Source organism: Diadema antillarum, unplaced genomic scaffold (genome assembly GCF_040938485.1).
Source record: "Diadema antillarum isolate AM-2024a unplaced genomic scaffold, OU_Dant_1.0 seq00003229_RagTag, whole genome shotgun sequence".
Taxonomy (NCBI): domain Eukaryota; kingdom Metazoa; phylum Echinodermata; class Echinoidea; order Diadematoida; family Diadematidae; genus Diadema; species Diadema antillarum.
The window spans coordinates 72,547-139,808 of record NW_027273814.1 but is presented as its reverse complement, the minus strand read 5'-3'; the positions used below and the strand labels follow the sequence as shown (position 1 = coordinate 139,808).

Genomic DNA, 67,262 nt, shown 5'->3' with positions numbered 1-67,262 from the left:
CACACACACACACACACACGCACACACACAAACTCCTTTTCTTTTTGCAGTTGACTTTAGAGATTGAGGATGCATCGACAGAAAAAAAGTCATTAATAGGAGTGAAGGATAGGCAGAGTGGATGAGAGGAAGAGACAAAAGGCAAGGTGATGAAAGATACAGCTGTAGATAGATTGGCAGATAGATGCAAAAGGAAAGGACATTCCTCTTTTAGTAGTCATTGCCCCCTCCCCCCCCCCCCCTCCCACCCCCTCCTCCTCATCCCTCCTTCCGTTCCCTGCCAATGTGTCCCAGTCCGTCCCCCTAATTCGTCAAGTTTGATGGGCAGGAGACTATTCTCGCCAAACCGAGCTTCACTCGTGACAATTTCAGCTGACAGACGCGGCGTATTTTCTCTCCTTCCTCATCCACACCGCGTGGCGGGACAACTACATCAGCTCCAAAGGTATACTCCCGTGTGTGGGTGTGCGAGCATGTTGTTACAAACCGCCATACAAAAAACCTTGGGAGTAAACAAGTGAAAGACGGATATCGCATCTTTTTCTTGTTCTCGAAAACAGGGGATTTATTATCAAGGACAAGACGAATCTTGAAGCACATAATTGTCTGATCTAGGTAAGTCAGTAAACCTATTTGTTCGAAGTGATGGCATTGTGTTTCTATCACCGCGAAAAATTACACCTGTTTACGCGAATATTCCATCGGCACTGTTTTCTGTTTACCACTAATTACAGGGAAGACGAGAAACTCGTTCAATTTGCTTGGACAAAACAACGATGGGGGTCTTCGGCGGATGTCTTTTAGTTTTATCTAACAAGATGAACACCATGGGCAGATGGGAGCGAGTTAATTGCCTTTCGGAAGGCAACGATGCTGAGTTTTGGCTCGAAAACACAACTATTATCAAGAATGTAGTACAATTTTGTTCTTCATTTTACTTCTTTTCGTCGAGGGCAAGAAAACAAACATCACTTTGTCATAGGCAGTTAAATGGCCATTGCATTCTCATTCATAATTCAAAGTTGGCTATTACATTGATTACTGTTTGTCCATGGATTCTTTGCTAGAATTATTAATCGGGAATTGTTTATAGTAATTGGAAGTTGATGCCGGTGTTGGTGTATAAGGCCCTATACTTTGTATATCTCTCTATATCACAACGCTTATGAAAGCATTATAATTATGTTTGCCTTGGAATATGATAAAATATAAGGATTTAAGCGTTTGCGGCTCAGATAACAGCTGTAATAGTTAATTGGGGGTCAAATAGTGATTAGCGCAGCTTAGTTACGAGGCGAAATGGTTACCGCAAAATTGCTTTGAAACAAGCCGCCACGAGTGTGAATGATTATAATTTATCTTGAATACCGGCCTTCAAAAATATGAAAGGGATAATATAGTATTTGTTGAGATGAGGATTCAGTTTTTAACTTTTTGCGAGATACTTAGAAACCACTTTATGAAATGTTAAAGAGTATACAATTGTAAGAAGAATTCAAAGTTTTTTGATGAAAATCTGTTTTGAAATGGCTGAGATATCCAAAAACAAAGTAAAACAAGGAGACCCTAATAAAAGGTGGGTCCCACCTTCTATTAGAGCAGCTTTGTTTTGGATATCTCAGCTATTTCAAAACGAATTTTCATCAAATAAATTTCAAATTCCTCTTAAAATTATATGCTCTTACATATTTCATGAGACGTTTCTCGTTATCTAAAAAAAAATAATGAGAAACCCCCCCCCCCTTGAAAACCCGAAGCCCCATCTCAACCGAAACTATACCATCCCTTTAACCTAAAATATGGAATCAACGGAGACGAAAGTGAAAGAGAAAAGGATGGGAGGGGGTCTTCTCGAGCAATGATTACTTGGACTGACCTTTAACCTATGATGACGTAAAGGATGTCATCAAGGATGATGTACCAATTAATGCGGCGGTGACTGCAAATTCATTATTATCATTAACTGCTTTTCCCGGATCGGGTGATTTCCTTTCACGACTTTCAATCAGAATTAAATCCCTCCGAAACTACGAGTAGGCCGACATTCTCAGTGAAGATGATCACTTTTCAGGGTGATGATGGAGTGTAAGACACTTTATCTACTATATTTACTCTATAAATGCTAAATGTTTAGATTGGATATAGCACTGTTCCGGTGTCACTATGTCTGAGTTTCAAAGTTTGGGGTCAAATGAATTGATACACATTCTTGTGTTTATCTAACTACAGAAAAAGAGGTATAAAAAGAGCCTTCTTATTTTGGTATTAAGTTCAAATAACATTATGTGTTAGGGCCCAAAATTGTGTGAAAATCTTTCCATTCGCGCTTTAAAGGCAAAATTATCTTCCACAAATGAATCACTTAAACAACAAAACGAAAAAATTATGGTTCCTCTTTGCACCCTTATGATTAGAGTATAATAATGCGCTGCTTATTACACATGGCGTAGTCACTGCAGACCGTTGACCAAATAACCGGCGTCGTCTTTCGTAATTGTAGAATAAGCCAGATAGGTTATCAGCTGCAGTAATATGCGTGTCGTTGTTTGGGAATTTACTATAAGAGGGAGGGTAACCCAGTGTTTGTGTGGAATCAGTGAATGCAGCAATATTAGTAGAATACATCAGCGCAGTTCACTGCAAAAAGTCCGGTGTTAAATATGAAACACCGAGCTGGTGTTAAATTTCCGGTGTTCATTCATGGTGTTAGATTAACACCTCCGGGTGTCATTTCAAAATTTCAAATTGTTTTTTGAATGGTTTCTTAGTTACTGCACTTCTTGTTAATTTTGAACTTCAACAAGACGATAAAGAATTTTCCGATAAAGTACTTGATTTTTGAAAAAAATCTGTAAATACATTAACACCACAGTAACACCAGTTGGTGTGGTCCCCTATTGAAGCTGGACGGGAGTTATACCATTGAAATTAACACCACCAATATCAAATCAACACCATGCGGTGTCATTATTGAATTAACTCTAGCGCAGTGTCAAAAATATCACCAGCCACAGTGTCAAATTAACACCACGAAGTGCCAGGCGAACATTTTTTAACACCGTCACAATACATTTTCTACACCTGTGGGTGTGGTCCTCTATTAAAGTTTGATCGGTGTTAGATTTGACACCCATGGTGTTAAATCTAACACCGATGTTTTTACAGCGTTTGAGGAAAATCAGACGACCAGTTCAAAGTTATGATCTTAAAAAAACATGGTCCCGCCATCGCAGGATGAGAAGACTACAAGTACAGCAGTTCGTGACGTCACTGTATAGTACAATGATATAAATAAAATATTAAAAAAAAAAGAATTGCTCAAAATAAATTTTCTTATGAAAAGTACATATTCCCTTGTTATTGACATAAAATATGCAAAGGGTAATATCGTTCCCCTGCCTTCCGAAGAGGTATAAATCCAAGCGCTCTTTCATTTTGCTAGAACTGAAGACATGTTGAATTCTCTTTACATTTTCTTTGTAAGTAGTTGTGCTGCAGTCACGTCACTTCATCTGTAGTCTTCTAACCCAGCGATCGTCGTATGGCGGCACCGAAACTTTAGAAAGTCGTAACTTTTGAAAGGATTGTCCGATTTTGCTCTTCACTAGTGTGTTCTACTGACATTGCTGTATCAACTCACACAACATGTATTTGGATAAATAGTCCCTTTAAATTGTTCAACGATGAAACACCCGCTGTGACAGATGAGTGTAGTTCTGTCAGCAGGCGTTACACCTTCATGAATGCACTATCTCTTTTCAAGATGGTCAGGCAGAAACCAACTTGATAGATGAACAAACATACTAGAATGAACAAATCTCATCGCAAACTTCGGGTGGACACACTCTCAATGCAAGTATTTTTTTTTTGGTCATTGCAGTTATCGTTTAAGAAAAGTCCAGTTAACATAAAAGAAATAACTAACTGAAACAAATTTTACAGCTAATATTATTCATCACCAACAATCCAGAACTGACTAAAGTAAAACCATAGTCTCTTTGTGTGTGGTTTTTTTTTCACTGAGTCAAGTAAAGCTAGTGTAAGGGTGTGTGTGTGTGTGTGTGTGTGTGTGTGTGTGTGTGTGTGTGTGTGTGTTTGGGTGCGTTTGTATAATACATGACGGTAATCTAGCGCGATAATAATTCTTCTACCACGTTTAAAGACCTCGTTATAGAATTCAGAAACCTTAAACTTGCAATATTATTTCTAGATATGAACTGTGATTCAAATAGCAAGGGAGAATGAAGATTCATTGACGTCTTTAGGTCTGCCTCGCATTCATGAAATTCAAATCGTCAGAGGAATTCCAACCCTGTCCCAAATTCCATGCAAATTTTCTGACCGATCACATAAACTTCGGCCATCCTTGCTGCCTTACGTGCAATAAACTTTGCATAATTGGAGAACGGCGCGGCGCCCAGCTTTTTCCCCTCGCCAAGTTTGCCAGAGTACCTCGCTCGGTATGCATTTTGGATAGTGGCGAGATTGATTGTGGATTGATTTTGAGAGTGCCGAGGTATACTCGAGGGAGACTCGTGCATCTCCCTTTTTTGTTCGAGAGTCGTGTGTTTGCTCAGTCACTTAAGCGAGGAATGCACACAATCTTCATTCGGCATCTTGTTTTACCAGCCGCGGCCAGTGAAGGAGGACGCGTGGTGTTTGTCGCGTTCCCGCACCATTTTCTTTCTAAGTAGGTAAAGCTACCCCAACCACATATGCGAAGATGACGGTGTCACGTATGGGGAGAGGAGAGGCGAAGATGGATGGAGGGAGGGAAGGAAGGAGCTTTATATTAGGAGTTAGAGAGGATAGACAGATAAGTAGATAGAGTGATATAGAGAGGGAGAGAGATGATAGTAAATTGAACGTGGAACTTCTGGTTGCACTGCCGATAGTGCATGACGTTGTCATGGATGCAAGCATACTATTATTATTGAAACAAAGTTCATGGGCCTTCTTCAGAGTGACGCTGCCGCTGCCGACGATTCGAAGCAAACACGACGTTTCTTAACTTACTCTTCTAGATCAATATTGTTTCTTGCTTGGCGCATCTCCAAAGAGTATACCCACGCGACAGCCTGACAACGTCTCCAACTATACGTTTGCCGTATCGACTGCTGTCCAGAGTTGATGGAATACCGTCTTGTTACCAACCATTTGGGCTCTTTCAAGCCTTTGATAATTCAAATGACAGTGTGAGAAAAAACAAACAAACAAAGAAAATGCTAAGTGAGGGTTTCCTCCCTGTAAAGATGGCACAATTATATCGAGGTTGACCGATACACACAATGTGAAATATAACCACGTTTACGTTAGAATTTCCGTCAATCACAATGAGTACACAAGTATGTAAATTTGCAAAGTTGAAGAAAGGCATGTTGTTTCTCTGAAGAAAGAAAAGTAAGTCTATGAGTTTGGGAAAATTCTATAAGGTTGACAATAGGCAAATATTTGACGTTAGAGACACTTTCTCTTTTGTGGGAGTGCGAGAGGGAAAGAATGAACAGATATCATAATGTGTGTGTTTGAATAATGTGTGTATATGCAACTATATCTGTTTGGCCATTGCTAAAACACTCAGCAGCACTCAATACATCCTGAAAATAACTATATGAAGATGTCAAGGTGTCTCAGTTGAGGAGAGAGCGCTATTGTTCAATGTTGTTAGGACGAAGGAAATATTGCAAAACAAGAAAGATACGCGCTGGCTCTGGTGGCAAAAGAATTGATTGTGACAGTAAAAGTTACAGGGTAGCATGTTAAAATGGGAGGGAAAAAGAGAAAAGAAAAAGGAATAGAGAAGCTTTTTAGATTCCCTCAATTTTTCCTTCCCTTCCATATTTATCTGAAGTTCCTTTAAACTCGGTCAACGACGACAGCTGCCAGCATGCTCAACGTTTTAAGTGCAGAAAAAAAAGATAGTGCCGTCATTTCATTCAGCTTTTTTTTTTCAACATATGATCTTGTCGAGAAATGAGAGAACAACGATGTACATAAGTTTGCGTTTGTGTGTGTATTGGGTGCATATGGCAGATATACCTAGTATAGTGAGAAAGAGAAGGAGTGAAACCAAAGGGGAATTGTGTATGGGTGATTGTGTGTGCGTGTATGATGTGTTTGCGTACAACCAAAAAGTAGCATGTGTATATTAAAAAAAAAATGTCTGGTGTGTTATGGTTTTACTTCGCTGTGTTTGTGGCAGGGTGGACAAAATAATATAAGCATAATTATGATGATGATGATGATAATGATGATGATGATGATGATAATTAGGTAGAATTACATGTAAATGTGTAGGAAAGGATTAGGCAAGTTAAACTGATTCTGTTTTCATGATATTTTTTAAATCTTCAGATTTAATAGATGAGGTGAATAAATCAAACACATAATGTCCCTTTAATAACCGATTCCATGCAATGACATTACCATGATTACGCCAACTCAGTAGACCGTGTTTCCCAAGGGTCGTTTCTCGTAAGCTGATCTATTGTTCATTAATCCAAAAATGAAATAGGGTTCGTCGATCAGGATGATTCTTGCATTAATCCGAGGGTTAATTTATTCCGAGAACAGGAGGAGGTTCGTTTCTCCGAAGCTGAACAAGGGTTCGTTGATCCAGAGATGATATAAGGTTCTTTAATCCGAAAATAAAATAGGGTGTTATTCTGAAAACTGAGCTGCGCGAGATTCATTGTTGCCAATACTAGATAAAATTAATCTAAAGATAGTTTTATGTAATAGTACAAACCTGTTGTTCAGTGTATTTTGATTTTATTTGTTTTGAAATATTTTTGAAAGACTACACCGTAATTAAAACTTTTGTTCATTATCATTGTAGGAAAACAGAACCCTCTTTTCGGATAAAAGACCTCTTTCACTACAATCGATTCTTCGGAATAGCGGACGTTAAAGGAATAAAAAACGTGGGGAATAACGAAATGAATAGATTTACATCTGGTGGTAAAAATTAAGTTTGAAGTCAGATCTCATCAGATCTCATTATAAAGAAGAGAGTAAAGTTTCACCCCTAAACCGCTCAGTGCCCCTTGAATAATGTATACGTGTAATAATTATATACTTCATGTTGCAGGAGATGACGTGATCGAGAACTCGACAATGAGTGGCGTTCAGGAGCTGAATCTGACCTCCTTCGACATAAACCGCCATCAGTCTCCGATCTTGACCTCCGGCCTCCCTCATCACTCCCACGAGTTCGACAGCGCGTTCTACTTCGACATCTGGACCCTCCTCGCCAGCGTCGGCCTACTTGTGGTTGTCGTTCTCATCAACGGGGTCGTGTTTCTCACATGGCGACGTCAATATATCCGCGGCGGCTACGCTGCCGCCGCGGCCGCTGACATTCACGACAATCATTTCTACTTCCCGAACTCGTCGGGTAACATCAGCTTCATCGACGTGGGAATGGTAGAAGAAACAGCGGATACGAAGGGCTTGCTGACCACGCTGCCTCTGGTAGTCGAAGATGTGCTTCCAGAAATCGTCAAAGCTGGAGACTCGTCGCGAAAGAACCAAAGCAGACCTGCCAGACAGGTAAAGAAGTGGTCGTCACTGGGCTCGACACGCAACCACCAACTCGACAATGATCCCGACAACGGAGATGACGGAAAAGTGTTAATAGAATGAAGTGATGACATCATGACGTCATGTATACTATCTATATCTATATCGCTTCTCGGCCTTTTGGCTAAGATCATGTGTATATGTATATATTCCGATGTTGGTGCATAACGCATCTTTTTTGTTTTTGTTTTCACTATAAAGAGCATCATTTTGTTAATCTTGAAAAGTGATGACTTCTTCCAGCGAATCTCAATATGTTTTCTTTAATCTGCATTATATTGTACCATAACTACAGTAATTGTTGGATAAGTGTGGAGATATAACATTTAGAATTATATCAATCTTCAGCAAAATGTGCATTGTGTATCGATATACAGAGACCAAGTCCAAATCCCTACATTCACATTATGTCATTTGCTGAAACTTTTTAATGAATTTTTAAAATAAATCGAAATTGAAGAAAAAAAAATCTTTTGCTTAATAGGGTTTCTATGATTTACAATGTGACGAAATTTTGTCAGTGCATACCTCTATATACCACACCATGTTATTATCTGTAATAAAAATGATGGGGAAGTGTTAGGTCAGCGTTAAATAGAGCTGAAAACCATTGTAAAACGAAGAAAAACGGAGGTAACGTTTCTTGATACAGTTTTCGATTTGGGTGTGGGGAAATGCTGAAGTTCGGAAAAACGTGCAAAGTTCGGTGAGTTAATTGGTACTCCTAGACTTAAGAACATGTCTTGTTCAAACTTTTAAGCAGTTGGAATGATGCTGCTTAAACTGGAGCTCCGGCCTCCTCCGAGGCCCAAATCCCATATTCAGTGTTTGTATAAGTCAGGCTTATATAAAAAGAAAATGACGAGAGAAAACTGTTAGAGACATGCAACATCTTCCCACGGTCGTGAGAAGTGTTCCTCTTTCGGAAAACTTCTTCCAATACGCCAAAGGGGGAACTTTCCTTCTTTGATGGCGAGAGTTTTATCATGACTGTAGACAAAAATATGAGTAGTGCAATCCTTTTTAGTAAAAAGTCGAGTCTCTTTGCCAAGAAAAGGAATGAGAAAGGAAGACGGGGTCAATTGTTTGAGAAAGTTTCAAGTAGCTTGGTTAGGAAGAAATAAGAGCGTGGTGAAGTGAAGAACTATGAAGTCGATGTCAGAGTCCTGGACCAAAAAAAAAAACACCCTGACTAATGTCTGTGGGGTGTAAATGTGTTAATATCGATGTGAAAACTTTAAAAACACTTGTGGTGCATTAACTGGAGAGACATCAACACTCCTATCTGATGAAGTTGAATTGGATGAAATTGAATGATCTTTGTATACTTACTACACCACAACGATTAGGAGGCATGGAAAAAATAACATTCTACACGGCTATCGATTAAAACATGCCTCTAGGTCTTTACTGTTATAAAATGCTTTGCTGAAACATCCTCATCGTCTGCTTAGTATATATCAGGCGTTGAGTTAGGGTATTCCCGCATACTGCCGCCACTTGGATTCCTGCACTCCATGCTGTATCAACATGGACATTTCCCGCCAATTGGGTCAAGGGTATTTGCCCCGAAATATTCGGCTGAGCTTTGGCTGGAGTGTCTGATGGACAGGAAACGCAAATACTTGCTCGCGGGACATGATGACCCTTCACGATCGCAAGTCATCTGCGCGCAACGCGGAGCTCTCGTCTTACGTGTCTCCTTGGTATAAGTACCGGACCCTTCTTGCGACACCTCCCACATCCTCCATCTCCCCCCCCCCCGTCCCTGTGCCTCTTTTTCTCTGTTTCCAGTCATCTACATGCATTTCGTATTCTCCAAAAATCATTCCCTCTCTACTTGTTTCTCTCCACCTGTTCCGATCTCCCCCATGCAGTTACTCTATCCTTCCCTCCACCCCTTTCTCCTTCCCCTCTCCGCCTCGCCCTTCATTGACAACCTTGCTCTCTTAAGTCCTTGTGCACCTCTCCCCCATCTCTCTAGCTCTCAGTCCTTCTGTCTGTCAGTCTGTTTCTTCTTTGTATGTCTTTTTGTCTGTCTGTATGTCCGCCACTCTCTCTCTCTCTCTCACGCCAGCGCAAGTTATATGCTTATCTTTTGGACAATAGTGTCTCAAAAAGATTGGATTATGTTGTGTTCTCCTCTCTTTTTCGGCCTCTTTTCTCACGCAAACACTCAATTCAAACATGCGATCTTTCTCACATTCAAAAGCTCACACACATCCTCCGGCGACTTGTAAGCCAAAACAAAAGAAGAATTTTTGAAGTAAAAAACAAAACAAAAACATGGGCTGCATTGAAATTAGTGCTCCCTAAAAGAACAATATTGTATATATCTGTTTTGACGCATAAAAAAGACATGAAGGTGCAGCCGACGTTTTGTCTTCCTTACTAATTCTTCTCCTCCTTTTTGTTCTTCATCTCTTTTAGCAAGAAATAACATGAACAAGGGGCATGCTTATTCACTACTCCTATTCAGAGAGAGTAATAGCATAAATACAACAACAAACAAGACAAAACAAACGAACAAACAAACAAACAAACAAACAAGAAAACCTTCATTCCCTCTTCTTCGTCAACTTTCTGTATTGTGCTTACTTCGCAAAAAAAAAATCATTTTCGCACTGCAGCGTAATAACTGTCAACTGAAATGAATTTGGTGTGCTTGTCTCGCTGAAACTTTATCCCTTTTCTCCTCGATCTGTCAGCATCTTCGTCAGTACCGACTAATAAAGACATCAAGAGATGGTATTTGGTGCAGCTCCCCTTTCATCACATCAATATTGTACTCTCCAAAGATGTCCTTGCGACGAAGGATGACACAAGCCCTTGGAAATTTCAACCGTCAACCCTTCGTCAACTGGAGTGTCCTCTTGAATATGAGGTTATAAGTCTGCTAGATGGTCTGCCGGAATGGCCAGTTTATAATGCAAGTTTCACTGCAGCGTTGATCCCTTTCCTTCGGTGTCAGTGAAGTCTTTTTTTTTAATGTCACATGATGTGTTAAATTTCATCTATTGTCAAATGATTGTGTGATTTTTATTGTACCTATCATGAAGCTATCTCTGTAAATAATCTATATGATATATACATGCGATATTACACCAGTATTCCTTATTGCGTTCTGCCATGTTATTTTCACTCCTTCACGTCTCATAGAATGGCAAATGTTCTATCCTCACTTTAACTTGTTTAACGAGTTTTGAAAGATGTATACTTTCACAGTGATTCTCAATGAGGAAAACGTGACCCTTTTCAACCTGGCAATATCTCCGCCATCTTTCATTCACGGCGATATAGATTAACAAACATCAGCAATGACGTCAATTTCATGAAACCAATTATTAGCCCGAAAGCCGATCGGCTGCCGTTGCGCTATGTCAAAGTACCGAGACGAACACAAATTGATTGAACCTGCATGTCTTTTACATTCTTCTTCTTTGCCTTTAAATAGTGGTTTACGAATCTGAGAATATCTTGAACTAGTCCCTTTTCTTTACAGTTAATAAAACAATCGAAATTGCGAAACATTTCGCTATTGGTTTCCCGCGTATGGTGGAATCTCTTCTTTGCCTACGGTATTCATAATCCCAAGTGCATGTCGTAGTCATAATATAGGGACTGCTGCAGGAATATACAGAGGCAGTTTAAATTAAGCCATGGATCATGCATATTTCCAAGGAGTATACATGTGTATGACACGCTGCGAACGCCAACAAAAATCCAATAATAATTATTAAATGGAGACTGACACGCGTATGACTGTGATGCAAGGGCTGATTTAAAGCATGAATTTGATTTAAACTACCCTTGTGAATTCAGGCCCCCAGGGGCTTCGTAGAAGTCGTACCAAGCTACTACGAGGATTATATTTGATCTTCTGGCTCTTACGAAGCTGTTTGCAGATTAAAAAATGTCCTTATCAGTGACTTTTGCTTTATTTTCTACCTCTGTCGTCGTCTTTTCTTTAAAAAAATCTAATATACACTGACATGCTGATTTTGTGGTGCTCCATCGTGCAAAATCTCAGTCCTCAATTCACATCTTCAGTAGATAGTGACCGTGCCGTCGTCACACAGTAAATCTAAGGCAATATCGATAGACAGACAAAATGGGAATGCTATTAGACTGCGAGAGAAAATGATGCAGACAGGGGAGAAAGAGGAAGAGAGGAAGAGAGAGAGGGAGAGAAGAAGAGAGAAAGGGAGAGAGGGAGAGAAGGTGGGATACAGGGGGAGGGTGGAGATAGGACTAATCAGCTTCACGAGTCGCGCGGGAAGGTATTAGCGACTGAATGATGAAACATTCCAATTTCACCCCCGCTCTAATTTCCGTATCCTTCCGCGGATCTAAAGAGCACATCACTCTCAGATTCCACAGGAGAGAGGAACCGGCGGTCGGAGGAGAGGGAGGGCCTCATTTTTCGTATTAGCCTTAAAGCCCCAATACAGGGGGATGTTTGGTATTTAGTTCTGTTTTCTTTGAGGATGACTTTAGTTCCAGACAAACTAGAGAAGTCGCTAATGTGAGTGATTGAGTACTTGAAGTTCTGCAGGAAGTCGTGCATGTCATTGCTGAACTGTTAATAGGCCTAGGCAATGTACGCTGAGAAGCACGAACACAGAATACTGTGTGGGACTGCAGATGGGGATCTTATGATAATCGAGTACATTATGACTTATCGACACTACTACCCTCAGCAGGTTGTAGGCCTTGTACTAATGTTAGAAATGTTACTTTTCATTACAGTCACATTTCATCAGACACTTTTTTTTTCCTTTGACTGTGCTTATCATCAAGTGCAAAAGCTTTGGCAGCGCAGACGATGTGCATTTGCGCTTTATAAATCGATATCATTATCAATATTTGAAACTGTGAGTCGGTAATAGCGTTGTCTGTTCTGTTCTTTTTTTTAGTCTCTGCAATCTTACACTTACTTCTACTCATCCAACATGAAGTAATCTTATTTGACATTCTAAAGGTTGCTGTAGTCGCGTCGTACAGGCAACATCCCCAAATCCAAGACGGTTTATACTCTGCAAAATGAAAAGAAAGAAAAAAGCCCTGAAATAATCTTAACTGCTCAGCCGATGGAGACTCTTAGCCCCATCAATCCTTGGCGGTACAATGTGGTTTTTACTACAATCACAACAACAACACAATACCACCACCACCACCAACAACAACAACAAAACTGCAAGATGAACCTACGGTATATAGAATATAAATTAGAATATTACCTAGTGTGCAATAAAATCCTACTACTTTTGGAAGACGGTTTGAATTTACGTTCCTTAAATTGGAGAGACCAGAAAGCAAGCAGGACTTTCAAAATTCATAGTCTTGCGCACTTGAATATACAGATGTTCTACCTTGAAGCAAGGGAAAATCTTGCATGATCTTAATGAGAGCTGGCATACACGAATTCTGAAAAACATAGAATAATGCTTGTTTGATATTCAGTAAAAGTCATTTTGTTTTTCAGGTTTCCAGCTTACAACTGCCTGAAATCCACACAATATTCTTAGGAATAATCTTTACGAAGAGAGAACGAAAGACAGAGAGGAAGAGAGAGAAAGAGAGAGGAAGAAAGAAAGAAAGAAAGAAAAAAAAAAGGAAGAAAAAGAGAAAGAAACTAAACGAAACGAAATGCACACAGCATCAGGTGTGCTCCATCCGAAAGTTGATGCTTCGTAAATTGGAATGACAGCTCGGGGAATGCGAGTATAACAGCCCCATCCAAAACTGCGGTCTCTATCCTACACGCCGAAAGCGCCAAAAATAGAAATGCTTTTGGCACGACAGATGCTGTCACGAACAAATCTCAACGTCTGATTGCAATATTCCGCCCGTGAGCTACAGATCACTGTAATTTTACCCATCTTTTCTTGAAATATCAAACGCATTTCGAACAAAGTATAATAATTATGTATGCATTCTAGCCTACACATATAACTATAGAACTGTTTACAGCTGTGTACATATTGGGAACAATTGGGAACATATTGGGATCTATTGATATTTCTATCATTTTGATCATAGAAAAAATGTAGGTGGGATATTAAATCAAATCAAATCAAACTTGAGTAAGATAAACATAGTTGAAGTATATGGTTGAAGGAAAATCAAATCAAACTTGAGTAACATAAATATGGTTGATTTATATATCATCAATCATCTACAAATACACTATCAAAAAGTCATTTGAATCTGCATCGCAAGTATTCAGCTATTCATTAAGTAGTATCAATGAATACTCAAGGTTGCTTGAATGTAGATCAGAGAAGCTCTATATTCTCTTCGTATATCATCATTTTTGTTTCTGTTTCTCAGCAGATGCGCTCAGACTGAAAAGCAAAATGCACACGAGGGAAAACAATTTAACGAGATTTACTTCATCCGCAACCAAAATTGCACATCCCTCCATCCCGCGGCGATGCCTGTGACCCACATAACTGGCCTTTTTATTAACTCTCAGGAGGTTTTGGCGGGAAAAAATCCAGGCGCATTACCATTCATTAGGGTGATATTGCCTGCAGTCTAGCAATCATCCCAGTGTATTTTTACCGAGAAGAGCGGATTGGATAGAGATGACTATTTTGGTGTAATGCATGATAAAATTGGTCGTCTGCGCTCGAATATCACATAAACGAGGTTGAAATTATATCATGTTCGATGCATTCATTTACCTAATGCGTCAAAAACTTATTATTCCATCAGAAGGCTTCTTCTTTTCGGCGCAATATCAGAATCAATTTTATAGTGACAGAAAGAAACAAGCTATAAATATCAGTCAGAAGTGGTGTGAAAGAGTTATTTTTTTTTAAAGGGTTTACCCAGATAAGCTTTATATGCGTTAACACTGGTCTCCCAGTAGATTCCACCGTTATCTGCCAGATTGGATGCACGTCATGAGATCAACACCCACGAGTCGTACAGCCCACGAGTCACACAACGCTCGAGTCATACAGACCTTATGAGTCATACAGTCCACGAGTTATACAACTCACGAGTCATACAGTCCACGAGTCATACAGCGCTCGAGTCATACAGACCTTATGAGTCATACAGTCCACGAGTTATATAACTCACGAGTCATACAGTCCACGAGTCGTACAGCCCACGAGTCATACAGCGCTCGAGTCATACAGACCTATGAGTCATACAGTCCACGAGTTATATAACTCACGAGTCATACAGTCCACGAGTCATACAGCCCACGAGTCATACCAGCCCATGAGTTCGACACTATTAAAGCAAACAAGGCCCATAAGACCGACGCATTAAGCCCAATATTGTAATATCGAACTCGTGGGCCGTATACCTAGTGTCGAACTCATGGTCCTTATTTGCCTAGTGTCGAACTCATGGGCTGTGTACCTCGTGGGTGTCGGTCTCGTGGGATGACCCCGTTTTCATTACCCCAGCATTGCCACGTCCCAATGTCCACCTGGATGAGGGGTGTTGTGGGCAAACAACGTACAGGGCAGGTACCAAACCCAAAGCCTTGTCATGCACAAGGCCGGTCACTATCATATCGATGTTGTTGTTGTTGTTGTTGTTGTTGTTGTTGTTGTTGTTGTGTGTGTGTGTGTGTGTGTGTGTGTGTTTGTGTGCGTATGTGTGTGTATGTGTGTGTATGCGTGTGTGCGTGTGTGTGTTTTTTTTTTCCGTTTCGTGGCAAATTTGACTAAAGACCCTATATGGTAAACCTTAAACTATTCAACGCGAATAAGAAGAAAAAAAAAAAGAAGATAACGAAAGATCATACATGGGAACAGCGGGAGAAGGCAGCTTGAAAAAAGAAAACCTGCTGCCCGTGTTGTATCTGTATGTTGGCCAGTGTATGTCGATTAAAGTGTGATCTTCTCAAAGTTGTTTTTGTACTGTTATTTCTTTCTTTTTTTAATTCTGGAGCCTGTCATATATTTACTACCATAATGATAAGTTTGCATTCCTTTCTGATATTAACTGACTGAGAACAAGTCTAAACAAAACAAAACATCTGGGAAAACTATGCACGTTATATCCAGGACTGATGTTATCTATTCAACACTGCCAAAGCCAACACTGATTCTGAATAAACTTAATTTATGACTATTTCTTGAAGCAATTGGGACTATGTACTGAACGTAATGTGCGAAATGAGACGTAAATCCTAACTGCAGCCGCATTCTTAACATGGTGTCGGATGTGATTCAAAACGAGCAGGTGAAATAACAACAACAAAGTCCTTAAAGATATTGTTTACCATTGGGAGCAGTGATTCAAAAAATGTTCTAGTTATCACATTCGATGCATATGTGTAGGTCAGTTGCATCACAAAACAACGTACTATAAGAAAAAATCGCAATGAAGCCTAGAATATAAGGAAATATTACTATTTTTCTCAATAAACCGTGACAAAACATAACTGTAAACGGTTTAGTCTAGAAACAATTTTTTGATAACCGTTGTTCACATTTTGTATATCTAACAATACTTGACGATGATTATACTGATTAACATTTCACATTGGTTGTTTCTATCCTTAACTCACATTTTAGAACTATTTTGAAGCACTAAAGCTGGGTTTTTATTTCACCAGCACAAGGTAAACAATGCCTTTAAGAAAGAATAATACGAAAAGAAAAATGTCCTTTTATATACAACAGTCTCCACGGTAAAAGTGCACCGATTGTGAGATAGGACGTTTTGAATGCTTGTGGCGTTCATCTGCCAGAGCCGTGGCGCCCCGGTTTTACTCGCGGCGCCAGCGTTCTCAGCTGGCGTCCCTCCCCTTCTCTCTCTTTCTCTCTCTCTCTCTCTCCAATCCAGAGAAGTAGCGTTGAGGATGGGTGGGGGGGGGGGGGGGGGGAGGCTGGGGGGTGGGAACATCTCGAGCAAATACGCTGTACGAGTCGTAATAACCAACTCATGCATGTATAATTCAAAAACACCAAAACGGTGTACGAGGGAAAAGTGGCGGATGAGGATTTACTCGGGCTTAAAAAAAGCACGCAAGGAAAATGCATGAATATTTCATGCGACGGTTTGTGTTGTTGATACAAACCCCTTCCATTCCCCTCCCCCTCTCTTCTAATACGCCCGCAAACCAATAAAACGTAACATGTTCCGGAATTATACCCACCGGTTTTCACTTCACATCATCCATAGCCACTGATGCGTCTCCTTGCGGACCAAGACGCCGCCGATGCATTTCAAGCAAGATTGACAACGGCTCGAAACAGGTGTCTTAAGTCTTTGCTCGCCGATCATGCACTTTCCGTCGTTTAGGCTGCGTTCACATATTCGGTATTCGGTATTCGGTATTCGGGCACCAAGTACACCATCGCCCGCACCGTCAACTCACCATCCCATGCAGTGAGGATTTCTTCCTCCTACATCCCAGCAAATCTTATTAACAATTTCTAAACTGCATCAGAATGTCAGTCTACATGCTTATTTTTGCTAAAGGGCAAATCCAGACCAAAATTGTCATTATTTCATAAAAGAGAGACGGTATACGCTGCAAGAAAATCGAACAAGCTCGATTCCCACTTTGCTATACTATTCGCAGCTATTCGTACTTTCGAATAGTGCCCTCTTATGTGAACCGGTGTGAGGAAATCCTATCGTTCGAGTCAAGCTATTCGCGTGCCCTCGAAAACGAGCCCCGAATACCCGAATAGTATACTTTTATGTGAACGCAGCCTTATAGAACTCCCTCCCGGCAGCATCATCGAAAATTCAGGATACCATCATCTTAGCATAGCCCGCATTGCTGTTGTATTATCCATGACATGTTGTTAGTAAGCAGAGATGAAAAAAAAAGAAGAGAAAAGAACACTGACCTCGCTAGGTCCGAACGTATTGCTTGTTTTGCAAAAGTGATTCCTCGAAAAATTATTACCGAGAGAAGAGAAGAGAAGATGAGAGAGGGGGAGAGAGAGAGGGAGAGAGAGAGAGAAAGGGTGGGGGGGGGGGGGGAGGGGGAAACAAAATCAGGGTATATCCTTCATGACTAATGTCTGCCGGGAAGTTAATACAGGTTTGTACTCCAAATACTACAGTTGTACTGTACATATATATTATACAGGTATATAATCTTTGAATTCCACCCTTGAGAGACAATATGAAAATGGTCATGATTACTTTAATTACTGTATAAGGAGACAAAAGATCTTATGGAGACGATTGTATCCAATTCAATCTATGCTTTACTGCTGACAATGTTAAAGGGAAAATCCAGTCCAGATATAAGTTAGTCTGATAAAAAAAAGAGTAAAATCTTACGAGTTCAATGGTAAAAATTTGACTGAATCGGATGAAAAATAAGGCAGTTATGACATTTCATTTTTGAAGTTTTGCTTATCTCTGCAAAACAGTTCTTGCACAGGGGATATGAATATGCAAACGGGTGAGCTAACCATGTCATAAACTCACAATCAATTTTCCATTGATCGTGTACAAAAAAAAGATGACAATGTACATTCAATGTTTCTGTCATTGAAGTCTGAAACATGATGTTATTCCTGGTTGAATAACTTCGGAATAGTGATCAGTGAGATATCAGGATTTGAGCCTCGAGCCTAACTGAGTTTGAATGAAAGCCTGGAAATTTCAAAATTGTATGTACAAACTATATGGCAAGTTGTGAGGGGATGAGATGTTCTTTTTGCCATTTGCATATCCATTACTGACCGTTCAAGAACTGTTTTCTGAAAAATTAGCGAAAGTTCAAAATGTCGTAACTTGCTTATTTTTCATCCGATTTCGATCAAAATTTTACTGTTGAACTTGTAATATTTTACCCTTTCTTATCAGACTAATTTATATTTGGACTGAATTTCCCCTTTAAGTACACATTTTCCGTACACTGTCTCCTTAAAATCAGAGTTAGTTGAATATAATATATATGTAATATATAAAATGTATGATAGCATACATTCATATACACACATTGATATGCCAGGAACTGTATTGTTTTCTCTATTGCATTTCACACCCAAGCAAGACAAAAAAAATCTCAATTGTACTCTTTTGTTCTTTGTATCCCACAGACACAGGCAAACACAGACACAAACACACACACGCTCGCACAGACACAGAAACACACATAACATTCATGCATGAAAATATATTATTGATGTAGACAGTTATACTACGTGATGATTTACAAGTCAAACATACTGACACGCATTCAGATTTCACAATCCATTTTTTGTTTAATATCTCAAAACTTGTTTTGTGTGATTGACTGTGCTTTTTACTACACACTTCAATGACTGTCGTAACAATCAAAAGTGAGATAACACAAAACAGCTGGGAATTGCATCGAGTGCCAAACAGCCCGCAGTACATCATAAACTTCACGGACTCACTGAAGAACAGCCATTGGCTGAAGTGAGTGACCGTGTCGGAAAAAAAAAATAAACTGATAAAGTACAATGACCTCATACAACAAATTGACTATACTGTTCCATCTTCCCTATTACAGTCAAAATCTGTTCAAATTCTCGTGAGACGTGCACTATACCAAATCTACACATAAGGAAGTAGCTTAGATTAGCTGAAAAATGATAAGATGCCATTACAATATTCTCTGGTTCAGGAGTTGACAGGTGCAAAATAGAGGGTGGAATCCCCGTTATAATGAAATCTCCATTATTGTGAAGTCAGGACCGCCGATTTTACGTCTTTATAACAGGAACATGTGAAGAGTTTGTTCGCAAAAACCGATAAGTCCATTTTTGAAGATTTTGAAGTACGGTCTCTGTCATAAAGTACAAAGTAATACCTATTAAATGATATATTGGTCATTACATATAAAGGTACATTTTTGAAGTTATGATCAAAAGAAGCAAACATTTTTTTATCATTCTCCTTATTTTTCTTGACCTTTAATCGCAAATATCTCCATTTGGCAAATATGGACTTATCGGTTTTTGCGAACAAACTCTTCATGTGTACCTCGTAAACATACTGAAAAAAAAAAAATTGAGCCGAGCTAAAATACAGCAATGGACATGAGACCTGGGGGTCTCGCGCTCACCCGAGTATCGCAAGTTCACCTTCCATGCATTCTTGCAGACTCTTACCTGAGAACTTTGGAAACTTGTGGTGGGGGTAGCTTTGAGAGCTGGGGGCATGGTGTCCATTTGCATATTCCATCACACTGGTAAAAATAACTGGCAAGTACACTGCACTTTATAGAAAGTTGGACTTTGTAGTTTGGAAAAAAAAAGACTTAAAGCTCTATTACTTCTAATTCTATAAAAGAATACTATTGAATATTCCTTCATTTAGGAGGTAGGGGGCCTCAGGGGCCCCCAAGGAAAGCATGGTGCCCATTCAAACACTTTGAGATCCTATCCCCTACTTGCCAAGTTTGGTGAAAATCCCAATTTAGGTCCGCATTTGATTCCCCCCTCCCCCCGACTCCAAGGGGGGGGGGGGGCAGCCCTGGATCTGCATGAACAAACTTGGAACTACATGTACAGTCATCAATGTACAAACTCATGGTACTGTATTAACTTTGCTTTATCACTTCTGGTTCTAGAGAAGAAGATTTGTAAATATTCCTTAAAGATCAAAATTGGATTAGAAATAAGGAAGTTATGACATTTTGAAATTTCAAAATTTTTCGGAAAACACTTCTTGACCAATCGTTACGAATATTCAAATCAGCAAGTTGGTGATATCATTCTCTCACAATTTCTTATTCATTTCATGTACAGAAATGACAAAAATCTCATATTTCAGCTGTTTAACAATATAAAACTTGCCTTAAAACTACTCAAAATAAAAAACAAACAAATGTTAACTCTATATTTTGGTATGGGAATATGCTTCCACCTGTAAAGCTAGAAACAACAAATTTCCCGAATTTCATATATAACATATATGAACTAGAAATGTCGCTATGGCGACTGGTATGCCTCAGCCATAATGCATGGTTCTCCGAATAGGTCTATAACACAATGTCTTGACAATGTGTGATGACAGTTTCACATAACTGGCAAAATATTAAAATGACAGATTTGTCACAAATGCATTGAATGTTCACTTTCCTTGAAATATTAAAATGACAGGTTTGGCACAAATGCATTGAATGTTCGCTTTCCTTGAACTAGGTTTATTTGGATGAATGACTATAATGCCTAAGAGTGCAGGTATTTGGGGATTTGAGGATTTGTACCCAACTTTTGACCCTTTTATAAGTTTAAATAAGAAGTGAAATTTAGCTCTTTCACTTGACCTTTGACCTTTTGGCAAGAAACTTCCAAGACAATCTGTATTGGGTAATACATGCATACACTTAATTAAGTTTCAGGAAAAAAATCCTGTAGGCATTGCATAGATAAGAGGGAAATAATGGCATTTTGATGAGTTGACCTTGACCTTTGACCCCTGACCTTTGACCTATGACCCCTTAGTTCTCTGTATGATGACTGCCAGTCACTACATGCATATATACTAAGTTCCATGAAGATACCTTGAAATACCTGTGAGATATGGATAAAAAAGTGAAATTTTAACACGTTCACTTGACCTTTGACCCTTGACCTCATGACCCAAAACTCTTTCTGGGGAATCTTTATTTGGTAGTTCATGTATACACTAAGTTTCAAGAAAATACCTCCAGGCATTGCATAGATATAGGGGAAATAGTGAAATTTTGAGCATTTGACCTTGACCTTTTGACCTTTGACCTTGAGCATTTGCGCTCAAAAGTTGATAGGCACAACTTCACCCACTCATACATATACATGCCAAGTTTCATTAGGATACCTCTAACTTTTTTTTTTAGATACGCTGTCCACAAAATTGATTACGGACAGACGGAAGGACGGACGGACGGATGGACAACCCGAAAACATAATGCCTCCGGCGACACTTCGTGGTGGAGGCATAAAAACTGTGAAGGCGTGACATCATCAACTTGCTGATTTGAATATTCATAAGGACTGGTCAAGAAATGTTTTCAGAAGAAATGTAAAATTTTAGAATGTTGCATCTTCCTTATTTCCTATCTGATTTTTGTCATTTTTTGAACATTCTGCAGGGATTTTTTTTTCTCTTTCTTTTAGAATTTACTTATTTTGGGGGTGTATTTCCTCTTCAACTGGTCTGGAATTCCCCTTTACAAGCGGTACTTCATTGTACGCAAGCTCGTTATAACGGGGTTTCCTGTACAGAGTTTTTACTTCAACAAAACAACAGGAAAGAAGTGGAATTTCAGCCAGCGAATTCTTGATTGAAAAAATATAGAACTGCAACTACAGAATATGCTTTGCAGTAATTTAATAACAAATTCAACGTAACCAAATCTATGCTACATCGTACACAGTAGATGACCATGGAAACTTCAATGTTTGCTGCCAGAATTAACAATCCTAACAATCCCAGGCTGAATATTTTAAATGTAACCGTGTACAGTGTATATTTCATTTTTGTTTCAAGGCAAGATCAAGTACATAAGTTGCTACTTTTTTATTGTTTGTTTTTTTGCATAAGAAAACAAAAAGGTACACAACCATTTCTTACACTTTGATTTAAATTGCAGACATCTCTGACGAATGTGATGAAATATGTGTGAAAGTGGGAGGAAGAGAAGGAGAAATAACAATGACATGGACTCATCTAACATACAAACATAAAGTTAGGGCAGTTACAAAAATTGTCACTGGTCATTGTCACTATGTACTCATAAATTGTATGTACATATTCATATCAACACTCAGTCAAGTGGGCTTGGTCAATGGCTCAACCTGTAGTAGTCTTGCTCTCCTCAGCAACAGTTAATATACATAATTGCTCATGCCACCCGATATGGACAATGACACAAAAATTCTGCTTCATGTCTGGGTGAACAAATAACTGCTTGCTAGGGTTACGATAAAATGTCTTTCTTTTGACTTTATTCATAATGCAACCCAGCAATAGGCCAGTTCAATAATGTAAGTGACTGAAATTTATGGATGCCTTTCCTGAGGATCTGACTGGAAAAAGATAACATTCCCCTGTTCTCATTTACTTGGACATTTTTTTTTTCCATTTTACTTCAATTATTTAATTTTTCACATGAAGTACATCTACTACAACATGCATCTACTGCACAGACCAATGAACAGTTACAAAACAATGAAAATTTATTTTATTTCTATATTATCTTTTATTTATCTATTTGAAGATTTGACAGGAAAGATATGGACAAGTTCTTAGAAGGGCAGATCCACTGGAAAAAAAAAATCATTAGTGAGCAACATTCTTCAGATAAACTGTGCTGGTAAACTGTTTTCACGTCTCATGAAGAAATACAAAACCTTCATGTTTACACTGCCTTGTTTTTTTTGCGTTTTTTTTAAAAGGAAGATTTTGTGTGATAGGGGAAGATTTTGATTTGGAAAAACATTAAGTTGAAAATAACCTTCCCCTATTTCACATAATTTCATACATTCACACAATGTGCATGTACACTCATATAAGCATACAAACAAACCAAAAAAATCCTAAAACTAGAGAGGGGCCGTCAAAGGCGGCAGACCCACGCCTAAGTACAAAGTCGGGGTAAACATAATGTGCATTCGGTCATCTACCAGAATTCGGCCACTTAATTGCCAGTGTGCTTTATCACCAGCCAGTGAGTTCTACCAAAGATCGTACACTGAAGTGTACGATCTTTGGTTCTACAGTCACATCACACGCAAATCACATAATTACACATACGGTATTAACACTCATTCACGTACAGGAAAGTCCTTAAGTCTCCTCCAAAAATCCATCGAAAATCCCAAATTCCACCGTCAAAAGTGCAGAATCGGAACTTTTCCAAGCGCGCGCGAATTAAGTCCAGTTTTAAGAGTATTGTCTACGCGACGGGTCGCGGAAAAAGCGCTAAAAATCGAGAAATACGCCGTTTTCTTGCGGGATATTTTGATTATAGCAAGCCGAGAGTGTGATGATATCAAAGGTCGTATGAGTGTACGATCTTTGATGGTATCCACAAAAGCAAAAAAGAAAAACAAAATTTACGTACCCCCTAGGCAATTACCCCTATGATTAGTGTCTACGGGAATTATTCAATGCAAGGGTTGAATGCAAATGTCTACTGCACCAGTATTCGGCCACCAACGAGCGTCGCAACGTCCCCGGTGCAATTTTGCACCAACAGTGTAGAGCGCGATGCATTTTCAGCGGCCTTGCACACGCATTGACATTGAGCACGCATATCGTGCAGTGTGACTGCGACCGAGCAAAATGCTCCTCCAACGAAAAAAACAATCAATGTTAATTTGAAAAATCATCAAATATCAAAGGTCGTATGAGTGTACGATCTTTGATGGTATCCACAAAAAGCAAAAAAGAAAAACAAAATTTACGTACCCCCTAGGCAATTACCCCTATGATTAGAATGGTCTAGTGTCTACGGGAATTATTCAATGCAAGGGTTGAATGCAAATGTCTACTGCACCAGTATTCGGCCACCAACGAGCGCCGCAACGTCCCCGGTGCAATTTTGCACCAACAGTGTAGAGCGCGATGCATTTTCAGCGGCCTTGCACACGCATTGACATTGAGCACGCATATCGTGCAGTGTGACTGCGACCGAGCAAAATGCTCCTCCAACGAAAAAAACAATCAATGTTAATTTGAAAAATCATCAAAATACGGGCCAGTTTGTGATGACGGAGAACGAACTTTCATAAATCTAGAAGGACATAGTCCCTCAAATAGGCCTAAACGTAAATTTCGGAATTCTTACGAACATTTGAGCAGCGAAGTCGGATCGTTGGGGAGTTTATGTCTTCGTATGGTAGCGGAAAATCGCAAAGTGAGAAACGGGAAATTTTCGGAATGGTCACTATACCATGGGGTCAAAACTTCAAGGTCACACAGAATTTGCAAGGGTCAACCGATTATCACCAAAATCTGATCGATTCTTTCCTGTCATTATCCAAACATTCCCTGAACATTTCGTGCAAATCCGTTTACCCGTTCTCTTGTTATCTTGTACACAAACAAACAAACAAACAAACAAACAAACAAACAAACATACAAACAAACAAACAAACAAACAAACAAACAAACAAACAAACAAACAAACAAACAAACATACGGAACCCTTTACATAACCCCCTGCCGATTTTCATCGGCGTGGGTAAAAAGAAATCAATCCCTATCTACAAAATGTGGCATAATAATGTCAGCACTCTCCATTTAACTACTTTTATTGCCACAGTCATCTTGAATTCTGAATAATATGTATTTGCACCTCACTCTATCCCAAAAGATGCCTTCTGGTATTAGAGAGAAGCTCTAAACTTTGAACCTAATCTGAGTAAGGAAAGGCTGGAATGAGACCTACAAACATAATCTTCAGTGATGTGTGTATTATCACTTCCAGTGTTACATCACTACAGCACCTAAACTGTCCCAATTGTGAACACTGCCTTTTTCATACATGACCTTCTGTGCACACAGGAACATGTTGAAAAACACAGAAAATGAACACATGTGATGCAATCATACACTGCAATTCAATTGTGAATTAAACCATTTTTGTCTCATAAAAACACTCTTATCTCTCTATATTGACAATTCAGAGTACACACACATACATACACACACGTACATATAGTTGTACATACATACATACATACATACCGGTACACATATTTGCTCACATTTTTATTCTTCGTCACACACATTTCACATTGCATTGAACAACTGGGCAGGGGAAAGCAGATATGGCATGTTATAAGGTGGCTGCATAATTTGCAGATGATACGTAGGGGTGACTTTTCAAAAAAGGTGTGGCAATAGGGAGGGGAGGGGTTCATGGGAAAAAGAAAAGAAAAGAAAAAAAACATGCATGCCCCCCTCCCCCATAATGACATAGGATTGTCAGAATTTTCTTGTTTGGTAATGATGTCTCGTTATAACAGAAAAGTAAACAAGAGAAATAAGGAGAGTTTTACATATAAAATCCTCTTGTGCGAACAAAAGTTATGAAGGATTTTGATATTTTGGCAGGTAGGGGTAATGAACTTGGGAGTTCAGGCTGCGCGTATTTGAGGTTTGCATGCGCACACTACAGTGCGTGCTCTAGTTTCTGCTAGGGCGAGGCGCGCCATGCAGCTAAGGGTTTATGACGTTACAAAGGCTTCTATATTGGGAAATCAGGCAATGTTTCAGCATGTAGACCTATGGGTGGAAATCACTGATCTCTATGGAAGAGCCCAAAGAGCTTTTTCCCCAGTGGTAGAGAGGAGAAAATATCTCTTTGGGAAGAGCAAGATCATGGGTGGAAAGTAACTGCTTGGTGGAGGTCTGCGCTCTCAGAGTGCTTTACTAGTTACAATAGCATTCACCTGTTATGGCATCAAAAACACATTAATGATATCTTTTACAAGAGAGAGAAAGAGAGAGAGAGAGAAAAAAAAAAAACAGACAAAGACTATACAATTAGTATGGTATAAATTTTGTGCAAACCTGAGATAGAACCATCATAAATATACTTTAAGTCAAATCACTTTCTACTCAAAGTTTTCTATCACAAACTAGATAACCTTATATTCCAATAACAACAGATGACACAGTCATGCTCAAACCAGCCAACATGAAAATGGATATGTAGGACTGAGTACTCTTAACTTTGAATTTGTCCCTGTCCGGAGTGATATTGATGTCAGAGTTAGGAAGATCTAACCACTGCTCCTCAAACAAGTTTTCTATAATATCTCCTTTCATCTTAATTTGAAATTAAAGCAAAGCAATGCAAACTCACGTAACAGCCTTCCTCCTCTACGTGAGAAAGCAATCACATAAAAATTGTGTCCGAACATAAAATCTAATATAAATATGCACACGCAATAAGATGTTGCATTGATTTCAGTATTACACCGATCTCAGCCTGAGATTACCATTAAAAGATGCTGTCCAGCACAAGAATCATTAATTTGAATAAGAACGCTTTGAAGACAGGGCTGATCTTACTACAACGCGCATTTCCCATAGACACCTACCCGACTATACTCGAGACTAGTCTTCAACGGGTGAAACAATTAGACTGTAGGCTGGCATCAGCCACACCTTAGTCATTTACTGAGTGGGGAAGAAGCACTTCTTTCATCCAAATTCTGAAAAATATCTGATTTCTGGTCTTTCTGCTTGCAGAGCAAATGGATGTTTGAGTACTTCCGAAGATATGTCACAGTCATCTACAAATTGGAATACTGGGCTAATCACACTAAAAAGCATAAAAATTATTATCAATTACTTTTTGAGAAATGAGAGACCCTTCGCTTAAATCATTGATTTGTTCTACTAATCTGTTCTGTAGCTAAATTACATTACTGCACTTGTTCAAAACATCCTACTGGTGGAACCAAATCTTTTTTTGGATAATGATGACAAGGTGTCTTTATGCCTAGAATAAGAATTAAAAAGGTACGACACCTCACTGTGACACCTACTGTATTTAATCAGCACACATATAAAAGGACATTACTAAAAGGAAACTTCAAAAATACTCTGCAAGAACACTCTGTCAAACAACACTCTAACTATATTTATTGCAAGTTGTGCAAACATAACCAATTGTGCTTTATTGGGATAGATGCGAGAATGCAAAAATGTGAGCAAACAAAATAGAAAAGGGGCATCATAAACACCCTAAATGCCCGTACCATATTCAAAATAATTCTTGACAAAATAGTGAAACCTCATATAATCTCCCTATCAACAACATCTACTTCACCACAACATAGGATCTTGATGCATGTCAAAATGGGATTATCCTTGAAATTTGTTCCAGATTATTCTACCTAACTGCTCTTTCCGTCTTCTTTCCTGGAAAGTATAAAGAAACAAAGAAAAGAAGGAAGGGAATTATTGAAATAGGACTACTGCATGGAAATAATAGAATATCAGCACACAAAATGTATATAACTTTTTGATATTTAGTTAATATAGCGTTTATTTTGTTAATACAGTCAACCTTGCCTAAGTGGAATCTATTTGGACTGCAGAAATAGCTTCGACTTAGAGAAAATTCGACTTATGAGGGATTAAAATCAATAGTATATATAGAGAAGAGGACATGAAAAGACCTTCAACTTAGGCGATTATTCGACTTATGTGCGGTCGACTTCAGCAAGGTTGACTGTATAACTTTTTTCAAGAAATCCTTAAATGCAATGCATTGTTCAATGCCAAAGCTGAAAAGTAAAGTTTCACATGCCAATTTCCAGAGCCATGAGAGTTGTGGCATATATTCCATAATGACAAAGAATTAAGGCAAAGATGAATGTCACAAAGGCAGTTGAACGTGAATGCCATAGAAATGCACATTGCAGATCCAATACAAAGTTTCATGTCTTTAGGCACATGCTTCCAAAGTTTGCACTAAAAAAAAAAATCAACTTTAACTGTTGCTGACTCAACACTGCAACATGTGGTACAGTTGTAGTTCGCACATTCCACAGCAAATGGTTTGAAAGTAATAAATGATCATATCATCGCTTGGATGACAAGACCTTGTTTCCAAAATTTTGGGTAACGATCACTCTTTTTGATTAACTGTAAGATAATCAGTTAAGTGACATCCTTTCCAAATCCTAGCTGTGTTACCTCCCAAAATGAAGCCATCATGGCATGTCAACGGAAAGATAATCCCATTAGTTACAGCCCTTTGGCTATTACGTTTTTCCACTCTTCTCAACATTTGACATTTTGGAGATACAAGGTTTTGTCGCCCCAACAGCAATATATGTCTTATTGTGGTTTATCGATCCTACATGTTTCCAGAGACAAAGCCATAACTTGCCATGCTTTTTCATCAGCAGTTACTTTAATTCCTCCAAATTTTACGAAGGTGTAAAGTTAGCCAGTCCATTTAGGTGTAGCAATGTGCCTCAGTCCAACAGGACGGACATGGTGACACAGTGGGGATTAAGGGGATTAAGGGGATTACGGGGACTAATAAATCTCAGTGATGTTTATTCTCTAGACATCTGCACCAATTGTGGATTAAAAGTATTCTAGCCAACCTGCCAACTGGCAAGTAAAATGTATCAAGGGTTGAAAAGCCCAATGGGCTGTTTCAACACTGTCAAAAAATGGAGATAAGAATGAAAAGAAGATCATACTCACTCTTTCATTTTTTTCTTCTGTGCCTTCAGCCAGGGCATGATAAGGCCAAAGGATAACACTGGCCAGAGATAGAAGAAGATGTGACAGATGTAGTAAATCTCCTTGTAGGCCTGTGAGAGAAAAGATATGATAGTATTTCAAACATGGGGTTACAGTGTTTCTGGATTTCAACTGCATTGGGTAATCAACAATGAATTTGACTGTTACAAATGATCGATTATCATTAAAATAAAAACAAACAAAAAACATCATAATGATGAATTATAAAGGTTCTTACGACTTTCAAAGTCCATAATAATAAGTCACTGTAAGCTCTGCCCCCAGAAAACAGAATTTGGAGGTCAAGCCATACACATAACTGTTTCATTCCATCATTTAAGAGAATCCGCAGTATCAGGGCAATTACCCCCCGAGGGCAATTACACCCCTCCCCCCTTCCCCCAGCTAAATACTGGTTAGTGATAAGGTTAGAGTGAAGATTAGGGTTAGGTTAGATTTAAGGTATAGAGTTTGGATTCGGGTTAGGATTAGGTTCAGGATTAGGATTAGGGTAAGGGTCAGGGGAAGGGTTCGGGGTAATTGCGCAGGGAGTAATTGCCCTTGACCCCTCACGGGAACACACCTCTAACCCATCATATGACTTGCCCAATTCAAATTATCTTTCTTCTAGCTTACATCGTACACACAGCCCAAATGTGTCATTAAAATGACAATTCTAGTGATATACACTAGAATCATCGCTCAAATGATGCATTCTTTATTCGGGTGAAACTGGTCATAATCAAGATAAAGCCCATTAAACTCTGGGCTTGTCAGTCCTTTTTTTTTTGCAACCAATACCAATTTTTGGTAAGATAATAATAAATAAAGAGGGCTATTGGAGGAGTTTGTTACCTGATGAATTTTCGACCACTTCATTAGCGTGAAGCTGATCAGGGCATAGCCCATCAGGAAGAGTACTGTGAATTTTCGGAACACCATCTTGGGCAGCGCCATCAAGGGGTGACTGGAGACTGCACGTAGGGCGGGCACCTTCTCAAACAGTTCCGTGGCCTGGGACATGGAAAAAATGTTTGCTTTCTCTTTGACACTCTACTTTCGGTGCTACTTTGACATGCTGGATAAGAATAGCACTGCATTGAATATCTCTCGGATTGTGTTGCAGGTTGTTGCAATGTATTGGTTTCTCACTTTAAAAAAAAATAAAAAATAAAAAATCTACAAAGTATATCATGATTTACAATAAAAGGGACTCCCATCATAATGAGGTCTGAGAGACTGGCATTTTTCTTTGGTTAACATCAAAATTTCATAAAATAGCAAAACAAATAGAGTTTATGAAAATATCCGAATTACAATTTTCTGACCAAAATTCTTGCTTCATGGTAACAAAATTCATAATAACTATGTTTGTTACAATGGGAGTACACTGTATGAAAAAAACATCCTTTTGAAATCCTTACATTTCCTTTTGAGCCATTGAGGACGAGTCGCGAATATACTCGAGCAGGTGTCTATGGGAAATGAGTGTTGTAGCAAAATCAGCCTGTCCTCAAAAGGTTAATAAAAGTGAATTCATCAGCCATCTTCACTTATTTCATATCAAAGCAATAACACAATACAATAAGAACAGATATGTGCTGGGTGAAATCTTTCACAAGCATATTGCTGGTATCATGTAAACTAACAAATTATTTACAGGGAGTGTCGTAGCCAACTCAAACACTTGCAAGATGTCGCTGCCCTCGTAACATTATCTCCCATAAATTTGAACATCTTTTTAGAATGGTCTGGGACACACGCACATATCTCATTCATATCTAAAAGACTGGACTATAGTCATTGGTTCTGTTAACGTTACCTGAACGTCAAAGAGAACCATGACAAACTCCAGCATGAAGCAGATGTAGTAGCCGACGTGTAGGCCGTGCCAGAGAGCCAGGAAGCTAAGGGCAGCAACCTGCGAGACGTAGCGGTTACCGAGGAACTTCAGCCTCTTGTACACATACCTGTGGTGCATTACAGACAGATACAGGCATTATTTTTTGAGGTATACAGTGTAACTCAAGAGAATGACCAACATTAATCAACATCTTTGAGCTACAGAAACTGAGGACATTTCCCACTATTCCTGCACTTTCACTAACCTTCACAAACACTTTTTGTTTTTTGTTTTTTGGAAACTTACATCAAAAGGAGACACACTCATACAAAATCAACATATTTATGACAAATTCACAGCAAGCATATGGCTCCTGTGGAGTGAGGTCAGCAATTATACAAAGGCATAAATAACATAATATGTGACCGTGCATCACAAAACCAATAAAAAGTCGCACTCTCTGATTTTGTGTGAGGACTGAAAATAGGTGAAATGGGTAAACCTAGCCAATCTTGACTTTTTCATATTTTCTGAAAGAGCACGTCTTCTTCTACATTATGCTAAAAAAATATGAGATCATAAAATGAACAGGAAAGTGTGTTTTTAGCAGTTTTTCTTGAACACATTTTAAAGAAAGAATAGTGTGATTATGTGTGTCTTTTCATTTCTTAAAAACACTGTACACACTCTTCACTTTCAACTCTAATAACTTTAGAAAGGGTTATGCTACTACTTTGAAAGTCGGCATTAATCATGGACAGAATGTTGTAATAGCATGCTCAATTTTAAGCTTAATCTGATAATCCCTTCATTGTTGTTGTTGCTCCAGTGTTTTACATCCTGTTTTTTGTCCCATTCATCGCACAACTAGCACAGCTTGCAAAAAGATTAAGTGCATGAATAGACCCTGTACTTTAGAGCCTCTTTTCTCAGTTCACACTTCTCCGGAGTTTGTGCTTTCTTTCCAATAGTTAGATAGGTTAGGAGAGTTCACTTGAATTGAGATATACATCATTTTAAAGATTAGAGTGTGCTCTTCCAGAATATGTCCTTAGAGAAAAATCCATGTCTGGCGACTTTTTGTTGGTTTTTGTGGTGCAGGGTCACATACACGGTGTATGTACATAATTGTAAACACAAGTGTTGCAAACTTTGCAGAGCACAAGAGCGCCAGCAAGGCACGTCTGCACAGCAAACATGCCTTGCATGGTGTGTGCGTCTCTCAGACCATATCGTCGGTTGAGAATGATGAGGGCGTTAAGTTGTCACTAAACCCATAGTGTTCAAGACCTCTTAACGCCCTCCTCATTCTCAAGAGACGATATGCAGACAACAGAAAACATGTATTCAAATTTCTTAAATGTGCTAATCCCATCAAATGGCAAGAAAGCACACACACACACACACACACACACACACACACACACAAGCAAAATGGACAAAATAACAGATATCAGCTCACCGCGCCACCCAAGTGTTGGTGGAGAGGTTGAACGTGGTCACCATGTCGCGGACGCTCAGGGCACACTCGTACTGTAGAGGGCGGATTCCAATGCAGGCATCCCACTTGACCTTGCCAGACTCGTCTTTCCCGTTGTACGCAATGCCACTCAAGATGCAGATACCTTCCTGCGTGGCTCAAAAATGTGACAACATTTAAAGGGGAAGTCTACCCTGAAAACTAGTTTTGGTATTAAAAAACAGAAAAGCAGAAAAATGACGGGAAGTAATTGCCTTGTGAAAAAACAAACAAACAAACAAATCCAAAATGTAAAACCTCTCTTCTTTTTTCGTTATTGATGACAGAATATATATTTTGTATGCAGGGATTTAAGATAGAATACTTACAATGATGATGGGAAAATGAACATTTATTTCATAGTGGAGAGCAAACAGGCGGTGAGCTCGCATGTGACATCACAAAATTGCTAATTTGTGTTTGCCTGATCACAAGTTCAAGAAATGATAACTTTCTCTGTCTTCATCAGAATTTGGCCACACTTTTACAGTCCTGATCAGCTATTTTTCTGAATTCACACAAACTAATTTCCACGGCAGATTTCCCCTTATGCCCTCCATCATACATACCCAGGGCCGCCATTCTCTTTCCCTCTCTATCTCCAATTTTGTATCTTTCAGTTGTACCACAAATATTTACAAGCATCAAATCTGAACCCCCCCCCCCTCATTACCGTAAGCACTAAATTATAACACAAACCCCAACCTTGGACACCAGGCTGAAAAAAACCCCAAACAAAAACGAAACAAAAAAACAAACAAACATGGACACATGTACTTGCATTCGTGTAAAAGGCGCATCCCCAACTTATTTCAAGGACATAAAAGGTGCCCCTTATGCATGAGTGTTTACTGTAATATTCTTAACCATGATTTCTCTCTATGAAACCAAAAAGATGAGACAAATACTTTTATTGAAATGAGATGCTTCAGTCACAGACAACTCACCCCTAGCAGCCAGAAAAGCAGGTACTTGTTGAGAATGAACTTTCCAAAGAGGGCAATATAAAAGAGCTTGTAAAAGAAGGATGATTCCTGCAAGATACAAAGAAAATGTCGACTTGATTAACAGACACCAACACAAATTCCACCTCAGTGAGCTAGGTCATTATCTACTGCATAGGATTGACACTATTCTATGATGCAAAAGCCCTTGAATGTGATAAAAGTATATCCCCAAAGAAAATAGTGAATTTTCCCCAACCTCATGATTATCTAAAGTCATACACAGTCTGATCTGTTTTGAGGGGCTTTGTAGAATCAATAAGAGGTAACAAATCTGATCATCCAGAAGAAATCTAACAGCTATTAGCAAGGATATGGGTAGGCAAAATTATGTATCTAATACAAGTTTTTGTTTTTAAAGGTGTTATACCATTTGCAGATGAGTCAAAAACCCAGCTTTAGTGCTTCAAAATAGTTCTAAAATGAGAGTAAGGGATAGAAACACCCATGCAAAAATTTTAATCAGTAAAATCAATGTTAGTTGTTGTTAAAAATATATACAAAATGTGAACAATATTACAATAAAATTGTTTCTAGAATAACCTGTTTACAGTTATGCTTTATTGAGAAAAACAGTGATATCTCCTTTTATTTCAAGCTTTATTGCAAAACTCTTGTATGGTAGGATGTCCTGTGATACAACTTACCTACACATCAATATGCATCAAATGTGATAACTCGAAAAGTTTTTAAATCACTGCTCCCAATAGTAAACAATACCTCTTAAGTCCAGGTACATTTACAACTTTGTATATTCCAGGTACACAGAGAGGCCTATACTGTGCATTGAACAGCAGGAATTTGATTTGTCCAAAGCATTAAAGTTTGTTTTATTTCTTTTTTGTCTTGTTTTGTATTGTTTTATTAGTTTAAGGGTGTGGCTGCTGTGCCGCATCCAAACCCTCCTCCCACCTCATCTGGCCTTAGGACCGGTCCTGTGTGGAGGTATTTTACTCACAGCGTACTCTGACGTCAGGAAGTACTCTTCGGTGAATAGAGGTGAGATGGTGGCCTCTACGATGAGGTAGAAGATTCCGAGCCCCAGGCAATGCATGGCTGGCTGGAAGGTGTCGGACGGTCGCCCTTCCTCGTTGTCCAACAACTTGCCCTCCATGTAGGCTCGGTAATTGCGCAGAGGGTACTACGCCCGTGACAAGGAGTAGAATTAAGGATACAAGAGAGGCACCGGTTGTTATGAACTGGTGGTTCTTGGGAGAACAGGGGGTAAATATCAGTGTTAAAGGTAATGCATTTCATCCTACATGAGAATCCTATTATAACCAGGCTCTTAAAACCATGACAATCACCTTATTATATCATGGTACAAAATCAAAGAAGTATAAAAGAGTTGGCACCTATAAAATTGGTTGTTACAAGAAGGCATTATAGTTATATATCCGAGCTCTTCAGAGCGAAGTTCTAAAGCATTATATGGATTAGGTAAATACCAGTCAGCATTTTGGATACTGGTAAACAAAATCACAGGAGACTGTTTTTCTGTTATGTTCGTCCAATGGGCAGGACATTGTGCTAAGTTCATCCCTGGGTAAAGATTTCTGTGTGCACAAATGGCAAATGACACCAAACAAAATAACAATCGTGTTTAGAGGTGAAGAATCACTTCATTATCCGGTGAAGTATGGAATTCTTGTTAAAAAAAGGCACATACATGCTTTAACCTGTTACACCATGCCAATGGAAAAGAAAGTAAATTTTAGGCTACAAACTGGTGAAGAAGGAATTAAAAAAAAACAAAAACAAAAAGATATGTAATCCTCACCTGAGGCCCACTGAGAAAATAGCCAAAAAAGAATGAGTAGCTGATCATTTCAACGGGGCCAGGTGCCTCTTTGATGCACAGTGACTTCTGTTCAGAGCTCAGCTTCTCCTGGAATCAGCAAAAACAAACAACCCCATTCAAAGCATAATCTTAGGAAGCAATATTAGCCAGTATTTTTTTTTCAATCTATTTATTTATGTGGAAGTAACAAACCTTGTGATGACTATAAACAGACAGAAGTAAATATTTGATAATTATTTTCTTTTTTTTTTCATTTTGCTATCACCTTTAGACAGAAAAAAAGAAAATAAAAAGGTGGTGAAAAAAATCAGACAAAAAAAAACAAACAAAAAACAAAAAAACCCCAAAAATAAAAAAATTGGAAGATACACTTGTATTCTCACTTATCAAACCTTCTATAAAGCGTCTGTCATCATGTGTCCAGATAAAGTTAAAGTTCAGAGAACTGCAGATAAGGTGATTAGGCAAAAACACAAGAATGAAATTTGACATTTTTTAAACTTCAAAAGTTCACTGATTTTAATGATAATAATGGTTATTTTATAGCGCTATATTCTCATGCCTCAGAATGTTTTGAAACTCGAAACTCAATTATCATTATCATTATTTTTTTTTTAAATGAGGCAATCCTCCTAGATTTTTTCACATTCAAACTACAAAATGTGTAATGAAAGAGAGGTCAACTTACCAAAGGCCGATGACCGTCGTAGAGGTCATAGGCCACAGAGATCATCCTCAAGGTAAGAATGCACTGCGGCGTCGTCCAATTCATGTCGTAGTTATCGGACGCAAAGACAATGTACGATCCAACAAGGTATCCCTGATGCAGATATTACAGGTTTAGAGGCAATATAATGCATTTCAATACAGTCAAAGGTAACACACTTTTTTTGTCAACTTCCGTATTTATTTCTTTTCCTCCTTGACACCTTACACTTGCTCCTTGCTGCATGAAAATATTTCAGAGTTGCCATAAATTGTACGTGTCTTGGGGACTAGGAAGAAATCAGAACTGCTATGCTGCAGGGTTTGTCAAAAAAGCACTTACAATGTAAATACATGTAATTTGGTTTTTAATTATATACAGACATTCAGTGTACCTTTAAGCATTTCTACCCATCAAACCACGACCACCACCCCCAGAAAGTATTTACAGAAATCCTGCAAATGTCTCAAATCTTTAAATTTCTCAATTTGCATCTACAGAATGCTCCTCACAAGATACCCTGAAGAACATACCTGGTAATCTGATGTAAATTCTTCTCATATCTCATCCAGCCAAAGTAACAAGATTGATAATTAGTCAAAAAAAAAAAAAGACTGGAATTACAACGTAAACTCACTTTTTTGTTGCCATGTTTCACCAATTATCAATTGGCTTCTTCGAGCGAATGATGCTCCCGTTGATGAAACGGCCCTTACATAGTGCAAGATTGTGCAGAGTTAGAGTGCAGTGGACCTTGTCCATTGCGCGAAAGACGGCTTGGAATCCTGTGAACAACAACTCATCATGTTGAAATGAGTGGAGAGACCCACACTCAACAAGAGAGGAGGCCTCCGCTTCAGTTCATCACACACGTGGGACAGGGCTGTTCACAGGACTCCAAGCAGTCTTTTGAATGCTGGACAAGGTCCAGTGCACTTTACAAAGTTTTGTAGCTCTGCACAATCTTGCACTATATACGTGTAAGGGCCATCAACGGGAGCACCCTTCGCCCAGAAAGAAGCCAATTGATAAATGGCGAAACATCGCAACAAGTGAGTTTAATTCCATTTTTTGATTCAACTAATTATCAATACCTGGTAATCTCATCATTAACTCTTGACATGATGTCCTGATCAAATCCCCCCCTCCCCCCCTCAAAAAAAAATGCCCAAAACAGCTTAAATCCAGAGCATGGTGGAAAATCAACTCACCATATTGAAAAGGAAGGAGAGGAAGACGGATGTCGCTGTTCCTCCGATGAAGAAGAGCAGGACATAATTGACGAGGCAACAGAATAACAGGTACGAGATGTCCGTCCCTGCGTGGGAAAAAGAATGGGAAACATGTACAGCAGTCTAAAATAAGTTCTGTAGATTTTAACAGTACACCATGACACCATGAATTCCATGTATGTATTCCATAGTTTTGAGAGGAATGTTATGAAACCCTGATGGTTAAAGGGATGTACACGTATGAACCATCAACTGTTAAAGAGATGGTACAGGTTTGGTTGACATGGGGGATTCAGATTTTAACTTTTTTGTGAGATAATTAGACACCACCTATGAAATATTAAAGAGCATATAATTCTAAGAGGAATTCAAAGTTTATTTGATAAAAATCAGTTTTAAAATGGCTTAGATATATACAAAAAAGAGTAAAACAAAGGGGTCTTAATCAAAGGTGGGTCCCACAGATCTTTTATTAGGACCCCTTTGTTTTTGGATATTTCAGCCATTTCAAAAACAAATTTTCATCAAAAGACCTCAGAATTTGGAGTAGAAACCTCTCCTAGTTGCATTGCCGGTTGATCCCTGGTCTGCACCTAAAAACTTTCAAAGTTTCATGTACCAGGTACAAGTGTAGCACTCACACACTACTGAAAACCATTTACTCATCAATCAATACATACATGTTAAAATATCTACCACTTTTGCACAGGACGAGATGTGCGCATCAACTAATAAATTAATCCCAGTTGCTGGGTAGATGTACACATAAAGATAATTTGACTGAAAAAAAATAAACCAAGTTTTCATCTATATTTCTACTTAGACTACCTTAGCCATGGTCTGAGCCTCTACATGTAGGGTCAACTTTACTTGTAAGATGCTCTCATAAACACATTTTGTGAAGGGTTAGTGTAGGGAGGGTGGCTCACCATAATTGAAATATGCGATGGCCAACCCTGTTGCAATCACATAGAGGTGCTTGGTCACCGCCGACGTCCCATGGAGATTGTCACGTAGGAAGAGACTTAGGGGGTATCCTGGGGAGACAGACAAAAAAATAAATGTGACCCGCTACAACAAAATGGTCCTAAAGTCGCGCACGGTCGAAGCCGTGAAAATCAAGTTTGAAGTCAGAGCATCAAAATTGGTCAAAACTTACGATTTTCTGAATTTGACATATTAGGCCAAGTAAAAAAAGAAAGTAGTTTCTCGTCCGGGTTTTTTGAGCAAGGCGATGAGGGAGGTCCTTACTATTTGATATCTTACTATTTTTTCGAGAATTGTCAAAATGAAAGTAATATGTGTTTCTCGTCCGGTAATTCTGAGAAAAGTAACGAGAGAGGGCTTTACTATTTTCTATATCCAATTTATGAAATGAAATATCACTCTGTTAAGTGGTAGCTGTGTTATGAAAAACCAGGTCCCACGTGTATTCATGCCTGCACTCTCAAACATTTTCAAACAAATAGATATATGTACCATACTTGAAATGAAACTTCATGCATGCAGAAATACATTTGCTTTTTCTTTCCATTACAGATGTCAAGGGAAAATGACCATCTTAATACTGGTATTTAGTGTTGTAATGGCATTTCTGATACCAGTGTACTTGCAATTCTGATGTATTGTGCTATTAATTGAAACAGGTATAAAACATGTCTTTCAATAAATGTACGACTGAAATAAATTCCATGATATTCAAAACACTGCTTTATTTATTATTGTGTTTGTGACATTTTGTGTCCACACAGCTGGTACAGTGTATGTATATGCATTTCTTCACAGTACAATTGTAGCACATTCAACTGGAAACTGGCTTGTACAATTGCAGATGGATGTCAAAATGATACGATTTATGGCATTATAGCATTAAACAAAGATGTTTCTTCATGTTCTAAAAAGACATTTGATAATCACTCATCATTTGGATGATGATTGTACAAGTGGAAACTCGATATAACGAGATGGTCGGGTACGAGTCGTGTTCCTCGTTATAGCCGATATCTCGTTATATCAGTAGAAATAAAAGAAGGCATAACATAAAGACATTAATTTGCACACGTGGGACTACCCATCATCTTTCAATCAATACTGATAACTTGCTAATGTGTGTGAGGTAATTACTCACCTTTATGGGTAAGAAGATGTTTTTTTTTCGCCAATGAAATCCGATATCAAGAATGTTTTTCTTATCAATTGTAGAATAGATGTTTGAATTTGTAAATCTACATAGCTTGCGATTGTGTGAAGATCGTCTGTGGATTGGTATGTGGTTATGGTATGGGTGTTGTGTGTGGAAAGCTTGAATATGGTCTGCACAATGCTGTGTGTGTGTGTGACACATTCTGTATGTACATTATGACTGCATATATGTGTGTGTGTAGATGGGGAATTCCCTACGTAGAAAGCCAATCACAGCATCAGATTGCCTCACACTTGCTAAACGTCATGATGATGTCATGTATACGGCCGTCCCACCACATTTTCTGCATGTATCAGTGCGCACACACACACACACACATACACGTACAACATGCGGTGCTAGCTGTAGAGTGAACTGTCATGAAGAAAATGTGTGTGTACAAGACAGTTTTTGGCGCATCGAGCTTTACAATCTCGGACCGTGATAGCACAGGCGAAGTTAAGCTTTACCCGAAGACATTTTGCTTTGCCTCGCTATATCAGGTTTGATTGGCTATGTTTTTCTTTGTTTGGAAATCACAAAATTTATCTCGTTATAGCAGTTATTTCGTTATAGCCAATCTCGCTATAAGAGTAGCATTTTACATGGACTTGTGTGGAAGGAAATTTGGGACCGGGAGAATTTCCTCGTAATAACCGATATCTCGTTATAGCAGTGTTCGTTTTATATACCGAGCTTCCCCTGCCCTGTATACCACACTACAGATGTTACGATTCACGGCCGTGTCCGTGAATTTACGTCGTAAAGAAAAGTATCCCGCAGAAATACGATACAAACCAGAATCCGTGGAAAAGTTATTCATTTTGTAGATACACCCATTTTATAATTCCACATTTGCTGGAAAAGCGCACTCATTTTCTCTTCAAAATACATCGCCGTCAGATGCAACGTTACAGAGCAGAGTGTACGAGCCTCTACACATTCGAATGTGTTCATGCGTGCGATGGCCTGGGGACCCGATTTGGACAGCTAGCAAGTTACAGACACGGCCGAAAAAATAGTAAATATCAAAAAAGTCGATGCGGCAACTGAAAATCGATGCGGGCGGGGAGCGGGCTGGGACGAGAATTATGAATTTCTTGGTATTTTCAGCGCCATTTTGAAAATAGTAAATAGTAAAAAAATCGATGCGGCGGCCAAAATCGATGCGCGCGAGGACGAGAAACTGGTTTCTTTTTTTACTTGGCCTTATTAGAGTCTGACATGTCTCCTATCATCTGTCGAAATTTTGAAGCAAAATGATGAAAGGAAAGACCAAAAAATAGCGTTTTTCTGGGACATGTTTTTTTGGTGTTTCAACGAAGCAGAAACTGGTTCGAACATTTGGAGTGAGCGCCACACATAGGCTCCGCCCCTAACAACGACCAGAGTGATCTCATTGGTCAGTTTGCTGCTTGCCGCTAACCGAAGCGTGAAGCTCGCACACTGCCCAGTGGACTGGTGCGTGCTGGCGGGGTGCGCTATGCCCAGCCGCTTCTCCTGCCATCCTGGTCACTGATTGGTCGGTGAGGAGACCGCCGACGCTGTGTTTGAATGAGCATTTCGGGGGTTGCTAGGGCTTACCTTCTATTGATCGGAGGTGAAAACTGACTTGCGTGTGCTTTGATCGTGATTGCGTCGCAAGGAGAACTTTTAGGGCGCTTTTTTCGAAACAGTGATTTCCCAGACGTATCGACATGCTCTCTTTTAAACATCGATATCTCCGCAGCCGATTATTTTTATATGATGTGTTATATATCAATTTAAAGCAGAAAGATTAGGAATTTGTGTCATGCAATTTTCAAATAATCAACCTCGCCCAACTTTAGGATCATTTTGTTGTAGCGGGTCACAAATATATGCCAAAAAATGCATTCTGTGTCAGCTACACCAACACTGCCCATTAGCACCAGTGCGACAACCCAGGATCAGTAAAAATCACTGTCGGTCCAGTAACTTTTCCAAGAATGGACCAATAAAAAATGGAAAAAAAACTGGGTACCTACTGGTCTGATAGACAGGTTGGACTAGCAGGAAAAAAAAATTGATTACTGTGCAGCCCTGACTACATCAATGATTACACCTAAGGGCTCACAGGGAGAAGTGTGAATCCATGATAAATAAAATGTTTGACACAAGAAATGAATCAGAGTGATAGAGTGATTGGATGGACTTCTCTAAACATGGATAAATCATTTGTTGGTAAGACTCACAGAACCATACTGCTTCTGAGGTGAGTTATCGCTATACTGTTTGCGGCTTGACAGAGTTTCAAATTCTAGATGATCACCTATCTATTCATTTAAAAAAAAAAAATATGAACGGTTCCTGCTTCTAGTTTGTTTCCCCTTTTTTGTTATCCTGCCTTTTTCCCCACTAGATGACACCACACAAATTTTTTTTTTTTAACAGTTTCTCTTTTAATGAGACAACATTGTGAGTCTATTATTAAATTTTCACTGTTAATGAGACTGGAGGCTCTGAAGTACAGGATCTATTCAGGCACTTAATCTTTACCAAGCTGTGCTAGCTGTGTGACGAATGGGACAAAAAAACAGTATGTAAACCACTGGAGCAACAACAATGGAGAGATTATCAGATTTTAAGCTGAAATTCAGCATGCTTTATCAACACATGCTGTCCATGATTAATGCTAACTTTCAAAGCAGTACTTTGCATTAACATATCTTTTCGAAAGTGAAGAGTATGCACAGGGTTTGTAAGAAATGAAAAGGAGACTCTATAAAACACACCTACACACTATTCTACAAAAAAAAGTGTTCAAGAAAAACAGCTAAAAACATAATTTCCTGTTCGTTTTGTGATCCAAAACTTTAGCATAATGTAGATGATGACTTGCTCTATATGAAAAACTCAAGATTGGTTGGCTGGGTTGAACCATTTCAGCTATTTTTAGTCCACACACAAAATTAGTGCGTGCCACTTTTTGTTGGTTTTGTGATGCACAGTCACATTTCAGAGTGGGTTTTACTTGTTACAGACCAAAATGTAAACATTTGAAAGCGTAAACAACTGAGAGCATCAAAATAACATCTCATATTCATTAATGTGTTCAAAGCAATGCTGAGTTATCAATATTTGAGCGTGTACAGCAAATCCAAATCACACTTTTTAATGCGCGCTTGTGAATTCAGAGTATTTTCTTACGTAAATGTGAGTAAAATTTCAGGCAAATTGTGAGATATTTTAAGTGGCTTAATTGATAGAAAAACATTAGAAATATAACTACCTAGAATGTCGATGTGGACACTCATCAACCATCACAATATTCATAATTTTAGGGCTAATAATGGAAAGTGATTTAATTTCGTTGACTCTAAAGTATTAGTAACTTTTAGTAACTAATCAGCGGGCCTGAATGTATATGAAGTAGAACTTTATATCAAACACAGAACTCTTCTGTGTTGTTTGACAATGTCAGATTCTCCTTTTCGCCATGTTCGGCAGCGATTAGTCCGCATGTTGCCCTCTGTCCCACTGCCCGCAGAATTTCACCCTAACACGGTACGGTCACACCGATCATGCCGATCCGGCATCGGAGGGCGGCGGTACCATGTATTGTGCTATGTGGCCTGATCCGCCGGCGGATCAGGCCCACTAACTTACGTACAATTGTACGTACAGTACTGTACATGGTAGTCAACAGTCGCAGTCTCGTCTTTCGGTGCTGATGGAGTCAATACAAAATGTAACCATACTTTCATAGTTTTGCAAACTTACCAACAAAGACAGATATAAGCAATCGCAGTGCTGCTTCACCAATGCCCAACCTGTCTGCTATACTCGCCACAATCCCAAAGCTCGTATCTTGTGATGTTTCTGCCGACGCCATTTCGTAGATTTCGCAGTGTGAGAATGGTACGATACGCGTGTAAATGTAGTCTGCAATCAAGTTGTTTGATTACATTTGATTAATGTATTGCATTGGCTTGTGACTTTTATTCCAAAGTCGTTCAACATTAAGGAACGAGATTGAAAACAAAGCAGTTAAGCCACAAAGAAAAGAATACCATTAATATTATTCAATTATATATATTTATCTCCGATAGGCTCTCAAACCTTGTCCCACGTGCGAGACGAGTACAGGTAAGTAGAGCTGGGACAAAACCTTAACAACACAACGTCTTGTACTTGAGCTAGAATCTTCACTTCAAGATGGCAGCCTACAGAAAAATCCTCACGTCAGAATTTCCGTCCATCGATACCGAATTATTGGAATACGTTACTGGTGAGTTCATTGAATAGCCTGTAATTAATGACGTTGAAAAGACAGTCTTGATTTGTAGAAACATGAGATTTATGGTATGTTACCAAGGAAATACTCGCAGCTCCACGTGAATGCGTGTTGCGACTTTTTGATAGGAAATGCCGTGTTTGGCTTTGCATGAACGATTGCACCATACACCATCACACCGGCACCGTGGCATCTTCTTATGAGTCTTGATCCACCACCACTGGCACACAGCAGGTGGCGGTGCGTCTGTCTGCCAACCACCAGAAGCGCAGCTACGTACGTACGTGTGGCAACACTCAACAGCGTGAAAAGAAGTATCATATTGTACTCAGAATTCCTAATCATGGCAAGTTGTTATCATTCAGTTAATGGTTTTAAATGAACAAAAACAGTCTTCCAGATGCAAGAAGATAAACTTACTAACACTAAGACTAACGAGTATTAAAACAACAATGATCAGTGTTCATGTTCATTCATTCTTGGTCAATGATTGTTGGTCTAACATTAAGTAACACTAAACAGCAAGCACAGCACAGGTTAGAATTTCGAGATGAAATGTTAAAATGGCACAATAAAAGAGGAATTGAGATTGTCAGAGTCAAAATTGAAACTATCCTTATAATTATGCAGAGACTCCAACTCTCCCGCTGAAAAACCCATTTTCACAAAATCTCCCGTTCTCCCGCTTGAGATTCAATTTCTCCCGCCCTGGCTCTGTGTCTCCCGCTTGTATGGTTTTGTAGATGCCAGTCAATTTCATAAAACACATGCATGTATAGCATCTGCACATGATATATAAAATTATAAAGTTGTATAAGCCAAAATATATGATTTGATTCATTGAATTATTACTTACTTGGTGCCATCGTATGTTGAAAATAAGCCTGAGATAGCATGAGAGAGCATCTAACTTTGTTATATGTATAGAACCCTATAACCCAAGGGACTTCACGCTTCGCGCACATCAAGTTGGAGTCTCCCGTTTGCGAGGGGTGCAGGTGCAGGCGGGAGAATCTCCAGATCAGAAGGTGCTTGGGGTTGGAGTCTCTGCTTATAGCCTGGTTTACAATGACAATACGTCTGCAAGTATTTACAGGTTGCAATTCTCACTAACGTTAGAGATAGAGTATTAAACCCCCAGTTTTCGGCCGGCCTCCAGAATCCGGACACCAATCAGTATCGCCCATCACAAGCCAGCAAATTCTATTGTCACAACACATGCATATCCCATCGTTTCACACACTGGCACAATTGTTCACAACAGGAAACTGCCTTTAATAGTCACCCCCAAAATCCATCTACAAATGTAGAATGAGTAAAATCTCAAATTTTGTCATAAAAAACACAGAATTGATGGTGCAACTTTTCCCCAAGGGCACGCGAATTAGATCTAAGTCCCGTGTTAAGAATTGGGGTAAAAGAAAAAGTGCTAAAAATTGAGAAATATGCCGATCTCATGCGAGGTTTTTGCTTATCGCAAGCTCAGAGTGTGATGGTATCCTCAAAAGCAAAAAGACAAAACAAAATCCCCGTACGTGCCGATGCAGTGACTATTAAGTGTACAGGGGTTGAATGAAAGTGCTGACTCGCCAGAATTCGGACACCAATGGGCGCCGCAACATCCCTGATGCAACCTTGCGCCAGCAAGGTATGGTGCGGGGCATTTTTCAGCGGCCTTGTATGCATTGACATTGAACATGTCCGAATTCTTGACAGGCCGGACGGATTCTGGGGAATTATCGAGGTGATAATATTTGGGGATTTTGTGAAATTTTATGATGTTTTTAACCTACATTGTGATAGATATAGTTTTGTATACACATGAGTTGAACAAATATTGCAGAAAAGCTTAAGTGTCCAAAAACTGGTGGTTTTACTGTAGACCTTACCAGCATTAATCATTGAGTTGTCTTTGGGTTTGGAGTCTACAGGAAGCCATAACATGTAACAGTGCAAAAACTTACCTGAAAAATGTTGCTAAAAATCACATCAGTCGTGTACTTACGCTGAAGTTACAATGTAGGTCGTGCTCTGATCTGCAATAAGTGCATTAATTTATAAATTAGGAACGCGCGTGGATAAATCTCGCACGCACGATAAATGGTCGATTTTTGACCAATTTCATGAATGAAAGGTGGTCTTCAGCCTGTGTGATGGAAATTTTGGCTGTGAATGGCCGCAGTAAGTTCCACATAAAAAGTTACCAAGTTAACAAGTTCTTCTCTTTCTCCAAACCCATGACCCTCTGTAGGAGTGCTGGATGGAGGTAGTGGAGAGTTTGAGGACCAGGATGATGTCTATGATGCGGTCGGATGTCTCCTCCACGAAGTGGACATCGACAGAGATGAGGATGGGATCCGGAAGATCTGCAAGAAGCTTTTCAAAACTCTCCAAATGTAAGGGAAGTTTGCCCAGTGCGGCAAACCTCTTTCTGTCCGTCCGGATGGCAGAATGTTATCACTTTCACATCCAGTTTTTCGGATTAGAAAGTTGAATATGGATTGTAATTGTCTCTGGGGATGCTAGTTCGATCATACGTCGGTCATTCTCATAGATATACAGTGTACATCTCATCAGAAACGGATGTGTGACTTTTATCCATTGTTATTTATGACAAGAAAAAGTGAATGGGACCCTATTGAAAACAATTTGCTCCAGACAATACTGAGATCAAATCAAGCAATATTCTCATACCTAATTGGCGTAGAAGTAGAATAGAGAGAATGAAGAAGCATGTCAAATTGGCAAACCAGTGTCACGGTGTTTTTTGTAACATTGGTCAAGGTGCCATGCCATAGGCAAAGTTTCAATTGGAATAATAACCATTACCGCATAGTCGTATTTTATGTTTATCCTTGAAGATTGATTTAAAACCAGCGGATCTAGCCCCAGTGTTTACATATCAAACATTCCACACATCTCAGATATCAGTCCTTATTTCTTTGTCATAATTGCATTCCAGTGCTCTTATTTTTTGACAAATTTGTGTATCAGCATTTAGCATATTGGATGACATTTTGCAAGGTAGTTAAAAAAGATACCTTTAAATTCAGCGAGCTCCTGTATTTTGTAGGCACATACATATTTGATTAATTGGAGAAGTACACAGATAAACTGATGAAAAGATACTTCAGATAAATGATGAATCAGTTGGGTGACCTTGACCTACAATTGTAACAGCAATTATGTAATGACATACTTGATTTTACATACTTTTTCTTCCATGTTCCATTGTATAATTAGCTCAGCTGTTGTCCAAATATGGCAACATCCTTTTAGTTGTCACTTCCCTTCAACTGTCTGAAGACAATGGGTCTCTAAACATTTTCAAGTTTCCACTGTTTAGATACAATGTGCTTGATCATACTGGATTATCTTTCTTCTTCCCAAACGCTTTGCAATTTTCCTGTAGAAGCGGCGGTGACACACAGCAGAATGCAATCCTGTTGGATGCCCCCGTACAGCTCAGCGATAGACAACTGGACACAGGTTAGAGACTAGTTTAATCATTGCATGTGTTTTGATTTGTGTGTTTTTACACTATACCTCCAAGATTGGGATGAGGGTCTGAGGGGCTAAGACATGTATGGTGTATTCCAAAGCAAAGGCCTGTGGTATTGCAAACAGATAAATTTCCTTCGAGTTCAATATCTTATGAGATACATGTATTACCTTCAGAATTAAAACACCGCGTAACTCTCTTCTGCTTCACTGCTTTATGGTATTTCATCTGAAGGGATATTTTTCTTTGTTGTATTTTCAACCCCAAGAAAAACACACAAGAAACAAAAACAGAAACAGAAAAAGTAACAATGCTACAGTTTGTGTGTGTGTTGTTTTCCATGGACCTTTTCAAGAGCCATGCCATCTTCAGCCCAGAAATATTAATTTCTTATTTCTACCAATGAATGTCGACAAGAAGATTGCACAAAATGGTGCAATTTTCCCTCTTTCCTTCTCTTTGTTACTCTTTCTCTCTCCACATTTATACCAATCTGTCTCTCCCCCTTCACAAAGCTCTGTCTTCAGAGTCCATTGTTTGCTCTGTACTTTGATATGATTGGATAGCTAGTGCAATGTGCAATGTGCAATGTGCAGTGAACATTGAACTTTGTACAGTGTAGTGAATATGGATGGAGCACATGTTGCACAGTGAATTATTACTTCCGCCAAGGAAGGAAGTTTGATATGTTTTCATTGGTGTTAGTTTGCTTGTTTGTCTGTGTTCGAAATACAGTAACCCCAAAAGTTGTGAACGGATTTGGATGAAACTTGCAGGAAAAATTGATAATGACACGGAGAACAGATGATTAAATTTTGGTAGTGATCTGGGAGCTTTTATGAACTTTTAATGAACTTTGTTTTTTAATGGCATAATGGGTCAATGAACTTGGGAGTTCATACAAGCTGCACGTACATTGTATTTGAGGTTTGCATGCGCGCACACTAGAGAGAAGCACTGCACAGCTGGAAGCTGATGATGTTTACAAAAGGCTTCTATTGGGAAATTGGGCGATTTTCATCATGCGTGTATGGGTGGAAATGAGCTCCTTGGTGCAGATATCTTTGCTCTCCGAGTGCTTTTTTTGTTTATTTGAGCATCCTTTGTTCCTTTTACAAAAGTCTATGTGCCTATGTTTGCTGCTTTGTATTTTTTCTGCAGATATAAAAGGGAATGATGACAGATCGATATGGATGACAACTCGTGAGAATGTGTCGGTGAGTGTCACCATCCCTTGTCAGGGAATTAACACTTTAACAGTCAATTTTTTTTGCACACTGCATGTATTGCCACTTGTGGAAGAGGAAATTATGTATTGGGTGTTACCCTTTCAGTCTTGATAATAGTGGCCTCTTATAATGCGCTGAAGTCCATCAAGAATGATGCTCATGGCGCTTTAACACATCTGAAATGAAATCATCACCGTCATGTTCAACAGTCCGACATTTTCTTTTTTTACATATTGCCAACTTATGTTCTTAATTTTGTGCCCCAGTTACACCTCTGTCTTCTTTAACTTTTTAGATGCAAGTCATCAGATTTACTTTGCAAAATTCTAGTTTTAAAAGCTGCACTGCTTTTGCGCACTTTTATGAGGATCTTGGAAACATTAAAATTTAAAACATTTGGCTGCATTGAAAGATTACTACAATATGATAACACATAGGCTCAATTTCTCTCACCTTCCATGAAAGCTTCGGTTATCTTGTGCATCACACCTCTAGATTTAAAGGACAAGTCCACCTTCATATACATAAGAATTGAGAGAATGCAGCAATATTAGTAGAGCACATCAGTGAAAGTTTGAGGAAAATTGGACAATCCGTTCAAAAGTTACGAATATTTTAAGTATCTGCGCAGTCACTGCTGGAAGAGAAGACTGACAGTGTATGATGTCACATGCGTACAACTATATAAGGAAAATAAAAAGAGAATTTCACAAAACTGTACTTTTTGAATAAAGTGCACATTTCTTCGACTTGCTACTGATGTACGTATGTTAAGGGTAATATTATTCCCCCTGCCTTCTGAAAGAGAGAAGTCGAGTGTTCTTTTGTTATGCGAGAAAAATGGAAATATGTTGAATTTTCTTTATAAATTCTTTCTTTATATTGTTGTACTCGTGTAACATCACAAGCTATAGTTATAGTCTTTTCATCCAGCTGTGACTGAGCAGAAACTTCGAAAATTCATGACGTTTTTAACGGATTGTCCGATTTTGATCAAACTCTCACTGATGTGATCTACTGATATTGCTGCATTCACTCAACCCACATGTCTATAAAGGTAAACTTGTCCTTTAATGTGTGCGTACTGCTTTCCTTGACTCGCTTCTCTTGCTGTACATAAGGTATATTAAAGGACAAGTTCACCTTTATAAACATAAGGATTGAGAGAATGTAGCAATATTAGTAGAACACATCATTGAAAGTTTGAGGAAAATCAGACAATCCGTTCAAAAGTTATGAATTTTTAAAATTTTTGTGCAGCAACCGCTGGATGAGAAGACTACTGCAGTGTATGAATAACTTGCGTACAACAATATAAGGAAAATATAAAGAGAATTTCACAAAATTCCATCTTTTGAAAAAAGTACACATTCCCCTGACTCGTTACCAACAAATGTTATGGGCAATATTATTCCCCCTGCCTTTAGAAAGAGGCAAGTCTAGAGCTCTTTTATTATGCGAAAAAAGTGAAAATATGTTGAATTTTCTTTTACATTTTCTTTATACTGTTGTACGCATATGACTCACAAGCTGTAGTAGTCTCCTCATCCAGCGGTTCCAACACAAAAATTTTAAAAATTCATAACTTTTGCATCGATTGTCCAATTTTCCTCAAACTTTCACTGATGTGTTCTACTAATATTGTTGCATTCTCTCAATCCTTATGTTTATGAAGGTGAACTTGTCCTTTAAATGTCCTCATGAAGTGTTCTAGGAGTCGGAAGTGTTGTCGAGTACTGGCATTTAATAATGATGTGTTTCTTCCCAAATCAGCAAGTGGACAAGAAGAAACTGGAAAAAGCAGAAGCAAAGCTGAAGGCGAAGCAAGAAAGAAGGTCACAACAACCTGAGCAGTCCAGCAAACAGAATGGGTGAGAGAAGCCATGTGGCTGTGTCTGTTTGTCTCCTGGTTTGTCCTTATGTCCATCTGTTTGTCTGTGTCTTTTATCTCTTTGTCCATTGCCTGTCTTTATCTCTGTGGGTATGATCTGATCAACAAACGCATTGAAGAAAAAACATGCCATTGGTTGATTTGTGGTTGTGCTACTGGACTTCCTACACCAAATGCATTTGAGGTGAAAGTGAATGCATGGCACGGTGCCCAGTAATTGTTTTTGCCAATTGCTACAGCCATATGCCCACGAACCTGTTGTATATCCCTTTCTTTATCTTACAGTGTTATCAGTGCATCAGCCAGCCAGGCGGTGAGCAGGAAAGATGTCAAAGCTGACCAGGCGGGGGCGTCCAAAGCGACGGACATCAGGATAGAGAACTTTGACGTGGCCTTTGGCGAAAAGTGAGTTTTGCGCACATGACTGTTTTTTTTTTTTCACTGTGAACAATAGTGTTGTAATGAAACTTGTGAAAAGAGCAGAAGCTTTTCGTGACACAATTTTATAGGAGTTCTGTATTGTACAGAGTCAAGTTTGTGAGTGTTCATTTGCATTTGTGTGTGTGTGTGTGTTTGTGTGTGATGATCTTGACGTTACAGCTCTGAATTGTTCTCTTTTGAGATTCTAAGGCAGATGATTGTGTATGGTGATGTTCTTAAGCTTGTCCCAAAGTCCTCTATTTTTTTTTGTCTTTTTTTTTTTCTATCTGTTTCTTTTTTTTTCCTATCTGTTTTATGAAGAATTCTGCTGAAGGAAGCAAACCTCACATTGGCATTTGGTAGGCGCTATGGCCTCGTGGGAAGGAATGGAGCTGGAAAGAGTACATTACTACGGATGATTGGAAGGTAAAAACATTGTTGCTTGCCCGGCAGAAGGGGCCTAATGCTTGTGGACTCAAAAAATCACAGAAAATAATGGTTGCTTGATATGTGAACAAGCTTTCAAAACTGTCAATTTATGTCAGGAACAAAAATTCGGTTTTGGTGTAAAATTTCATGCTAAGGCTTTTCTGCCCGCAAGCGACGACATATCCTGATGAATGTTTAAATCTTGCATTGCGTACAATGCTGTAAATTTCAGTATTCATTCTTTTTGTAAAAAAAAAAGAGAACAACAACCAGTCCCAGTGATAAAATGAAAAGACAAATTGTGTCATCTATTGAGACTATGTACAGTATATTCTGTTCCAATTTCATTTCAGATGCACATCTTTTTTTTTGCTTGTGATAGAAAATGACATCTTTGTGTTATGTGAACCATCACCATATTTGACTGTGATGAAATTTCAGATCCCAAAATTATAAAAAAGTATCAGATGATATGGGTGAAAAATATGTAAGTGAAGATTTGCCTGAACAACAAGTTTATTCTTCAATTGGGCTTTTCAAGGAATGAAATTAGATAGTATTTTGAAAAGGTCACATCAAAATTTCACTGTCTGCGATGGCACTATAAAATATGAATAAAAATGTGGATTTATATATACATTCAGCACAGAAGAGAGTCGATTTTGGAGCATTCCTACTTGCTGGTTTGTTTTCATTATGTGGTCAGAGTTATAGTGAGGACCTGAAAGTCATAACAATTGCCTTGTATCAAGTTTCTCACTATATCAGGGTAACAAAACAAAAACAAAGAAATAATTGGAAAGAGTTGAGACCTGGAAAATCATGTTCTTATAAAATACTTTTTTATATCTGACCTCTTTGTAATGAGATTCCACTGTATTTGGTTATCTCACCAAGAAATAAATTAATTCATTCTTCAGCCGGGAGCTCAAGTTCCAGTCTCACATCTCCATCCTGCATGTGGAGCAAGAGGTGGTCGGTGATGACACGCCTGCTCTCGAGAGCGTCTTGGAGTGTGACGAGAAGAGAACGAGACTACTCAAGAAGGAGAAGGAGCTGAATGATGCTCTCCATGGCAACAGGTCAGTGAGAGATAAAAAATAGATAGATAGATAGATAGATAGATAGATAGATAGATAAATGGATAGAAAGAGAGAGACAGCTTCTGTAGCTTGTAACCTTGTATGGATAGATAAATAGATAAATAGATAGATAGATAGATAGATAGATAGATAGATAGATAGATAGATAGATACATTTGTAGATGGATAGAAAGAGAGAGACAGGTTCTGTAGCTTGTAACATTCTGGGTCCCATTTTATGAAAGATGTTCAGGGGGGCATTTCATGAAGCATTTTGTCAGATATTTGTCCTGACAAATTGTTATAAGCTACTGAAATCCTTGCACCTGATTGGCTGAGAGCAATTTGTCTGACAAATTTGTTGGGCAAAATTCTTCATGAAATGCCCTCCTAATAGCAGCTCTCTAGAATGGCAACAGCCAATCAGGAAGCAGAATACTTGTCATTATTATAACACTTGCCATTGCAAGGGATGCTGTCACAGCAACTTGTAATGAAATGGGGACCTAGTCTTTCACCCAAGGGGAATGGACTGTCTCGATGGACAGTGTGTCTACATCACACACCTGGAAGTCCCTGGTTCAAGGCCCATTGAGGCTAGCTGATCCAGTATGGTATGCTAACATGCCTTGGGCTTTGTAATGAAGTAAAATTAAGGAGCAGTGTTCTGCAATTTTTTGCACATCTCTTTGAACTGAAGGTAAAATATGAATTATTGTGCAGTTCATAAGTGGAATACACTGTTCAGACCTCATAAACATATTTTCTTTTTTCAGTAGGTAATGGTTAAAGCAGGGCTCCACACTAACTTTTATTTTTGGTGGCCCAAAGGCAAACATCCGACCTTTTTTGGTGGCCTGATCAGGCCACCAAATTCTTCATTTCTGAAATGTTGGTGGCCCGACGTCCGTTTTTGGTGGCCCCGGGCCACCGTTAGTGTCGAGCCCTGGTTAAAGTGAAAATGTGAGATTGCCCGAGACATTTGCTACCAAATGTGAATGATTAGTTGTTAAATCATTTTCATACATTCCAATGTTTTGATTTGTGCGTGTGTGTTTTTCTTTTTGTTGTTGTTTTTTGTCTGCCTGTATTGTAGCTCTGGTTCTAGTGACCCTAGTCTGGGTTCCAAGCTCTCTGAGGTTTATGCTCAGCTGGAAGAGATCGAAGCAGACAAAGCACCATCAAAGTAAGTCAAAAGACAGTTCTCATTTGATTACCGAAATGCTTCATCTTTATTTAATCTTTCAATCATTAATAAAATTTACTTCATCTTTACTGGTACCCAGTAGTTAGCTTGTGGGTGTACATTGTATGATATAGTATATGCCAGTGCAAGCATTCTTTGTGATGAGAACCCAAACTGTATTTGCGCTGTGTAGTTTTTAACGCAAATATGGTAAGAAATGGCAGTACCTTTTGATGTAGGAAACTACATGTACAGTATGTGGTAGACTACATCAGGCAAGTTAGCTACATTTGTAGTGGATGGAGCTGTAGTATTTATGTACATTCCTTTAGAGTTGAGATTGATTTGCAATACATCACAGAAATTGATTTGCAATGTTATTTTTTTTTCTTTAATTCGCAGATTATGTTTGCCTTTTAATCTTACAGTAGCAATGATATGATATGATTCTTTTGACATCAAAGGGTTTTAGGGAATAAGATGAAAGTATTGATCTTACCAAAACTGTGTGTCCAGTGGAAATGTACAAAGTTGTAGGAGGTCAGTGTAAAGCTATGAGACTTCAGTGGAAGCTATATGAAAACTTCTCACGGACATCTCTAATACATACCCTTATGGCATGATTAGTGCTGTCCATGTATTCAGCTGTGTGTGCACATATCACTTGCTGTGATAGGGCATCATGGTACTCCAAATGGAAACTGAGTGCAAGGACTGTGTGCTAGCTCTTTTACATTGTTGTTTTTTCATTGAAATTTTGTCTCCTCTGTTCAGGGCAGCCATGATCCTGAATGGTCTTGGGTTTTCCCCCAGCATGCAGAGCCAAAGTACAAAGTAAGAAGATATTTCTTGCATTTATGAATATTTCATAAAGGAATGTTCATTTCAGGCCTTTGGCTTTTTTTCAAAGACATCCTGATACTGATTTACTATTCATTTTCATTGTGATTTGAATGATTTAAATGTTTTAGTAAATCAAATTATCCCACGTTTATGATTCATTCTGGCATGTGATTTCTAAATAGTCCAGTCTGTGTGATGCTTGCTACAGTTGGGAGGTAATGTGTTACAATGTTTTCCGAAAGCATTCATGCATTGCAGGCTCAGAAGAATGTGGTGCACAAAATGTTTTTTTTTGACATGTGGTCTTTATACACAGGTTATTGAAACAAGATTGATTTTGTTTGTGTGCCAACAACAGAGATTATGTCGATTTTAAGCCTGTACCCTGTTGAGCAATTCTGAGTACTAGTATACTAATGATGCACAGGATAGAGTGTGTTAGTGAAGGTGCGGCGCGCTCGAGAGTATTGACAATGGTGCGACATGCACGAGGCGCAGCCGAGTGCATGTTTGCAACCGTTGTCAATACTCGAGAGTGAGCCGCACCTTCACTAACGCCACGAAATAATCCTGTGCATCATTAGTTTTATAAAATGGGTCGAAAACTAACAGCATTATTCACGTACCTTTGTGGGTCAATACCAGTCAGCTACATGTAGCACTCGCTCAAAAGTCAAGATGTCCGAAGATGTTCGTCCCAAACATTTACGCACGTCGCACCAATAGCACTCGGAAATCCCGCACACTCACCTAGTACTGTACGTACGTACGTATAAGAGTATACGTACGCCACGTACTGTTATGCACAAGAAAGGCCGCCGGCTGTTGTGGCAGCCCGCGGCCCGAACTAGAAGTTGTTTACAGGATTGACAGCGCGTATAGTAGCGCGTGACGCATTTGTAACAACTGATTGAGTGCGCACTGCTAGTGTAAAACATTGTGACGTACGTCAGGCCAGGGAGGTGGAAGAGAGACTCTTCTTAGTGCTTACCTGAAGAAAATAATGCACGCACACGTGACTCATTTCAGCGCTTCCAATTGGCTACATTCTTGAACCCATTTTATAATAGTAAACCATACTCTAGTCGTCACAATCCCTCTCTGTAATAATGCAGACTGACACACCTTAAGATGTGCTCTTTCTGTACCAACAAGAAGATGACCCTCAATTTGATATATGACTAAAAGGATCATCCAGAGGCCAATTGAGAAGATTTGCCGTTAGGCCAGTAACTGAGCTTGAACTTTCTAAACTCCCCACAAAGGAAAATCTTGTCATGTTTCACCACCTCAGCATACCTCATGTCTATCAAATGATGTATGATTTCGAGACATTTCTTCACCATCTTTTTTAATATCCCACAGGGAATTTTCAGGTGGATGGCGAATGAGGATAGCACTGGCGAGGGCGCTGTTCTCCAAACCCGATTTATTGCTCCTTGACGAACCTACCAACATGTTGGACATCAAAGCCATTTTGTGGCTGGAGAATTACCTACAGGTGAGAGTAGTGTGTGAAACATACATGTAGAAAGATAAAATGCATGTGTGTGTTTCAAAGAGGAAGTATGACTGCTGTTAACTGCTTGTAGTGTATGTACTGTATATTCTTAGTGTGCAAAAATGTCTTGAAAACAATACCAGGAAATAAGGAAGAGATGGATGTTCCCCAGTGAAAGTAATGATGGGATTTGTTATGATGCTCTGAGGTTAATGAATTAGAATCGCTATCGCATAAAATAACACAGAGCTAAGTCTCCCAGTTCTGCAGGAGGGCTTCCTGAAAACTGGAAATTTCTTTCCATGTCATGACAATAGGATATTGGAAGCCTCCCTGAATTAGGGGTAGGTTTTGCCTGTAGCAATGTTGCAATATGTCACAGAGAATACACAAGGAATCTCCCGGATTTTAAAAGTTTGAGCATTGGCAACCCTGCACATGTTGAAATCATTTGTGTGTGTGCAAGGAGTTAATCAGACTCCTTGGTGTGAGCAATGAATTTGCTGCAGCCTTGCAGTGTGGTTTCACTAGTGTTGTGTCACCCTCGATGACAAACTTTCAAAACTGCAATTCCATTTCCAATAAAGGGACTGTACAGTACTGGTTGAGGTTGGGATTCATGTTTTGAACATTCCTAAGTGAGATAATGAAAAGCCTCTTATGAAATATGAAAGAGCATGTAATTCTAAGAAGGATTCAACGTTTATTTGATGAAAATTGGTTTTCAAATGGCTGAGATATCCAAAGAAAAGTGCTAATAGTAAAAGGTGACATGCCACAACTTTATTAGGATCTCTTTGTTTCACCTTGTTTTTGGATATCTCAGCCATTTCAAAACCGATTTTCATCAAATAAACTTTTGATACCCCTTAGAACTGCATGCTCTTTGACATCTCATGGAGTGGTTTCTGAATATCTCGCAAAATGTTAAAAGCTAAATCTACACCTCGACCAGAACTGTACACACCCTTTAAAGTATGTACTATAAATATGATTTGTAGTGTCACCTTCCTTACCTGCATCCTTGGCATTCTTCCCTGGAATGTGCCCTACCCATCCCTTATCTTTTTTCTCTCTCTTACTGTTTATCCCCAAATTGTCCAACATTTCCTCCCCTTTGTGCTGTCATTTTTAATTGTGTGCATTCCTGTCGCTCCAAACAAAACAATCACAGTGTCATCAACTCTTTCGTATCTGTGCAGTTGTACATTGTTTTTCTGACGTGCGATCAAATGCACCATCTGAAATCTGTATGATCTACGAAAATTTGTTGAAAAAAACAAAGGACAGATGAAGAGATGACATAAAATGTTTACTGGTACCTTACCAGGACTGGCCGACCACCATCCTGGTGGTTTCCCACGACAAGAAGTTCCTGAACGAAGTGGCGACCGACATGCTCCACCAGCACTCCAGGAGAATTGACTCCTACAGGGGAAACTACGACCAGTTCTTCAAAACCAAGACGGAAAAGCTCAAGAACCAGCAGAGAGAGTATGAGGCACAGATGCAGTTCAGGGCGCACGCTCAGGTGGGGATTGCTGTAAATGTAGAAGATACTTTTTTCTTGTGAGTGTGGGATTTTTTTTTTCTGTGAATTTTGTGCTGTTGCAAACTAGTGCAGAAACAAAAAGGCCAGCATTATTTTATTGGAGAAGTATCAAAATGTACACTGAAACACCCTCCATGAAATTATGAATGAATGAAATTCACTAAAATTGGGTCAGTGCAAAAATCAATTGCACAAAAGTTTTTTGCCTTTTGCAAGACATGTCTCATTTCCTCTTTCCACTTTGATTTTTTTTTTAGCTCGATTGTTTGTTTGTTTGTTTATTCATCACTCAAGTATTAAAATTAATGCTATGAAAGGGAAGTTAGCTCCATGTTCAAGTTGATGTCAATAAACAAAGTGTACAAAATATCAAACAGCACTGAGAAATGTCACTACAAGATTAGACAGAAAATAATGATGCTGTGAAATTTGGAAGTTCTGTATATTTCTGTGAATCAATTATATTGATCATCATTATATGTGCAAATTAGATAAGGCGATAAATTCATCATGCAGCAGTTCTTTCTTCATTTCCTACAAGAATATTCTCTGAAATATTTTTTTTCCCGGTAATCCTACTCTTAACATCTTCCTCTTTTCAATAGTCACCCTTGATGTCGTATCAGATCTTGCTCAACTCCTCAGCTAGTGGTAGTAAACCTGTCAAATAACCAGATATCTGTTTGACTTCATATGTTTGTGATTTTGTTGTTGTTCTTGTTGTTCTTAATAGACTTTCATTGACAGATTTAGGTACAATGCAAACAGAGCAGCCCTGGTGCAGAGCAAAATCAAACAACTTGAAAAACTGTAAGTTATTGTATTTATGTTTTTTTCTGCTTTGAATATATCATTCTGAGTAATTAGCTCTGTAGTGCCTCACATTTAGGACATTGTATTCAGAGTCACTGGTCTACTTGACTTCAAGAAAAAATCTGTGGCTTCGGTCACCAATGTGTGTTCTTTATTTTGATAAGCGAATATCTCTAAATTTATTTGTATTGGCTTATCTTTGCTGAATATATTGCAATTTCCTCCCAAGGAAAATCATTGTTTAACAGCGAGTCATGTTTGTGTCTTTGTATGAGAGTTTTGCCCATTACAGTTGAGTATATGAATATAAGAACGACCAAGTCCATTGAAGACCATTTCGAGTAAACAAAAAAAAACTTTGTATCTTTTTTATTTGTCCAATAATATTCTATTTAACTGTGGTGGGAAGGCAAAATTATATACAAATTAAAACATAATATTATGTTATTATGACAATTAACATTTACATTAATTGTGGAGAGGCCATATTGTGTGGTGGACTTGGGTCGTTCTTTGATTCATATACATGATATTCTGCTATAGAGATGAGAGAAGGATGAGAGAGGGCGCTATTATATGAATGTAAGAATAACCCAAGTCCTTCATTCTTACATTAGTATAAGATTTAACTCATTCATTTCAGGCTCTTCTGGGGGTAATTAGGATTTATCATTTATACACAAGATGAGTCCTTGCATAAGCTACAATTTCTCATGTCAAACTGAATTTGGCCAAAAATTGGATTTGGGTCGTTCGTATATTCATGTCTTCAGTTTCTTGAATGTGTAATCAACAGAGCTGCTGTTTGGTATGTGCAAAGCATAATATACTGTAGCAGTGATCAGCAGCATATGTCACTCTGTCAAAGCTTTAATTTTGTCTGTCATTGAAAATCCTCAGCCTTGAGCGGACTGACTTATGTTGCAAATTTTGCGTGTGAAGTTTCCTGCCATTCTGGAAAGCTTGAACCAGGAATTGTTCACATTGGGAAGGTGACTTGAATACTGACTGACACATTGTTTGCTACAGATTTAGTTGCATTGTCGTGCCATCTGAATGTTTCTCACAAATTATTTCTATTTTTCCATCTGCATTTATCATCATCAGACCTAAGCTGATTCCTGTTGAGAAGGAGAGTGATGTTATACTAAGGTGAGACCAATGTATGAAATACTCTATATGTGTTATCTGTACTTTGAATTAGTATTAATAAATGGAAACAAAAGATTTGATTGTGATTCCGGTTGATTAAGACCTTACATTCTTCAAAACACTTTACAGCTTACATGTCAGTGAGATTGAGGCATATATAAAACCTACATAGAATGTCACCCATGCAAATAATTGTATGTACATTTGGAATGAATTTTACAATTGTGCAAATGTTTTTTATTCAATTTTTTTAAAGAATAGAACTAAATCTAAAATTGAACTGGATTGATAGTAGTAGCCTTCGTACAAGGGGACTGCATTTTGCCTTGTCAAATGCACACTGATGTTCTGTATTCATCACGTTATTACCTGCTTTGGTTGGACCTCTTGACCAGGTTTCCGGCGGACATCCAGAAACTTTCCCCGCCAATCCTCCAGCTGGATGAGGTGGACTTTAATTACGGTCCCGATGCCCGGATTTTCAGCAAGGTCGACATCTCAGCCAACATGGAATCAAGAATATGCATAGTAGGTGAAACCTTTGCCTGTAGTAGCAGCTTTAGGATGGATTTTGGCATGAGAAACCTCCATATCTCCACCCTTCCCACAGTGTTGTGAATAGTTTTGACTATTAAAAAAGAAAGTGCCTATCGCATATTAGCATACTAAAATTATTGTATCTGTATGGCAAACATTTTGGAAGCAGGATGTGTCGTTAAACTGTGAATACAATTTCAACAGTGGTTACATTTGAGATTGAGAGATACCTGTGTCAAGACAAATTAACATTTACACTGACATCGATGGAAATAACTTGTCCATATTTAGCTTTTATCAAAGAAATAGCGCTTGTGTCTTTTGCTTGTATTTGCTCAAGTAGGGTAGTTTAGAATTCCTAAAGTTTTGAGATTTTTTACTCAGTAGTTAAAGTGACATTCAGACGATTTATATAATTTAACATCATGTAGTACATTAACCGACAGATCCATGTATAGATATGTGGAATCTATTGTGGTGCCAAAGCAGGCAAGTCCATACTCTGAAAACCCCAAATATGATACACTGAACAAAGATGATGACATATGAGGCTCACATATTTCGGTAATGTAGCAAGGTAATTCCATGACAGCATCACTTACTCGACAATTCTGTCGTGGTAGAATTTATGCACACTTTGTTCTGCTTCCTTGAGCACCCAATCATGCATTCTTATGGTGAAGCTGCTACATGTATGTCATCATTTTTGTTCATTGTGATTTGTTATCAATATTGAAAACATTCTTATTCCACATCCCAAACAAAAAAAAATCTGAAACTATTTACCCAGGAAAACCAATTATTTCATAAGTGTTAAATGGTAAAAGTCTGAAAAGCATTCAGAATTTTTTTTTTTAAATCTGACCTTTGACTCCTCATTCCTCCCTCTCACCCCTCTCCTCTCAAACACAGGTGGGAGAGAACGGGTCAGGGAAGACCACCCTACTCAAGATTCTCCTGGGTGAGCTCAGTCCCACCTCGGGGGTGAGACACTGTCACCGCAACCTGAAGATCGGCTACTTCAGCCAGCACCACATAGATACCATGAACTTTGACCTCACGGCCATTGAGGTCATGGCCCAGAGATTTCCAGGTAGACTGCGTTACTTGTTATTCTGTCTTTTATATCTTTTGCATGGACCCATAGAGCTTGAACTTGTTCGTGGCATATTTAAGCAGTTTTGCAAGAGATTTCAGCTCTTTTTCTAATGAGTGAGTCATAAATTGATTGATTGATTGATTGATTGATTGATTGATTGATTGATTGATTGATTGGTTGAATGATTGATTGATTGATTGATTGATTGATTGATTGATTGATTGATTGATTGATTGATTGATTGATTGATTGATTGATTGATTGATTGATTGATTGATTGATGGATGGATGGATGGATGGATGGATGGATGGATTGATTGATTGATTTTTGATTGATTGATTGATTGATCGATCAATCGATGGATCATGAGTGAGTGAGTGAGTGATTGGTGGGTGGATGGATGGATCTAAAGCAGGTTGAAATGTGCATTCAGATCCATGCTGAATTTAAGTACCAAATTCCACAATATCCACCATTTCTGTACTGATCTTCGTATTCATTAGGGAAGAATGTAGAGCAGTATCGGCAGCAGCTCGGTTCGTTTGGAGTGACCGGAGACCTAGCCACACGTCCAGTGTCCAGTTTATCAGGCGGTCAAAAGAGCAGGGTGGTCTTTGCCCTCATGTGTGCTGGAAAGTGAGTGTCGGGAAACCATAAGGAGCTTGTTAGTTATCTATTTGTTTATTTATTACCTCCACCAAGGGGGGAGGTTATGTTTTCGTTACCATTGGTTTGTTTGTTAGTTGGTTCGTTTGTCCGTGTGCAAAATAACTCAAAAAGTAGTGAACGGATTGTAATGAAACTTGCAGGAAAGGTTGAGAATGACACAAGTACCAAACGATTAACTTTTGGTAGTGATCCGAGAATTTGGGGGGAGTTTATGAAGGATTTTTGATATTTTGGCAGGTAGGGTCAATGAACTAGGGAGTTCAGGCTGCGCGTATTTGAGGTTTGCATGCGCGCACAAAAGCGCATGCTCTAGTTTCTTCTAGGGCGAGGCGCGCTGTGCAGCTGAGGGTTTATGACGTAACAAAGGCTTCTATATTTGGAAATCAGGAGGCTTTCTGTACTTGGGTGGAAATCACTGATCTCAAAAAAGATCAGTGCGGGTGGAAATGGGCTGCATGCTTGGCGGAGGTCTGCGCTCTCAGAGTGCTTTTCTAGTTTGTTTATTTGTTTATTTATTTATTTGTTTGTTTACTTGTTTATTTATATGTTTATTCATTCATTTCTTTGTTTGTTTGTTTATTTATTTATTATTTTATTTGATAATGTATTAGTCCTGTTTTCATAGGATGGCTTTAACAATGAGTTGAACACTGTTGTTTGTGGAGGCCCAGCATGGACGATAGACACATATCATAACAGCAAAACAGCAAACTGCAAACTGCAAACTCCTTCAATGAGAAACTTATTCTTTAGTTGCAGCAGCTGTACTACTAGGATATCTACTCTGTACTTACTATGGCAGGAAATACACGTATGTGTAGATATGTGACAACTGGAAGCTTGTGGTATGATGCTTTAGAACACTGAAAGTTCCTACAGTATTTCTGTATTATGACATATATGAGTATCTCTGTATTATGACATAGATGGGACTTCAATATTTCTGTCTTGCAATATGGTTAATCACTGCTAAGACATTTTATTGTGGCGGTGACGTCTCCATCTTTCTATTTGCCAATAATTTTCCTGCACGAAACTTTTAGGAGTGTTTAATTTCATCAAACTTGATAGCAACACCAAGTTTGAGAAGAATCTAGTTCATCTGATTGGCATGGTGTGGATAGAGGATGAGTTTCAGGCAGTGGTTACATTATTCTTCCAAAATATTGTAATTTCATTAGGATGAATTTCAAGAACAGTTTGATGAAGCTGTGATAGTATTATTCATGAATCATTCCTGATAGTTGGTCTTTATTGCTGCAATACTGACAAAACTATTATACAAATTCATTTTTAAAGAATTTTTTTTTCACCTTTAATATTTCTAGTCACACCTAGTCTTGTAGCTAATTATGAGTAGAAATGTAATCTAATACAATGACCATTGCATGTGGTTATTGTATTAAACACGTGTGCCAGATCATTGTGAAAGCAAATATAGATGAAGTCTTTTCTTTCAAACGCTGATCCTGGTTTTCTTCTGCATCGCAGTCCCAACTTCTTTATACTTGACGAACCTACAAATCATCTGGACATTGAAACAGTGGAAGCCCTTGGAAAAGCCCTGACTGCATTCAAGGTAAAAGTGTTTTAGAACATGCAGCATTCTTGAACGTACTGTCAAAAGCATCTCATTTTGTAGTAGTCCATATTTGTGATTACTGTGTTTTAGGAGTGGTACCTAAGTTTTATGTTTCTCTTGCTGTGGAAGGTTCTCTCGTGGATATGTTCATTGTCTTGTCTGTCATTCTGTCTGTCTGTCTATCTATCTGCCCGGTCATCTGTCCATCTCTATCTATCTGTCTGCCTGTCTGTCTATCTATCTATTCATCTATCTATCTGTCAGTGTAACTGTACATGTGTGTGGCTGCCTATGTGTCTTTCTGTCTGTCTGTTAATCTGTCTGTCTATCTATCTATCTTGTATTTTATCTATCCACAATGTATCTGTCTGTTTATCTATTTGTCTGTCTTATCTGTATGTCTGTCTGTCTGTATGTCTCTCTCCCTTGCTCCCTTGTTTACTACCTGTCTATATGTGACCGTGCATCACAAAACGAACAAAAAGTTGCACACACTGATTTTGCGTGAGGACTGAAAATAAGTGAAATAGGTCAACCTAGCCAATTTTGACTTTTTCATATTTTCTGAAAGGGCAAGTCTTCTTTTACATTATGCTAAAATTTGGGGTCATGAAACGGGCGGGAAAGTGTGTTTTTTTTTGCAGTTTATCTCGAACATTTTTGGTAGAATAGTGTGATTAGGTCTGTCTTTTAGTAGAGTCCCTTTTTAATTTCTGAAAAACCGTGTACACACTCTTCAGTTTCAACTCTAATAAATTTTGAAAGGATAGTGCTACTGCTTTAAAAGTTGGCATTAATTATGGGCAGAATTAATGTGTTAATGAGGCGTGCTTAATTTCAGTTTCATATAATAATCCCTTCATTGTTGTTACTCAGGTGGTTTACTTCCTGTTTTTTGTCCCATTCATCGCACAGCCAGCACGGTTTGGTAAAGATTAAGCGCTTGAATAGACACTGTACTTCAGAGCCTCTTTTCTCAGTTCACACTTATCCTGAGTTTGCGCTTTCTTTCCAATATTTAGATAGGTTAGGAGAATCCTTTTGATTTGAGTTATGCATCATTTTAAAGCTTAAAGTCTGCTCTTTCAGAATATGGTCTTAACTAAAAATTCATGTTTGGCGACTTTTTGTTTGTTTTGTGGTGCAGGGTCACATATGGTGTGCGTTATCTGTCTTTATAGTGTTTGTCTCATAGTCTGTTCACTTGTACTTGGATTTTGTCATCACAGTATCTCTACAACCATACCAGTGGATTTTCACCGGCCTGGACTCACATGTTAGAATGCCAGCATAGACTGATAGACTATGTCCATTACTGTCTGTCATTGCCACATTTCTGCATCTTACACTTTCTGCTTGTATTTTATGACATCCACTGGAAGATGGCTGTTACACCAGAAATTTTCTCTATTATTGGAGACGATGGCTTTTTTCGCGGCACAAAATTTTCATGAATTGCTCCTGGCATTTATTGCATATAGTGACTTTCGTGTGCATTCGAATTTCAAAAAATTTTTCTCCTTGTGAAATTTTTGAAAATTTCATGCACGCTAAAATTTCAAGTATTACCGTCAGTATCAGGAAAGACTATGGCCAGAGGGAAACGTTGTGGCATATTTGTGATTTTTCAGACCTTTAGATAGCTTAGGGTTACTTGAAGTGCTTTGCAGTTGTCACATGTCGTTTTTTTCTCCTCCTTCGTACCCATCGCAGGGTGGAGTTATACTGGTATCTCACGACGAGAGTTTGATCCGAATGGTGTGCAAGGAATTGTGGGTATGCGGCGACCGGACGGTGAAGGCCATGGAGGGTGGACTGGACGAGTACAAGAAGATGGTGGAGAAGGAGTTTGAACAGCAGAGATAGGAAATGATAGGGAGTCATCCATCATGAACCGTGCCTAGCCGTTCCAACTCATAATGCTATGGATGGGACTACAGCCAACATCATCCTCTTCCCCTCCCCTCCATACCATGCTCTGTTTAGGATATTAAGTGTTGTGCTCTAATACAACTATTTGCAATGCCAATGCCTGAAAAGAAATAGGTTCATGTCAGCTTTGAAGTCATGACATTTGTTAGAGATATCACAATCTGATTTATTACATATATGTCACATTGCCATTATTAACGGTTAGCCTGTTACCAACAGAAATCTGCTTAATCCTGTGTAATGGCTATGGGGATGTCAGAATCCGGTAAGGAGTGACTTCATCTGCCACAATCATCGTAGAGCAGCTGAAGAAATACCTAGAACATTTAAAGTGAAGGTAGGAAATCAGCCTTTCAGTTAGTTTTACCTTGGACCACTGTCTCAAAAAGCTGTCTCTATAAAGGCTACTGTTAGTATTGGCTTCAAGTGAAAGTTCATGAACATCTAGGGGTCTTGCAAACAAAAATATCAGCTCCAAATTTATCTTGGAATGATCGCACAATCATAATTCCTGTGATTCAGTGCAATAGTGACTGGTCAGAATAATAATATATTGGGTGTGAGAGTACTTAACCAGTTGAGGACGGGCTGATTTTGCTACAACACGTATTTTCCATCGACCCTTTCCCGAGTATACTCGGGACTCGTCCTCAACGGGTTAAGTGATTCCATCAGCATTTACTTCATTTTCCTCTTGAAGGATGGAAATGTGAAGAAAGGAGACATTGAGCCCCATGGTTAGAAGTTCTAATTCATTCTGTTGAAACATTTGACTTACTTCTATCTGATATGTTGTAATTCATTTCTAGGATGCAGCTACTTTATCGGAACAAATAATTGTTAAAGTGGCTGCCCTTCTACTCCATGTTGGGTTTAAAGAATTGAATGAAATTAAACAAAAGGAATGGTAGACGTTTCATTACAATCAGACTGAAAATATTAAAGACCAGGTAGCGTGGGGTTACCATGCAATGGAAAGGCTAATGTATCTGGGAGTCCCTGTTCGAAATTGTGAACAGTTCTCTGATCTCCATGAAAGGACTCACACAGCCAAAGAATCTGGACTGGATTTGATCGTGACAGATGAGCGTACACTTTGATTCACATGCCCATACCTGTATGCATCCTGTCCAAAACTGGCTTGTTCTCCTCTTTTTTGTTTGCAAGGATGCAATCAATCAGTGGTCATACAGCTCTGCCCTACTTCGGTAAAAGGAAGCAAGTGACAATCATATAATAAGGCTGTTATTTGCTCCCTTTTGCCAAAGTAGTTTAGATTGTGTGTAAATATAAATGATTTGGCAAAGGGAAGCAAGTGACAATCATATCATGAGATTGTAACTTGCTTCCTTTTGCCATTTTTTTTTTCATGCGATTTTGTGCACTTGCTTCCTGTTGCCACCCGAGTATGTCAGAAATGGGCCAAAATTGTAACTTTTGGATTTTTCAGTTAAATAGAGCATGCCTCAAATATGCCACATAAATGAAAAAGTCAATATCCATAAAAATGTCACTTGCTCCCCTTTTTGCCAAAGTAGGGCAGAGCTGTACAACTTTACCCCTACACTGACTGAAATTGGTGTTGAACAGTGACTCAGTCCTCCAAAAGCACAAAATACAAACTTCTAAATGTAATTCACTACCTCTTTCCACCTTTTTCTCCCTTTTGTCTAAATCTTTTTTTCTTATACAAGACAATTTGGTTTTGTGCAGTTTAAAAGGAGTAATGGCCAACTTCAGCATGTGGTGACCCCATTGAATTCTTGTTCTTGCCTATACAGCGCTTTACTTTAACACTTAATTTTGTTTTCCCCATCTTCTGTAGAAGACTAGAATCAGCCACTGCAGGAAATGGGTCAAAAGAATCCACTCCAGAATTTTATCAATTTCATAAGAAAGAGAAAAAAAAATTCCCTGTAGAACAGTGCAAAAACAATCAAAATATGATGAGAAAGAAGGAAGCTATGACATTTTGATTTTTTTTTTTTTGAAAACACTTCTTTAAAAGTCGTTATGAATATTCAATCAGCAAGTTGATGATGTCATGCTCTCACAATTCCTTATTCATTTCATGTACAGAAATGACAAAAAAGATCTCATATTTCAGCTGTATAAATATAAAACTTGCTTTCAAACCACCCAAAATAAAAAAAGAACAAAAATGATAACTGATATATTTTGGTATGGGAATATGCTTTTACCTGTGTTAGCTGAAAATATCAATATTTCTGAATTTCATAGATAACACGCATAAACAATTGTGAGGGCATGACATCATCAATTTGTTCATGGAATATTCATAACGACTGGTCAAGAAATGTTTTCCGAAGAAATGTGAAATTTCAAAATGTCATATCTCTCTATTTCTTATCTATTTTTTGTCATGTTTGAAATGTCTGTGGAGAATATTTTTCTCTGTCTCTTTAAATTTATTTGTTTTGGTGGTTGATTTCCTCTTTACGGAAGCTTGAAGCACTCCTTGTTACTCAAAACATTTCTGACTTCAAGTACATTGTAAGAGTCAGAGCAGCTTTCAAACTCT

At 38.7% G+C, this 67,262-nt stretch overlaps 3 protein-coding genes across 3 annotated transcripts; 2 read left to right on the top strand and 1 right to left on the bottom strand.

The window, feature by feature from the left end:
- The first annotated feature begins 427 nt into the window (after positions 1-427).
- LOC139715300 (uncharacterized) lies at positions 428-7,644 on the top strand. Its single transcript, XM_071626877.1, has 2 exons — positions 428-615; positions 7,091-7,644. The coding sequence occupies exon 2, from the start codon at positions 7,117-7,119 to the stop codon at positions 7,642-7,644; it is 528 nt and encodes a 175-aa protein (XP_071482978.1). The 5' UTR covers positions 428-615; positions 7,091-7,116.
- Positions 7,645-27,392: 19,748 nt separating this feature from the next.
- On the bottom strand, positions 27,393-42,917 carry LOC139715299 (lysophospholipid acyltransferase 5-like). The gene is made up of 12 exons (XM_071626876.1): positions 42,787-42,917; positions 37,793-37,900; positions 36,843-36,949; positions 35,614-35,745; positions 34,905-35,012; positions 34,083-34,265; positions 33,068-33,154; positions 32,064-32,230; positions 30,581-30,728; positions 29,614-29,772; positions 28,720-28,829; positions 27,393-27,417 (listed from the first exon to the last, which is right to left on the bottom strand). The coding sequence occupies exons 1-12, from the start codon at positions 42,896-42,898 to the stop codon at positions 27,393-27,395; spliced, it is 1,446 nt and encodes a 481-aa protein (XP_071482977.1). The 5' UTR covers positions 42,899-42,917.
- A 303-nt stretch (positions 42,918-43,220) lies between these two features.
- Positions 43,221-64,833, top strand: LOC139715298 (ATP-binding cassette sub-family F member 3-like). The gene is made up of 19 exons (XM_071626875.1): positions 43,221-43,294; positions 45,552-45,696; positions 46,713-46,789; positions 47,964-48,019; positions 49,805-49,902; positions 50,208-50,327; positions 50,664-50,768; positions 51,692-51,853; positions 52,950-53,039; positions 53,814-53,873; positions 55,248-55,383; positions 56,714-56,914; positions 57,669-57,745; positions 58,856-58,900; positions 59,296-59,428; positions 60,350-60,530; positions 61,041-61,173; positions 62,698-62,785; positions 64,502-64,833. Exons 1-19 carry the CDS (start codon positions 43,222-43,224, stop codon positions 64,652-64,654), a joined length of 2,133 nt encoding a protein of 710 aa, XP_071482976.1. The 5' UTR covers position 43,221; the 3' UTR covers positions 64,655-64,833.
- Positions 64,834-67,262: the final 2,429 nt, after the last annotated feature.

Coding starts and splice junctions, on each gene's coding strand:
- LOC139715298 (XM_071626875.1), top strand. CDS start 43,222: ATGGCAGCCTACAGAAAAATCCTCACGTCAGAATTTCCGTCCATCGAT. Junction 46,790..47,963: donor CGATAGACAACTGGACACAG/GTTAGAGACTAG, acceptor TTTTTTCTGCAG/ATATAAAAGGGAATGATGAC. Junction 53,040..53,813: donor GCAGACAAAGCACCATCAAA/GTAAGTCAAAAG, acceptor TCCTCTGTTCAG/GGCAGCCATGATCCTGAATG.
- LOC139715300 (XM_071626877.1), top strand. CDS start 7,117: ATGAGTGGCGTTCAGGAGCTGAATCTGACCTCCTTCGACATAAACCGC.
- LOC139715299 (XM_071626876.1), bottom strand. CDS start 42,898: ATGGCGTCGGCAGAAACATCACAAGATACGAGCTTTGGGATTGTGGCG. Junction 35,746..36,842: donor TCTCCTTCCTTTTCAATATG/GTGAGTTGATTT, acceptor TATCTGCATCAG/GGATACCTTGTTGGATCGTA. Junction 28,830..29,613: donor AGTGGTCGAAAATTCATCAG/GTAACAAACTCC, acceptor TTTCTCTCACAG/GCCTACAAGGAGATTTACTA.